Here is a 72089-nt window from a genome sequence, read left to right as displayed (position 1 = left end):
TTTGCATCTCTTAATTTCCTACCCCATCTTGGCCCTTTGCCCTTCCCTTTCCCCACTGGTAACCACTAGTTTGTTCTCTGTATCTGTGAGTCTGTTTCTTTTTTGTTATAATCACTAGTTTTGTTTCATATTATGGATTCCACAGATAAGTGATAACATACAGTGTTTGTCTTTGTCTGACTTTTTCACTTATCACAATACTCTTATTTTCAAGCCCTGAGTCTTTTTAATCACCGAGTTTCTTATTTTATTGTGAATATTGATACTTTGGGATTCTTTCTAACAGGTTATTTTGTGCTTTAAAAAAATTTTCCCTCTGCCTTTCCCTTTACTGACTAAGGATTCAATTGTATTTTCTAAATTCTTTTTCTTTTTAATTCTTCTTTGATTATTACACATTCCATGTTCTATTTTTAATAATTCCCTTAAGTTTTAATATACCTACTTGAATTAACTAAGTCTCCATTGATCGGTAAGTCTACTTTGCTATGATGCAATAAAAGAAACTTAGACTGTTTAAGTCTGGCTACATCCTGCTTCTAACATATGCTTTCATTTGCAGGCATAGAATAATAAATTATTTAATGATGTATCTTAAATATTAGTATATATGTTACATATGATAACAATTATAATTGTGTTTAATATTTATTCAGTATCAATGTTCATTTAACTTTAGTGACCTTTTTCAAAGCATCTCACTGTTATTTCATGATTTCTACCCTTTCAGGATTTTTACCCTTCATTCATGATTTCGTTTTCTTCTGTGAGATGAATGCCCTTAATCAATTCTTTCAGTGAAAGTTTCTCTGTTTTCACTTGTCTGAGAATTTCCTGTCTTAACTTTCATTCTCAAAGAAGAATTTATTTAGGCATGAATGTAGACAGACAGATACTTGCATTCAGTACTTAAAAATATTTCATTTTCTGGCTTCTTTTAGTTTGGTTGTACAGATGGTTGCCCTACCAGATGATTGGTTATTTCTCTGTAAGCAACATATTGGCTTTTTTTCATTCGCTAATTTTCAGCTTCAGTTTTCGTCTTTGTTGGGATTTAGTTATAGTTCTCCTCTTGCATTTTCAATGCCTACCTGGCTGATCTCTCAAAGTCTCATCCTCTTAATATACATTCTCACAGTATCATATAACTTTGATTTACAGAACTTTTCCCAACTGTAATTTAACATTACCTGTATGATCAATTCATGGTTATATTGCCTGAGAATTGTCAGCTTCATGAGGGCCAGGTCCACTCTAGTTTTGCTCACTAATTTAAGGTCAGCTTTTATCTCCAAGCCTAGAATATAAATGGTTCTCAATAAATATCTATTAAGTTAATAATCACTACGCCCTTTACAGTATAGTTCTCTGAGCAGTGCAAGCTCTATTCTCTTGCCTTCCCAACATGGTTTTCACTAATTCATAATAATCTGAAACCTGACTGTAGACCTTTCATGCCTCATCCCTCCCATCATGAAACAGAAGCACTTTAAGGACACAAATCACCTTTTGGCTTTCTCTTACACCCTCTGTGTTGACCATATGGTGTCAAATAGAAGGTTTTACCTAAATATTTAACTATATGGATGAATGAATGAATGCCCCTGTACCCAGAGAATGTGTACTGTTGTGTGAGCTTGTCACATGTCTTTCCTAAGCAAGATGATTTGGAAGATTACATATCAGCTGGTTTGAATCCCAGCCTCTCAACTTACTAGCTGTATATACAAGTGAAAGTTGATTCACCTCTACTGGCCTCAGTTTCCCATCTGTAAAATGAAGATAATAATACTAACAACCCACGATGTTTGTGAGGAATAGTGAGCTCAGTCTTGTGAGGCAATAAGGCTAATGCCTGGCACAGACTAAGTATTCAGTGCCTCGTACCTATCACTAGTTACTCCAGTTTGTTTTCTTTCCTTTTTTTTTTTAACTTATTCACTCATCCCACATCATCTCTCTGCAGAGCTTCACTTTTGAGGGCTGAGGTTATACATTCAATAAGAAGCAAAGTTACTTAGGAAGAAATACCCAAGATTTACTGTACATTCACTGAATTAAACATGCACACTCCCTAAACCATTCAGCAATATTCATTGAACAGCTTTTATCTCCGCAGCCTGTACTTGCAGTCGAGGTTACAGTCTTTGTTCATAAGGGTTTGCAATCTAATGCTGGCTACAGAATTATCAGCAGGTAAATAAAACACAGGGTGTTACCCAAGGATGGGGCAGAGTGGTACCACAGCATGGGGGATGAAGGTCAAACCTAGTTCTGGGGAGGCAGAGAAAGGATCTTTTGAGAAGACTTCAATGTGATCCCTTCAATTCATGCCAGGACCAAGTTAAATCTGATGAGAATAAGGAAAGCACTGATGAAGGGAAAGCTAAGGGAATATTTCAAAAAATGTGAAGAAAAGGAAGACAAACTGTGACTTCAGGTTGAGGGATGGCAGCTACCTACAATAGAAAAAGAAGTCAACTTGGTATGTGAAAGCAGGCATTCAAATCCCACCCCCCACTCGACAGCCACGTGGCAGGGTGAGTTAGACATCACTGTTCCTGGAGTGGCGCTTCTACTTCTTTAGCTAAGACTTCAGAATAAGTCCCTATCTGTTAGTTTTGGTTTTTCTTTTGAGAAATCAACTAAATTACCTGCATAAAAGGTGTTTGCCAATTACCTTGTCTGTTTCTGCTTATGCCTGATCCTGTTCCAGACAGCGATGCCCATCAAGGAGAACTCTGATAAGAGCTCTGGATTTTGGAGAGGAGACAGTTTCAGTATAAAAGAAGAACATAAAAACTCAGACGATCATCAGAATTTCAAGTTGAAATTCTTAGTGTGGTTCCCATAAAAGTCTTAGGGTAAAACAGTAATTTGAAATTATGGAGAATATGACTGAGGCTTGCAATTTGCTTTCTGATCCCCAAGTGTTCCAATTAATTCTGAAAAAAGTGACTCCCAATGCCACACTCATTCCTGCAGCTCTTCAGTCCTTCTGAGATCTGCTTTAAGGGCAGGCCCCTGCCTCCCATATCCTGCTAGAAATATGGTTGCCTTTGTGGGCTTACAGAGGCATTAGTGAACTCCCTCAATCACAGTTTGAGAAAATAGATGCTTATCAGAACCAGAAGTAAGTCTTTGTGTTTCTACTTTATTTTCAGTCAAGAGGAGATTGTATTAAAGTCTCAAACTGATGCCCACATATTTGTACCTAGTTTGCTCAAAATATATACAAGCAACCCTTTCTGTTTTCAGTATCAGAGTTTGAACTGCAACTAATTTCCTGGACAAAAAACTTATTGAAATTCTATTGATCTTTCTGGACAACATTTTACAGACCCATTGCTAGAGCAAAAGAACCAAGAAAGGCAAACACTCTGTTCACCCCACACAATTATAAGGACATGTCTTCATGCATAAGACAGAGCTGATCCTAAATATAAGACTTCTTATCCTCAGAGCACAGGAATCTAATAGCCACCTGCAGAAGATGTTCAAATCTTTCCTCTGGCCTGACTCAGGCAGCCGGACCAGCTGTGATTTTCCTTCTCTGTAAACACGTACTCTTTATAATCCTATTTTTTAAACCTCTTTCCACTTATCAGCACTACTGCTCTACTTCAGTTGGTTACGTCTGGATCCCACATAAATTTCTGAGCTTGTGAGTTAAAGATATTTCAGATCCGACAGGCAATCATTAAGTGACATATAATAAATGAGACCTTCTGCAAGTGAAACCTCAAGTCCAGTTTCCTGCTGTGTCTTTATAACTTTGGAATTCCAGCATCCTGATCTTTGTCTTTCCATTATGTTCTGTCCTGGTAACCGCCACCTCTCTCTCTCTGGGTGCTGAAGAGTATGAGGACTCTCCTGAGCCACCTTGCTGCTGTCATACAAATAGATACCCTTTTTTCTCAGAGTATTTCTTGCTAACACTTCTTGCAGAGAAGCTGCAACTAACCACCAACTCCTGTTCTCCAGTGGAGGTTGTGACATTTTGGCAGGAAACTGATAGGTAGAGATGGATCAGATTCTCAATGAAGTGAAACATCTGTGTTTTAGGAAACACCTCACTTATGACCTTCTGTGCTGCTCTGCGTGAACTCTGTACCCATGTGTACAAGTTTCAAAGAAAGGTCACGTATGGTGTCTTCATATTTTCTTTTTTATATAAATTTCATGTTATATGTATTTTACTGTAATTTTTATTGAATGAAAGATTCTTTAAATTCTGTAGTGCTTTACAGTTTTCAAAAGTTTCACACATAATTTTGTATAATCCCATAACAACCCTTTTCCTCTACCCCAACTTGCCTCTCCCCCTTTCCCTCTCCCCACTGGTAACCACTAGTTTGTTCTCTATATCTGTGTCTGCTTTTTTGTTTTATTCACTAGTTTGTTGTATTTTTTAGATTCCACATAGAGGTGATATCATACAGTATTTGTCTTTCTCTTTTTGACTTATTTCACTTAGCATAATGCTCTCCAAGTCCATCCATGTTGCCACAAATGGGAAATTTTCATTCTTTTTTATGGCTGAGTAATATTCCATTTGTATATACATTGTATCTTCTTTATTCATTCACCTGCAGATGGACACTTAGATTGTTTCCATACCTTGTCAACTGTAAACAGTGCTGCTATGAGCATTGGGGTGCATGTATCTTTTCAAATTATTGCTTTTGGTATTTTTCTGGACATATGCCCAGGAGTGGGGGTGACAGCTCAGTAGTAGTTCTGTTCTTTATTCCTCCTAGAACACCCTTCTTAAAAGAGCCTTGTTGCTTGCTTTCCTTCTCCTTCAATTTGTTGCTGAAAGAGTCAACTTTTCATGAATTTTGTTGGTATTATTATTAAAATGTGAACTTCCTGTCTTCCAAATTCCATTTGAACCACTATGGACTTACTTACAGCACAGTCTGTTCACTAGAATCTGGGTGCCACAAAGGCAGGGGTTTTTGAAGGTTTTGTTCATTTTGTAACTGAAGTGCCTAATCACACAATATGCTGAGTACCAAGAAATACTTGTCTTATGAATATCTAGTCTGACATCCACAAAGACGTGAGAAGGAGACAGGACAGATATTATGTCCATTTGCAAATGAGAAAAATGACATGAATCTTGGTTAAGGATCACTGTATGTTATCAGTAACTATTATTAGCATATTCAGCAAATATTAACTAAGTACATAATGTTCTTGGTGAAGGAGATATAGGTGCAAAATAACTTGTCACTACCTTTCTAAAACTTATAATAAAGTAACATAGAAATGAAACAAGAATTGTGTAGGTTTTGAAAAATTAACCAAAAGTGAACAGACAAAAACAAAAGCATCTGGGGAGAAAGGAGGAGAGGACTCAGGATAGTTAAGTGGTGAAGGCGAGATAAAAATCCATCAGGATTGGAATACCGCTGGATAAATACAATTGTGATCAACAACTTAAATACTAACCGCACCAAAGTTACTTCTTTTCTTTATCAACATATTATGTCTTTACTGTAGACTGTTCTCAAAATACTGCCTGAGAATTCATTTGATTTGATAATTCTTTATTCATTTATTTGACATATTTGACTGTGCCTTTTTAAAGTGTGATTCTAGGAGCATCTTCATTAGAGTCTCCTGGATAATTGTTAAACGTGAAGATTCCAGTATCCCACGTGACACTTTCTGAAACCAACTTTCTGTCAATTTGCTTGATTAAAAAGCTTCTCAAATAAAAGCTTTGTACACTAAAGTTAAAAAAATCCTTAGCTTTTCTAAGGATCTGACGTCACAAAAAGCTCTGTAGGGATACAGAGATGAGTGCAAGTTTGCAAATAATTCATTCTTTCATGCTCATACTGTTTTTTTTTCTTTTCCTTTTTACAATTCAGTATATAAATATATGCCTAGAAGTCACAGTACAATAATGAACTAGACTTTGTCCCAGACACTGAAGAACTAATATATGAGTAGAAAGGGGATACATTATGGGGATATAATGTGCTCAAAATAGAGTATGTAGGGTGTGCATGAAGCAAATAGTAGAGAGGGATTAATTTATACTCATGTATGACAGGGATGGGCTGAGACATTCTCAGAAAGGACTGGCTTTTAAATTGAGCCTTATAGGGAGAAAACAGTGCAGGGAGGTAGGGGATATGCAGCTTTGATGTATAGATAGGTAGAGCTGTAGGTATAATTATGGTTATCTATAGGTACAGCCTGCAGGTAAGAGAGAGAAATACAATAGTATTTCGGTATATAGACAGCTTAGACAATGGCTTAGGCATAAGTATACTTATCAGTAGGTACAGCCATTCATACAGGTGAACCTAGGGTAAATATAATAGTAGTGCAGTATAGAGAAAATGGAAATAATGATTCAGCAGAAGTACGACATCAGGTTACGGCAGTATTTATTTGGGATAGTATCTGGAGGCGGAGAGGAAAATCATTTCAATAGTCAGTACTGCGATTTGCACCTTCACGTCTGCTTTCATTGCGTTTGTTCCAGGTGCAGGCACAGACTCAGAGAATGCCCATCACCAATGACAGTGTGATAACAGAATTCATTCTCCTGGGGCTCACGGGTCGCCCAGAGCTCCAGCCTCTGCTCTTTGTGCTGTTTCTGGTCGTTTACCTTGTCACCCTCCTAGGCAACCTGGGCATGGTGCTGGTAATCAGACTGGACCCTCGCCTGCACACGCCCATGTACTTCTTCCTCACTAACCTGGCCTTTGTGGACTTGTGCTCCACCTTGAATGCAACCCCCCAGATGCTGACTAACTTGTTGTCAGTGAGGAAGACCACCACCTTTGCTGGCTGCTTTGCACAGTGTTACCTTTTCATAGCACTACTCCTCACTGACTTTTACTTGCTGGAAGCAATGGCCTATGACTGCTAAGTGGCTATATATATGCAGCCCTCTGCACTACAGTATGAAGATGTCCATGCGTGTCTGCCTTTGCTTGGCCACATTCCCTTATGCCTGTGGTTTCTCAGATGGGCTGTTCCAGGCCATCCAGACCTTCCACTTGAACTTCTGTAGACCAATAACGTCAACCACTTCTACTGTGCTGACCCGCCACTCATCAAGCTTTCTTGTTCTGACATTTATGTCAAAGAGCTTGCCATGCTCATATCAGCTAGCTTCAACCTCTCCAAATTCTTCACCATCATCCTGGTGTCTTATGCCTTCATCATTGCTGCCATTCTCAAGATCAAGTCAGCAGAGGGAAGGCACAAGGCATTCTCCACCTTTGGTTCCCACATGCTGGCTGTAACCCATTTTAAGGGACTCTCTCCTGCATGTATGCAAGACCACCATCAGAGAAGACTGTTGAGGAATCCAAAATAATAGCTGTCTTCTACACCTTTGTAAGCCCAGTTCTCAACCCACTGATCTACAGTCTGCAGAACAAAGACATAAAACGAGCATTGAAGAGAGTCCTCAGATAAAATATGGTCACTAAGGCGGCAATGCCTTCAGTTTCCAATAAACCATAAACTCTAAATTCTTGGCTAAATATCTTTGCATTTTATGATGAGTTTTCATATTCTTTATGGATATGTCTCAGATGTCCTTGGGTCTGAGAGAAAATGAGCTGCACTTATTAGTCTAGGCTCTTTCCCCTCAATGTTTTGTCCGTGGACCAGCATAAATGTGAGATCATACAGTGTTCTCCTTTCCATTTGTCTGACTTATTTCACTTAACATAATGACCTCAAGGATCTTTCATGTGGTAGCAGATAGCAATTTACTTTTATTTTTAGGCTGAATAATGTTCTGATGTTGTATGTGTGTGTGTGTGTGTGTGTGTGTGTATGATATCATCTTTATATATTAATTTATTGATTGGCCCTTAGGTTGTGTCCATGTCTTGGCTGTGATGAATAATGTTGCAATGAACATGGAGCAAAATCCTCTTATAGGTCATGATTTTATTTCCTCTGGATATACTTCTAGTCCAGAAAGGCATTTACTGAAGCATACGGTAGTTCTATTTTTGAATTTTAAAGACATCTCTGTATTGTTTTTCATAGTGACTATACCAATCTGCATTTCCATCAGTAATGAGTTCCCTTTTCTCCACATTCTTTCCAGTACTAGTTATCACTTGTCTGTTTGATACCAGCCATTCTGACAATGTAAATGTATATCTAACTGTGATTTTAATTTCCATTAATCTCTTGACTGGTGATTTTGAGCACATTTTCATCTACTCGTTGGCCATTTGTATGTCTTCTTTTGGAAAAATATTTATTCAGGTCCTTTGCTTATTTTTTAAAAAATTAAATTATTTACTTTTTAAATTCAATTTCATGGGTTTCAGTTTTAGTTTTGTGAATATATGTGATTGCTTCTTAATTATACATGGTTTACAAATACTTTGGTTAAAAAAAAATTTGCAAATATTTTCTCCCCAAACCATAGGTTTCATTTTCATTTTGCTGATTGTTTCTCTTCTTGTGCAAAAGCTTTAAGTTGAATGTAGTCTCATGTGTCTAATTATGTTGTTGTTGCCTGTCTTTTGTTGTCATACACAAAACACCATCACCAAGACCAAAAATTCAAAGAGTATTTCCACTATGTTTCCTTCTAGGTATTTTATCATTGCACATCTTATGTTTAAGTCCTTAATCCATTTCAGATTAATTTTGGGGAAGGATGTATGATAGGAGTTCAGTTTAATTCTCTTGCATGTGGTTGTCCAGTGTTCCCAACACCATTCATTGAAGACACTAGCCTTTCCTCATTGAATATTTTTGGCTCCCTTTTCATAAATTAATTGACCACATATGTAGGGGTTTATTTCGGGCTTCCAGCTCATTGGTAAATGTGTACATTTTTAAATGTCTGTCCCATACTGTTCTCATTACTACAGCTTTGTAAAAGAATTTGAAATCAGGGAACCAGGAAGTGTGATGCCTTTGGCTTTGTTCTTTCTCCATATCCCTTTGACTATTCAGGGTCTCTTGTAGTTCCATATGAATCTTAGGGCTGTTTATTCTGTTTCTGAAAAAAATGCCATTGGAGTTTTATAGGGATTGAATTAAATCTATAGATGGCTTTGAGTAGTATGAACATTTTAACAGTTTTAACTATTCCAGTCCATGAACATGAGGTATCTTTCTGTTTATGTCATCTTCAATTATTTTCTTCAATGGCTTGTTGTTTTCAGTATACAACCTTTTGACATATTAAATTTATTTCTAAGTGTTTTATTGTTTTTGCTGCTATTGTAAGGTTGTTTCCTTTCTTTCTTTCTTAAATAGTTCATTGTTAGTAAGTATATAGAAATGTAACTGATTTTTACATGTTGCTTTTGTATCCTGCAATAAAAAAATAAATTTTTTTATTAGTCCTGATAGTTTTGGGGTGGACTCTTTAGGGTTTTCTATATATAAAGTCATATCTGCAAACAGAGACAATTTTATATTTTCCTTTCTGATATTGGATGCTCTTTTTTCTTTCCTAATTGCTCTAGTTCAGACTTCTAGTACTATGCTGAATAAGAGTGGTGATTGTGGGTACCTTTGTCTTACTTCTGATCTTAGAGGAAAAGTTTTCAACATTTGAATTGAGAATGATGTTAACTGTGGACTTGCCATGAATGGTCTTTATTGAGATATATTCTTTCTATACTCAATTTGTGGAGAGTTCTATCTTGAAAGAATGTTGAATTTTGTCAAGTGCTTTTCCTGCATCTGTTGAGATGATCATATGGTTTTTATTTTTCATTCTATTAATTTATACATCCATTTCTTCACAAAAAAACCTACTCCCTGTGGAGAAGGTGTATAATTATAATATGGCACAAATGAATTTGAATATTTTTTTCTAAAATTTGATATGTGTCCTTTATGCAACTGATTTAACTTCATTTGGTCGGTAATAATACAAAACATTATAGGATTTTTGAAGCTTTATTTTATTAATCTGTAATTTTCATGCAATAAAGTGTATTCACTATAAGCACAGTTCAATGTGTTTTGACAAATGTGTGCGCCCATATGACTACCACCACAACTGAGATATAAAACTTTTCATCACTCCCCAAATTTCCTTTTTATTTCTTTGTGGACCGTTTTTTCCTTGCATATCCAGCCCTTGTTAACCACAGATCTGCTTTACTAACTATAATTAATATAAATGAAATCAAAATATGCCTAGCCATTTTTATGTAGGTTCTTATACTTAACAAAATTTTTTGGGAATTATCCAGTTGTTGGTTGGACCAGTAATTTGACATATTTTCTGTTATTGAATAAAATTCCATTTTTTTTAAAAAAAATTGAAGTACATTGTGTTAATTTCTGGTGTAACAGCATAGTGATTCAATTTTATATATATATGTGCGTGTGTGTGTGTCTGTGTGTATGTATATATATACAAACACACACATTATATATATATATTCCTCTTCATACTCTTTTTCATGATAGGCTATTACAAGGTATTGATTATAGTTCCCTGTGCTCTACAGTAGGACCTTGTTGTTTATCTATTTTATATATAGTAGTTGTGTCTGCAAATCCCAAACTCCCAATTTATCCATCCACCCCTCTTTAGCCCTTGGTAACCACAAGTTTGTTGTCTATGTGTGTAAGTCTGTTATGTTCTGTTAACAAGTGATTTGTCTCATATTTTTTTTAGATTCCACATATAAGTGATATAACATGGTATTTTTATTTCCTTTTCTGGCTTCATTTAGAATGATATATCTGCAAGTCAAACCATGTTGCTGCAAACTGCATTATTTTATCCTTTTTATGGCTGAGTAGCATTCCGTTGTATACATATACCACATCTTCCTTATCCAGTCATCTGTCAATGGACAGTCAAGTTGCTTCTACGTCTTGGCTATTGTACATAGTGCTGCTATGGACATTGGAATGTTTATATCTTTTGAATAGGATTACATTTTTAAGATACACCATAATCATTTACCCATCCACCTGTTATTATAATCTGGGTTGTTTCATTAAGTATCAGACTGTCTAAAGTACCAGGCTAATGACAGTGTGATTTCAAGGGCCAAAGACAATTCTTCCACCAAATTGACATAAACTCACACAGAACAGATATTATTATGACAGTTGAAAATCATGACTTTCTACCCTCATGAAAGAAGCATTGTTCTGTTTTCCTCACTTGATCAAAGAACTGTGGATATGAAGCCATCACCTATAAGTTACATTGTTAGACTTTTGTGAGTAGAAGTAATCATTTTCTCCATTGTGTTCCTATTCTACTTTGTAACTAAAATGTTTAGTGAATCTCACACTATGTTCAATATTGTGGCCAAAAAATGAAATAAAGTTGTGAAGTTGGCATGAGGGTTAGAAGATCATAATAAGTAGTTTAGCAGCTCTTGACAAACCATGGTGCATTTACCTTTTAATGGAAGAAGCTGCTGCTTAGCTTTAGTCATGTATTTCCACACCAGAATGCAAGCCATGGGGAGTCAGATTAGTTTGATTTAAAAAAAAAATTCATAATACTGTAATTCACACAAAATTTGTCAGTTTGAAACATCATGTGAACAAAAACAAAACAGACTGGTGGGTGAAATCTTGCTCTATTTTTTAATACATTTCCTTAGTAAATATTTATGGGCAACTTAGCATTTTCCCATTACTGTACTGAATGCTGTGTATATAGTGAACATGAAATCGCAGTCTGCTATCCTCTTGGAATTAATAGTCTGGAAAAGAAAACAAATCTTAAGTGAAAAAAATAAAGTACTATATTTACAGTAAGATTGTAAGGAATGTCATAAAGAAACAACAAGGTAAGATAAGCTGGAATAATTGTGGTGGTGAGCAGGTTTCATTTGGGTAGAGAAATTGACCTTTAAGTCATTTAAATGATAGGTAGGCAAGAAGTTGAGGAAGTCCGGGAGAAACAGTATTCAAGGTAGTGACAAGAGCTGTGGGAATGGCCTGAGTCTGAAAGAGGTTCTCACAAGACCAATAATGGCTAAGCAGACAGATGAGGGTGAGAAAAAATATCTAGAGGTAGATCATAGTAAAAGCTTTGATTCAATACATCATGGAAGGATTCACATGTCTTTTGCCTTCACAATTACAATAATAACTATTTAAGCATATGATTATATCATTATTATCTTTGTACTTTTTGGATCAGAGGATAATTGAATACTTCGTAAATAGGAAGAAAACATAGACACAATGTTTTTGCTTTTAGCCTGTGTATTTTCATGTGAGTTCAACTAAATGAAATATTGCTAAATTACATTCTCACCAGGTTTTCCATAAAATATTACTTTTCAACACTTGGGCCATATACCTTAAACTCACTCTACTACAATTCATTATGATATCATGTCCAAATGATTTTACTTGCTGGGTTTTATCATTTAACCACTTTATTCTAGATATGAAAGTCTTTTTAGCAAACATTCACTCAAAAGTAGTTTTGTAGAAGGCATTTACAAAGCACGATTCAGACTGGGAAGATATCATAGAAACATCCATGTCTATGAATTATGTAATCATTTTATATCTTTATTAATTATTCTATTGATCTGATTAGACTAAGTGGAGATCCATGATGCAGAAATTCCATGAGAATAAACTCCTGATCACCCAAAGCAGTCAGCTCAAAATGATTACAAACTGATGCAATCCCACTGTGCAAATCCCAAGACTCCAATGAGTATGACTCCACATAATCACTATTTTCTGTGGAGTTTTCTCTTACAGCAATGTTATAATTATTTCCTCAGAGTGTGTTGAAAATGCTTTAGGGGTAAAAGCTCCCAATTACCAGGTGGGTATAAATCATTCTCAGCAAATCATCACTTGGACCACTAGTGTCTCTGAGAGAATCTTTCCTTGGGTCAGGTAGGGATGAAAATTCTGACTTCTGTTCTTGCATTTTCTTTTCTTGTTTCACTTCTGGGTCTTCATCAGTAGGAGTCTAGTGACAACAAAAGCAGCTTTGAATGTGAGCTTAATTTCTTAGCCAGTTAAAATTATTCTTTATGTATTTCTTATTTAGATTGGTCACTAGAAAATATAACATTTTATTGGAATCATGTCTTTACACCAATCATTTTCCTTTACAAATAGCATTCTTTCCATCCATTCAATAATTTAACACACATTGAATAACCATATTACAGTAAGCACTTGACAATCTTTTAAACATTTTTAGAATAATACTGTTGAAAGAACAGTTCTCAAAAAATATTTATGGAATAATTCAAATCAGAAACAGACAAACTGAAGCAGGAATTATGCTCATCCTAGCAAAAAAAAAAAAACATAGAACTTTATAAATCTCTCTTTAAATTATTGAGGAGAGAGGCTTAGGGGTAAAATTTACATATTAACTAAGAGATACATGACTAGTAATGAGGTTAGGATTTGTAACTACATAAATAAATGCAATAAATAATGGGAATTTAAAAATTATTTAATCAAAGTCTGATATTGAATAGATGAGGACTCTGAAGTCCACAGAGGAAAATCCCTAACAACAAGATAAAAAGACTGTTTTCTAAATGGAAAAGCACAAGAGTTTTTACTAGTTTTTACTACCATTGACTAGTACGAAGCCACAATGTGCAGCATGATCTAAATTAGGTTCACTGTTTGTAATCAGTCAATGTATTTTGCCCTTATATTTATGAGATGTTGGAATGGAGAGGTAGGAGGAAGGTGCCGGAGCTCATTATGGTAGAGTAGACAAGGAAGGTGCTCCTTCCCGGGAAGTTCATATTCACTTGAGATGCATGGCTCCACCAACCACATGACTTAGCTACCATTTTCTTCTTTGCCTACCTTAAAATATCACTATTTGCCCAGCTATTCTTGCAGACTGATCTATGTCTTAATGGCAAATTGAGGTAGTTTCTAGACTGCAACCGAACTTCAATAACCCTTACATATATTTTCTGTGATCCATTTCTTGGGTTCAATATCTCCTATTCTCCCACTCAATCCACTTTATGGGGCTACAAAATGGTGGCCCTATGTATGTGCGACAGCTAGTGAATGTGACAGCATTTCATTGTTATTCTGCTACATCAGACATATGCATGTCAATTGAACCCTGAAGAGGGAAAACTTTTCCTCAATAAATATTTAAATGAGTAGCATTTCAGTTACCAGTGACACTTGTAAAAGTGAGCTTTGCATTTTCATTGATTGATTTTTTTGAGGAGGAGAAGAGGAAATTCTTGGAACTCCAAATTTTCACCAAATATTGACCATGTTGACCAATTTACCATAAATGGCACCTCCGGTTTTTCGCTCAGTGATTCCAAATAAATTATGTTTGATGATTTTTTCCTTGCATCTTTACATAATAAAAAAATAAACATCTATGAGTATCAATATCTTTGGGAATCAAATTCATTAGCATAAACAAATCTATGTTTTCTTTTTTGCCTAGTTATTTATTTTAATTCCAATCCAAAAGAAAGCAATTTTATATTGGTGAGTGAATTTAAACTATGTGGAGTTTTATTTCAGTTATATTTCTTGAAATAAAGAACACAGGCTTTAAAGAACTCATTGCTACCTACACTGACTACTAATGTCCCAGAGCTTTCAAACTGGACACTAATGTCATAAGAAAAACCCTTTTAGAAGAGTGTGTGGTTTCCTACCTCCCTAAAGTTTAATTAATTTTTTGTGTGTGATATTTCTTTTACAGAGATCAAAATATTCATGGTTATTTTAAAGTGGATTCAGTAATCTCTCCAATAATTTAATATGAATTATTCAGTATTGTATGCTGGAAAAGGATTTAGAAGATGAAAGAGTTACAGAAATAAAATTTTGATACTTACTGCATAAGTATCAAATAAATAAACAATATTTCTAACTACAAGGGCACATTGGGTGCAGTCAAAATTAAGTAGGGAGCTATCAAAGACATCTCCACAGCCATTAAACATGAGCCTCTGACACATCCCAGCAGCACCCACTCTTCAACAGCATAATCTTCAGTTGAATTTCTTTTAAGTATTCCAAAATCATTCAGATACTTACTTTCAGTGGGAAAAAAAAAAAAAGACTTTAGTTCTTATGTAACTAGCTTGAATTTATCATTGACATTTCTCAAAAATATTTAAAATTTGCCAACTGTATTTGTCATATGCACATTTCAGATCTCAAAGATTTTTATTGAGATATTGAGAATCATGTTTTCCAGGTACTTTGGGCCTTTAAAATGTAAACCAGGCAAGAAACTTAATTAGAGTGGTCTTGGGAACTGGGTCATGGATGGCAAGTTAGAGCTAAAAAAAGGGGGGGGGGAATCTTAGAGAGGCATGATTTTTTTTTTTTAAAGAACTTAATATGTACTAATTTAAAAGCAGAAATGTTAAAATGTGTGCAAATTTTATGAGCATGTTTAAAATATTTAGAGCTTGTCTTAAGGCATATCTACATTTAGGTTAATTTACCATGTGCCTTGTCTCAAATAGAAACTTAAGAAGCAGCCATTTTGTTTGATGCAATATAATGAGCAAAGAAGAACTAGCACTTGGGATTCAGCTGTATAGATTATGTTTTTGAGGGTACAAATGTTTTGTGTCTACCTGTGACTTAGGTGCAGAGCTCTGATGTCACACTGTGTGCTAATTCCCTCAGAGTTCTTAGATCTTTCCTGCTTCTTTCTATTCCCTCTATATTTGTGGGGTTCTTCCATGTTCTGTATTTTTTCCCAAGGATTTTTTTTTGAGAGTGCAATTCCATGATATATTCAAAAGTGCTTTTGTTCCCTACTAGTGGTATTACTAATGAAGATGGTTTTCCAAGTAGTACATAATATACCTTCCTCGTATTTTGCTCAGCTGGTGAGCTGCAAGAATTCTAATAATGTCTGGTGCTCAGTGTAGAATTAGGGATTCTTAACCTAAAGAGAACACTTAAGATTCTCCAGACTCATTGAATGAGGAAGCTTAGGAAAGGCTGCATATTCTTACCCTGCTCTGTAGTTTCCCAGTTACATGGACATATAAATGGCTCTGAGATTTCCTGCAACAACAACAACAACAAAAAAAAACATTTTCTCTCTCTCTTGCTCTTTATTTCCCCAAAACTAAGTATTTTCCAAACTTGTTTTTTACCATAGATCTATTTTGTTGCCCAATGTCCATTTGTTTTGCTAAACAGTTTTGAAAATAACTCATCTAAAAACTTAGGTGACAGCAAACTTCACATTTATTTGTACCCATTTTCCCCATTCCTAATTGTACTTGCTTTATATCAATTGCAGGATTCTTCTAAAGGTAAAATAAAGCAGAGTAGCGTAATTGTACTGTAAAACTGAAGTGCCTATGTAAACAAGAGGAAGTACTATTAACAAAACACAGTCTTTTCTTCTTAAATTGTAGAGTGTGGTTGCTGAATTTATATAAAAGAAAGGATATGAAACAGGCAGATTAAATTCTTTTATATTTTATCATCTTTATTTTTGCCTGTATTAGTTGTTAAATGTAATATGATGACCAAACAAGTGCTAATATTTACGGCATAGTTGCATAAATTTAAAGATTAGGTAAGTGTCTTTAAGCCATTAAAATGGAAGATTTGCATATACGAAGTGTATGTTTTCCAAATGGACTCATCGTTCTGGTGAAAGTGGTCTGGAAAGAGCATTTCTGTTGTTTATAAATCCCAGTTCTCTAATTATTGTACTTTCCTCCCAAAGGCCAAAGCTATAGATTTAAGCTGCAAATTACTTCTTTTTCAAATTAACAGGGAATTTTTGTTCAAATGCATCACCATAACATGGATGTAACACACATAAACACATACATTCCAAAATAATTCAAAAATATGCTACCTTGTAGCTATCAAGAGTATTCATACTTCTTGGCCTGTTTTGGAGACTGTCAATTTGTTTGGCTACTTGCCATTTTAAAATGTTTTAGTTGACACAACAGATCAACCCTACACTGATATGGGATATTGTCAATTTCTCTTGAAAGCTTTCTGCCTCTCATGAACCCTTTACCCTATCTAAAAGTCCTCCTTATACTTGTCCTTCTAGAAAAGTCTTAGTTATCCTTCAAGCCCTAGTTAAAGGTTATCATTCTGTGATCCATATCCTGATTCCAGAGCACAATTAATTACTGTGTTCAAATCTTGTTATTGAACTAATTACTTCTAACTTTAGTTTTCTCTTCATATATCTCCTTCACCATGAAGGCACCACCTGATCTTTCAAGTCAAGCACTGTTACCAGTTATTTTTAATTCCCTTGCAAAGTGATTTGCACACACATAGTGTTGACTGTTCTTTATATACAAAGATTATCTTATTATAATGACAAGCTCCTACAAGATCATAAAAATATTACAAGATCAAAGTAGGTAACTTCTGAGGGTACTTGGTTCAATCTCTAGGAATAGCTTAGATACTGCAAATATAATTGGTGAATTGTTCTTTGAATCTCAGTGGATCAAGCCTACAGATTTCTTTTGTTCTGCTCTGGTTAAAGATAGGTTTAAAACTTGAATTATTTGCCAACACTATATTTGATAAGTTTCACATAAAAATAATAATAATGAATTCTGATATCTTTTTAAAATTGGATGTGTAAGATCTTGGAACACGTGGCCAACATTACCATACAAGTAAAAGTCAACTGGCCTTTGTGTCTGCTGACACTTTAGTCTGGAACAGCCCTCTAGTTTCCTTCAGTTCACTCTTATACCCAACCCACTTTACACACTTATTCTCTAATTAGTTCCCATAGGCATTCCAGTTGTGATACTTATCTTATTTATTGTATAGCTTATAAAATAACACATGAACCCAATGAGGATCCATAATGAAAATATATTCTCCAGACTCCTGGCACAAGAATTTCTCAGTCTATTCTTTCATTATAATCGATATTATCTGGAATGATAATTTTATCTGAAAGTGTAATCCTTTCATTATAATTAATGTCACCTAAACTCTATACTAAGGATAACTCTATCTCTCTCGATTAGTTTCTTTTTTTGGGGGGTGGGTTGAAGTAATTACATTTATGTGTTTATTCTTAGAGGAAGTACTGTGGCTTGAACCCAGAACCTCATGCGTGCTACGCATGCGCTCTACTACCTGAGCTGTACTCTCCTCCTGATTAGATTCTTTTTATAACTTCTGGGCATTGTAAGTCTGTAACGAAGGTGGTTGAACTATTTATATGTGCTGTCAGAAAATTTTGAGTCAAATTTTGTTCCAACAACAGCTCAAATTTGCCAGCTGTTTTTGTATGCTGTAAACTCCTTAAACATTTTCTGGGATAAATGAAAAATAAATTAATTAATTAATAAGTGAAGAAAACTGTGGTCTAAGTTTGGCCACTTCCCTTTTCCTCTATCCAAGTTTCTCTTGCTTTATTCACACAAACTCTTCTGAGTGAAAATTCCTTCATGAGTAATTCATATAGGACTTTGTTATTTCCAAATCTGGATTATTTATCTTTGGTCTTTTCACATAAGAATACCACAATCTCCTGTATTTTTTGGATATAGTAGTAAAATAGGTCCTGCAGAATTTTCTTCAAATCTCTATAATTTGAGCTCTCTAATACAGCAAGTAATGAGTGTGATTCTCAAAGTTCAGACTTCTAAATATGCACACACTGTTAAGATCTGCAAAAGTGTTTTCTAGCACGTCACTGTTTTGTCTCAAATTGTTCCTGGGATCAATGATAAAGCCCATAATTTTGTAGTAAATCATAGGTGGCAGTTAGTGGTTCAAACGATTTTAAATAAACTTTAGATCATAATTCCCTCCTTCTCCAACAAGTTGGAGTCATAGGAACCATCCTCTTTGGGAATCATCTGCACATTATATACCTAGATATTACAGGCTATGACCTTCTTAAAAGTCCTACTTCCTACAGCTCCTGACTCTGTCTAATCGCTATGTGTGATGGTAGTTGAAAGTAGAAGAAAAAGAGAGAGAATGAGAGAGAGAAGAAGCGTATGATGGACTTCTCATTCACTTCTTAATTTATTTTAATTCATCTAAGTGAACAATGCCGGCACCTAAGGAAATGGTCAGAAGAAATTCCAGCTTAGTGACTGAATTTGTTCTCTTGGGATTAATGGATCGTCCAGATCTTCAGCCCATTCTTTTTGTGCTGTTCCTGGTGATCTACTTGATCACTGTTGGGGGGAACCTTGGGATGCTGGTCCTGATCAGGATAGATTCTCGCCTCCACACCCCTATGTACTTGTTTCTTGACAGTCTGTCCTGCTCGGATTTGTGCTGTTTCACTAATGTGACTCTCAAGATGTTGATGAACTTCTTATTAGAGAAAAAAACCATTTCCTATACTGCTTGTTAAGTCCGGTGCTATTTTTTCATTGCCATGGTTATTACTGAGTATTACATGTTAGCTGTAATGGCTTATGATAGGTACATGGCCATCTGTAACCTTTGCTTTATAGCAGCAAGATGTCCAAAGGGGTCTGTATTTGCCTGATTGCTGGTCCATATGTCTATGGGTTCCTTAGTGGACTGATGGAGACCATGTGGACACATCGCTTGACCTTCTGTGGCTCCAATATCATTAATCATTTTTATTGTACTGACCCACCCCTTATCTGGCTCTCCTGTTCTGACACGTTCATTAAGGAGACCTCCATGTTTGTGGTGGCAGGATCTAAGCTCTCCAAATCCCTTCTCATAATCCTCATCTCCTACATCTTCATTCTTATTGCCATCCTGAATATGTGTTCTGCTGAAGGTAAGCACAAAGCTTTTTCCACCTGTGGGTCCCATCTGGTGGCAGTGACTGTGTTGTATGGGACCCTGTTCTGCATGTATGTTAGACCTCCCACGGGCAAGTCAGCCCAAGCAGTCCAAGATCATTGCTGTTTTCTACACTTTTGTAAGCCCTATGTTGAACCCCATCATTTATAGTCTGAGGAACAAGGATGTGAAACAAGCTTTCCAGAAATTGATCAGAAGAAATATACTTTTGAAGTAAAATTACAGTGCATCTTTCTTTAAATATTAAATAAAAGATATTTATGAGAACTGGATACAACTTTAACTGCATTTACAGAAAAGCCAATTTTAAATCCATGATGAAAATCTATATTCTAGCAACAAAACAGTAAAGACATAGGTATAGAAGACTTACAGTTTTACACGTGATGTGTGAGTGCATTGTGTGTAAAAGACTGGGCATTAAACGTGTCAATATGGGGGATCACTTCTCTTTCTTTACATACTTTGGTATTTATAACTTTATAGGTTAATTTTACATTATAAAATTTATACATTCTCATAGTAAAACATTCAATCTCTAGAAGAATATACGGTGAAAGAGTAAAATATTTCCTTTTCTCTGCCTTACCCTGATCTTCTATTGTCACGTCTCAAAATTACTATTAAGAACTCCTTATATTTCCAGAAAGTTTCTGTATATCCACAAACCAATGTATGGTATGGCCATATACATATACCTATATACACAAAATTGTTAATACACATGTTGACTATCATGAGCTAACTTTTAGTGGTTTTAATTCTGTATCATTTACTATGTAGAGGCTTTGATTTAATGGTTTAGAGGATGTGGCCACAGCTGCTGTTGACCTGCCATCACCTCTGGGAGACAGAACTTAGGATAACACCCTCGTGTCCATGACTGACATCCATTTATTTCCCTCTACCTGTGACAGTAATTTTCAATAAGACGTGTTCCTCTTTAAGTCCTAACAGGAAACAAGAATCTTCAAATAATTTATTTTTCAGATATTAACTCCTGAAGCAGGCAGAGAATGGCAGGTACAATGATTTAGGTCTTGCCTCAGAAGGAATTTTGGCTTCTGTAGAGTTTATCAATAACATTCCAGTCTCCTAAAGCCTAAGCTTTTCATGCCTTCTTTCATCCCTGCCTTTTAAACTATTTTCCAGGATGTGATGGATATTTTCTATTTATCCCATAGTTCAGATTTTACCCACAATTGTTTTTTGTCACAACTAGTTATCATGAATCCAATTTTAGAATTAATTATTACTTATCTAGAAGTATTTTAATGCTAAAGGATGCACATACAAGTTGATTTTTTTAAAATGTTAACATTTCAGGTGACTTTGAATCTACATAGCATAGGCAAAGTTGATGAATGTTTGCCAATTACCTATAATGAGTCAAGTCCTGCTCCAAGTGCCAAGGACACTTCAAGGAGCACTAGGATTGTATAGTTTTATGAAACTGCAAAGATAAAAATCAATACAATTTGCTAAGTGCTAGAGTATAAGAAAATGAAAGGGCTGATGCTCTAGAGGAATCAATTCATTTTGAGTAAATTAAAGATCATCTTATGAATGTACAAGGCAAGAATTTGCTCATCTTTTGTGCACCTGCTCCAACATATGCATATCTCCCAGCACAATGTTATGCCAGACCAGGCAGGATCTGACCCAAACAAGTGTCAGATGTTACACTCAAAGGAAAAGGAAAGGACACAGAACTGTAATGTCTCCCAACTGACATATTTTTCTCAGTTGTATTTCAAAGCATCCTTTCTCTCTTACAGCTTATTTTTGCTCAGCACTTCTTGCAGAGTAACATTCTCATATTCGTTGATTCTATATTATCCCATATGATTATTTCCACCTTTCTACTGCTAGAGCTTGTTATTTAAATAAATTTATTTTGAAAGTCAGGTTGTCTTCAAATTCTGTTCAAACACAAATAGGTAGCTATTCTTGTAACTTTTAACATTCAATTAATAGTTTGTCAGATTCTGCTTAAAGAAATATCTGGAGATATATTGCTTTTAAGCACACACTCATATAAAGTTGTGTAAAATTATTTCAAATGTTAACTCAAGGTCCATGTATCTATCTTTACCACCTAGCTTGGCTTGACACCAAATAAAGGTTCCCTAATGATTGTAGTGTTAAAAAAACATAAATGAATGTCCATTTTGAAAGTAAACAAAGTGCCTCCATTTTTACATATATAAGAAAACTTTTTTTGAATGGACCAATAAGTGACTCGAAGCATATTAGTTACAAGCCAGCAGTACTGCTCAGAAATACAAGTGCCCCATGTCACTGGTACTTATGACCGACACTAGCAACATGAAGCCCGTGTTTTTGCACACACGCACACAAGTCTCAGGTAAAAGAGGTTTTTCACTAAGTACTTTCATGAATTGAGTGGCTGGCATTAGACAGTCTGTTTTTCAGTTCCTACTATGCTGTGCTGGCCATAGAATACACATATGCTCATGAAGTACCTTTTCTATTAATGAATTATTTCAGTAGACCCTGGGTTTATACCCCAAAATTAGAAAATTGCCTTATTAATGATAAAGTATTTCATGAAGAATGTTAAAACCATCTCTTACATACTTGCTCTTCTCTTTTTAAAGGTAAATCTTTTGGATTCTGCATTTATTGAACAAATTAAGCAATGTGATAATGGAAGAATTTAAAAACAGAATATTTACTAAACTTTTCTAAGGAACAATAGTTATGATATGATTGTTTATATTTTTCTTTCCACCTATCTGAAAGATCATGACTCTAGTTGGTAGTTTTTCTAATGAAAACTGATCTATGTGTATTTAAAAAATAATTGAATATTTCAGGGAATAGTAATGCTATAAGTCTAACATTTTTATTCATATATCATATATTTTATATTGAATAGTGGACATCTGAAGAATGTTTACATTTCACACTCACACATACATACATGAAGGAGAGAGAAAGAATTAATATTTCCCAAAGATCAAGCACTGTTTTAATATATGTTGTCTCACTTAACGTGGTCACCAATAGTATTATCTCAATATTATAGTTTCTCTTTTAAAAATGAGCCTACAGAGACTACGGGTTAATTATTAACCTAAAATCATGTAGCTTAGAAAGGAAGGCCAAATGTATCTGGTTTCAAAGGTTACTGATTATTTTTCTTATAATACCATCCTTTTTCACTGTATTTTTTGAAGGGGAAAAACTATGTCATGAAAAAAACTATCCTTTTCTGTCTTCCAAAAATGCTGTTGATCAGGTATTTGCTAGCTGCATGCACCCTGAATGATACAATACATTGTAAGAAAACCTCCTGTTTTATAATCTAATAGCAAATTTTGCTTGTTGAATAAAGTGAGCTTTATAATCAGATCCTGACTCCATCATTTATCAGCTAAATTAATAGTTAAAAGCGTGAACTCTGAAATCAGATTTCCTGAGGAGGTTAGTCAACCTCTCTCTGCCTCAGTTTTCTCCTCTATAATACATCTATATAGGGAAGCTGTGTGGAAGAAATGGTTTAATACCTAAAATACTTAGGACATTGAATGTTACTTAGTTTTCCTTCAGTAAAAGCTAACTCATTGCTATTATTAACTAAAAAATCACTTCACCTATTTGAGACTCATTTTCCTCTCACAGATTTCTGTATTTCTCCACTGTTACATTTAACATTTTTAAGATATAATACCCTTAAAAGTTTGGTTATTTAACTAAAAATCTGTGTTCCCCATGCAGTAGTAAATGCTGTAAGGTCAGATGTAATGCTTGAAAGCAATTATTTCTCTATTGCTTAGTCTTGTACAATAGTCTGTGCTCCCTAAAAAATAGAGAGATGATAGATAGCTAGATAGAAGTATGGACAATTTTTACAAAGTGGAGATTGTGATATGACTTACAAAGTGATGGGAACTAGAAAACTTGAAACACACTGATGGAATCTTAAAAGTGTATAGTTTATTCATGCATAATAAATCTATTTTTATTTCTTTAAACAGAAGGATTCATCTGGAAGTGTTCAGAATAAGTCAGACAAGAGTGAAGTTTAATTTCCTGTGGTTGACCAGTTGTCCAATTTTGCAGCTTGTTGTCTTTGTCTTGTTTCTGTTTATTTGTAGTATCTTTATTGTGGAAATATTAAGCCTAACTCTGGGGCTCACACCCTCATGTTGTCTCTTTGCCAAGCTGCCAACCTCACACATTTTGGTTAACTTTTTATTTAAGAAGGTCATTTCCTTCTCCAACTTACCTGAACTGTATGACGTGATCACATTCCTGTTAACTCAGTATTTTGTTCCTGTTGCCCTCTGTGATAATGAAATCTACATAATTACCTGCAATTCATGCAGTTATAGCTTTGAATCCAAAACGTGGTGCATTGATATGGCCACCGTTGCCTGCGTAAGTGGTTCTGTATAGACTTGTTTACCGTCAGAGTTGTTATCTCCAGAGCTGGCAACGTGGAACATCATTATGGCGGCTTGCCACTTTGTAGCTACTCAGACCAAATAAAATTTTTATTTACCAGAGACCATATTGGAACTATAGTATATGCCTAGAAGTATACAGGAGCCTCAAATTAGCATTTTTAAAACATATTTTCAATACTTTAAATCTCTGTAAGCCAGAGAAACCTCTCTGCTTTTGAATCTTATAAACATGGCTAGGTAATGATGCCTCCTGGAAAGAATCAATAGCAAAATTAAAATACTATTTTTCTTATATGTTTGTGACTCTTCTTTAAAACTTAAAAATAAGTAGAAAAAGAACTGCAACATTTGAAAATATGAAGAAATCCAAAGTTGAATTACTACATAGATCTTTTTTTTTCCAGAAGCATAAAGAATGACTATATGAAAAATTTGAAAGGTTCATATTTGATCATGTTTTTATGTATGAAATATTATAAACATGATGTTTTTATTTGTCTTTCTTGATAGGAAGTGACTCCTTATTTAAATAACAGAATAAAATCTTATGAATTTTCAAAGAATGTTCAAGTGAGAGTCAAGAATAATAGCTATGTAATTGACTAACTGCAAATCTTTGGTTCTGAAGCCTTAATTCCTCAATTTATAAATCTTATCTGTCTTGCAGTCTACAAATAGATGTCCAATGGTAATTCAATTGTGGAATGAATTTTCCTGATTTTAGCAAATCAGAATGCATGTGAAGGTAGCCATTGATTTGGGAATTGCAATATATTTAAAATTTATATTATTTTGATGGCCTTGGATTGGGAGATCTATTAGAATAAAGTGGATTTTTTCCTGGAAGACTTACTCTATTTAATGAACTTAATGGCAGCCTGTTTCACCTGGGCAAGACTATATTGAGGACAAGTTTCCTCTTATTTCACACCTCAGTCAATAGAAATATCTTAATGTGCTTGTGGTCACATATTAATTTAACTCAGCTTAAAACAAAGTCATTAAAGTTTATCAAAAGCAAGACACTGTAGGTTTTAAGAATGATTAAATATATGCATACTGCCTATGAAAGTGATGTTTATTCATTAAAAAAACTCACAACTATTTTACCATGAGACTTGCTAGGGTAAGAGAAAGAGTTAATGTATTTTAAAAAATTGTTTTATGAGCACAGAGGAAGAAAAAAATAATTCTGGCTAAGGCTTGTAAGGTAGATCTTCCAGAGGAGATAACTATGGAGCTGGGCTTTGGAAGTTGTGTAGAATTTTAAAAGGTAGAGGTTGGGTTCAAAAGCATTTTCTAAAGAAAGAGGCAAATGATGGAAGGAGAATAGATTGGTTGTGCCTGGGACACCAATTACAGACCAAAAAATCCAGAAGAGGTGAGGCTCAATAGTAAACTGGATCACACGAGGAGTGAAGGGAGAGCTTTGTCAACATAGACTTAATTTGGTGTAGATAGGAACCATCAATACTCTCTCACCTGAGTAGCGCCATGAGGGGCATATAACTTTTTCATTTTTCAACATCTTTTAACATGTTTAACATGAGAGACAAGAATTCTGTGAAGAGCAATGCTTTCTTTTAACCGAGGTAGACAGTGACTGCATAAATGGCCACCATTGTTAATCAAACAAATAACAGTCTCCTTTGCAGACCATTTTTAGTTCTCTCCAAAATGTCTAACTTTTTCCTTCCATCGAGGGATTGATATTAGAAAAAATAATAAATTATTCACTTATCTATTTGTTCTTACTTCTTTATTGCTATTTTAGCACCCAATTTCTTTACAGATTTAGTGTTGTGCAGTTTCTGATTATCAAGGTCCTGAAGTGTATGGTCATGAATCACCCTTGTCTCCCAAACTGCTGAGCAGGAGCTGAGTTCCACTAACTTCTCAGGGGAAAAAAAAAAGAAAAGCTATCTTCAAGGAACTGTTAATTGGCAGAATTGGTTCCTTCATCCTGACTTTTTTTTCCAAAATGCCATTGGGAAAAGGAATCAACCTTATAAATACAAGCAACCATTTCCTTCATTTGTAATTTTTGAAGGCCCATTGTTTTCCTTACATCTTTATAAGGAGGGCTGTCCATTTTGTGTGTGTTAGGAACTAGCTTAACTAGTGTATTTATACAATTTCTTATTTGCTAGGAATAAATGCATGGTTAGAGGTAGTTAAAAAACTACATAGAAAGGTTAGAGTTAATTATATGGGAAGTGCTAATGCTCATACTTTGAGAATTTTTATTTCTTCTAAATACTAAACAAAGGAAAGGTAGAAACTAAAAATTCCATGTGGCTTTTTTTGCCTCACACATGGTCAGATATTTACACACATTCTACCTTTTCAAATCCTCAAAGAAAACCCCTGGGACAACATTTCCAAGAACACTGAGACTTACAGAGGTAAGTTGTCTGCACAATTACAGAGCTTATGTGCAGCACAGTTGTGATTTTTCAGATGAAATCTTGCCAGTTCCAAGATTTATGTGTTGATTTTATGAGGTGAATATCAGTATTAAGGTGATCAGAAATATTTCACTACAAAATATATATTTTTTAAATTTTGGAAAACACCAAGATACATTGGGAGACCATTTGTAAAGAAGGCAAGATTGAAGAATAGGATATAAACACACAAGAGGTTAAGATGTGATGGCTCAGTGTCCTCTGCTGGGAGATGAGAAACAGATAGCGAGATATTCTGCAGGGAAAACCAAGCACACACACTGGAGCAAGAGGTGAACTGCTTAGAATAATATGAAGAGGAAATAGGCAGTCCTTGAGGTGGTTCCAGGGAATAAGAGAGAGAGATAAGAAATAGGAGGGAGGAAAAATAAGAGAAACTGGTGATGTGTTATGAAGCTGGGGATTAAATACGGGATCAAATACTATAAAGCAGCCAGGGGAAAAATCCCATGTTAGGGTGCAGAGGGGAATTTAGAGAATAAACGTCTAATGTTTAAATTTTATTTTTTTATTCTTTTTGTAACAAGTATTATCTTTCACCTGTGTTCCATAGAACTGCAGTGTGTGTGTGTGTGTGTGTGTGTGTGTACATTTTGGATGTCTAAATGGCATGGAATGGATAGAAAAGAGGTTGAAGGCAATTTTGAAAGATCTCAAGAGGCTAGCTTCTGGGCTACCTAAGCATTGTCATCACAGCTTTTAAGTGAGTTGTAGCATGGTCCTTGAGTGTAAACTCTGAGGGATTAATTAAATTTTAACTAACAATTATCACTTGATGTAGATTTAGCTTGTATAGCAGTCAGACTTGTGGGAGTCTTGAGCACTGATTGCATTAGTTGGGTAATAGTTTCAATTCCTACTAGAGTGAAAGAAAATAACTTAAACAAGTTAGAAGTTCAATTCTCATTTACATGAAATTCTGAAGTTCAGACCTGCCATGATTTTAGGAGTTTCATTCTGCTTTTTCCACCATCCCATCCGGATGATCCGGGATGGCTTAGCACTCCACCCCTATTGCAGCCAGTGGTAGGCAGACAAGGGGAAGAGGAGGGCAAACCTGCATTACAAAGGGACAGATACAAATTGCACATTTCTCTTTAGTTACCTTCTCTTGTCTGGGACCTACTGTTGGGTGGTAGCAAATCTAGTTTGAGAATAACCAAAGAAAAGGGAAGTTGTTGTGGTTGTCTGCTTTGTTTACTTTGGTTTTGCTTTGTTTCTTAACTGCTGCCCCATAAAAACCAACTCTGGATCCAAGGATCGAAACTCATACAGGTATGGGGGAGGTACTGCTTCTAGTTTAGACTCTGCTCAAATCCCAGCCTGTGGGTCTGTCCTGTCACATGACCCTTCAATCTGTTCTCACAGTGAAAGCAACATGCTGGACTAAGGAATTTCTATGGTCTAATTCAGGTCCTGCAACTGAAAAAGTAACTTTGTCAAAGTTTATTGAATTAACTAGAAAAATGTTAAAAAGACTTTTGAAAGTTTTCCTGTATATTATATTGGTTCCCATTCATGATAAAAGGTTTGCAACTGTTCAGCTTTTCAAAGATTTATCTTTTCTTTTATTTTTTCCCCCAATTAGCACCTAGTCATTGTAAAATAGGAATACGGAGATTTCACATCTTACAGAGGTGAATTAAGGTATATATTTTAATTTATTACTTAGTGCCTTATTACAAACAAAATAAACGATTTTAACTGCCATGTCCTGGAAGAAATAATTGTTATCAGAGAAAGAACTTTTGGTATAATATTCTTGACTGCTAATTAAGTTATCTGGTAAATTCAATTAGATAAGTGGTGACTGTCCATTTGTTTATTGGCACTGAGTGGTAAATCTGGGATGAGAAATTTGATGTAAGCTTAAGTAAAATATGGAGAACAGACAGAGTAGAAGTGGAAATGAGTAAGAAATGTAGTGACAAAAACCAAAAAGATAAATAGACAAAGAGAAATAACAGAAAAATTAACAAAGAAAAACAATTGAAGTAGTTGAATGACAGACACCCAGCATCAGTTTGAGCTTATTTGCTAGTGTTTAATTAGATCTAGTTTTAATCAAACCACTATGTCTGGGGTCTCTTAGGACAAAGACAAGTCATAGAAAATGAAAGCAAAAAATTCAGAGAAAAAAAAATAATGTTCTAAGATTCTGTGATATTTTTTGCCACTTAAAAAAATCCTATGTTGATCCAAAGTTCTCATTTTCCATTGAAGAAAATTATGAGAAGAAACTTCACTTCAGTGACAGTTCATTCTTTTGGGACTGACCAGTCACCTGGAATTGCAGATTCTCTTCTTTGTGCTGTTTTTGGCCATTTACGTGACCACGGTGGCAGGGAATCTTGGCATGATTGTCCTCATCCAGGTCCACGCATGGCTGCACATGCCCATGTACTTTTTCCTGAGCCACTTGTCCTTCGTGGATCTGTGCTTCTCTTCCAATGTGACTCCAAAGATGCTGGAGATTTTCTTATCAGAGAGGAAAACCATCTCCTATTCTGCTTGTCTGGTGCAGTGTTACTTCTTTATTGCCCTGGTCCATGTGGAGACCTACATCCTGGCTGTGATGGCCTTAGATCGGTACATGGCCATCTGCAACCCTCTGCTTTATGGCAGCAAAATGTCCAGGAGCGTGTGTGCCTCCCTCATCACAGTGCCTTATGTGTATGGGGCACTCACTGGTCTGATGGAGACCATGTGGACCTACAGCCTCGTCTTCTGTGGCCCCAATGAAATTAATCACTTCTACTGTGCTGACCCTCCACTGATTAAGCTGGCTTGTTCTGACACCTACAACAAAGAAACATCAGTGTTTGCTGTGGCTGGATGTAACCTTTCCTTTTCTCTCCTCATCATCCTGGTTTCCTACCTTTATATTTTTCCTGCTATCCTGAGGATTCATTCCTCAGAAGGAAGGTGCAAAGCTTTCTCTACCTGTGGCTCTCACCTGACAGCTGTCACCATATTCTATGCAGCTCTTTTCTTCATGTACCTCAGACCACCCTCGAAGGAATCCGTGGCACAGGGGAAAATGGTGGCCGTGTTTTATACCACTGTGATCCCCATGCTGAATCCCGTGATCTACAGTCTGAGGAACAAGGATGTGAAAGAGGCTCTGATCAGAGAACTGTTCACGGGAAACTGCTTTCTAAATAAATTTGGGCGCTAATTTTAGTTAAACGCTTTTATTTTATATGTCTTACGACCTTCTCTTAGATCTTAATACAAACATAATTTGTCCAAATCCATATCCTTTTCTTGAAAGGCTGGGGGAAATTTCCATAGAGAAAATTTAACTAAAAGGAATCTGAGTATTAATGTCAACTGTTAAGAATTTTGAATTCTCCAGGAAAACTTTGCTTGTTGAGACCCAAAAGTAAAGACCTGTACATTGATGGATCATTGCCAGTAAGAAATTCAATTTACCCTCTGGGAAAAAAATATTAAAGCTAGAATTGTATTTTATCTTTGGAAGGTTTAATCATACAGTTTTAGCTGTCTCTTAATGGGGATTATTCACTTTAACATGTAGCCAATAACTTAAAAAAAAAACACTTTTGTACAACTTTACTAAATAAACGTGCCTTCCTTACAGCTGAAAACCAGCATTGCACTTGAAATTTCAGGGTGGGGAAAATTTCCCCCCTACCTCATTTGAGTTCTTTTGACTAGTCTAATAATTAAATGGACACAAGAAAGATAAATATAATGAAACAATTTAATTCATATGCAAAGTGTTGTCATTAAAAAAAGAGACACTCAAAGTGACCAAAGCAAGCTGTTTACATACCATTTTTAGACAAGACACCATTATTTGTGAAGATTTAACAAGACCAAGGCACTTGTGCTGGGGTACTGAAGTAATGAAGAAGTCACGAGGTTTGTTAGACAGCTTTCTGAGGCCTGGATTCCCTTACTGTGTTGACAAAGATGCTCTCTATCCTCCTGCTATGGAGGATACCTTTATGTGGGAGATTTATTTCTCACATTTGAGGAAAAGAGGAGGGTCAGAGTTTTTTTTAAATAAATTTTTTTTCACTACCTGTTTCTCAAGTAACTTCATTTCAAAGTAACCAGTATGCAACTGTGGTTCATCTTGGGGTGCCCTTCTCTGAGCCCCAGCAAACTCATCCAGTCTACAACACAAGTCTCATCTCATTTAACTCATCTGCAGCTTAATTCTTGGCCCTCCTTCCATTAAACTCAACTCTGGCCTGAAATACACCATAGCCTTTTTCCCCTGGGAAGCATGCTTATCTTGCCATGATATATTCCTGCCTATTCTCTTTGAACTCATGAAGAAAAACAAAGAAAAAATATTAATTGGTCAAATTGTATTTCTTATAAGTCTGAATGAAGAGATATACAGTTACTTGATAATGCATTGAACATGCGTCTAATACTAGTATATCAACCCATGAAGTGTGCAATATAGTTATAATAAAATGTCACCTCACATTTGCAGAGCACTTTGTAAATTCCATGGTCCTTTTCCTTACCCCCACTCTATTGCACAGAATATGAAGAGTAGATGATATTTATTTTCAATGGGAACCATGTGAACAGAAAATATTTTTCCTATAAAGACAAAAACCTTGCAGCTCAAATGTTAGACTGACCACAGAGAGTCAAATCCAGTACCAGCTCTTCCAGTCTTGTAGGTGTGGGTTTTCTGGGTGCTGATGCAAACAGATCCCTTGAAGGTGATTGGAGCTTTAAGGATAATCAGCTGCAGGGAAGATGAGAAGCCAGCGATGAGGTGCACACAAGGTGAGTGGTGAGAACAGAGACCCCTCATGGTGCTGGGGCTGTTGAAGGGCTCCCATCTCTGCACCAGCAGAGTCCACGAGAACAACAACAAAACCAAAGTAGTCTGTTTAGGCTTTGACTGATGGAGACATTAAAAATAATCCCATCTGAAAATTTAAAACAATAATTGAATTATTTTGTCAATTTGAGGTTTAGATTTACACTGCTTTCATGATCTGTCAGATCCTAAGCTCGAAAAAAAAAAATTGAAGGGCTCCTTGTTTAGGAAACACTGCATGGGACTGGCACAGACATACACAAATACATGTCAAAGGAGTGAACTCTCAGCCACTCAGACCACCAAGAATTTCCACAGAGAAACTCCTGTTCCTGCAAAGTTTCAGGAAAATAAGAAAAAACATAGGTGGATACTCTCAACTTCAGATATTTGCATTACTTGATGCAAATTATGGCAAAAATACACTTAGTAGTTGAAAGCAATAAAGGTTAAATTTAAAACTATGAGACTATAGATTGCAATGTACAACCAGAACTTCAGAGGAAACCGACAATTTAGAATTGAGGAAAAACTGGGTTTGTCAGGAAAACCAGCTTCCAAGAAGGAGAAAAAATAGGTGACTATACACACACACACGCACACACACACACATATAAATACAGACGACATAGAGCAATAATACCATATAATTTGTGGGTTCAAAAAGATATAACTGACTTCCTGGAAAACAATAGATTATCAAGCAGGAGGAAGTGATGGTAGCTAAGTTTTTTTTTCCTTTGACCTTTGTATTTTTAGGATAGTAAAAACATTGGGTATCTTTAGATTTATTAAGGTTAGTGTGGGTGTTAATCTACCAAATAGTATTAATGAAAGATTAAACATGGAATCTATCTAGCCAAAATTCGGGAGAAAGATGGTCAGTAGATAACACATTTATAGTGTCGACTATGTGCAGAATGATATTCAAAGCTCTTTACAGACTTTTTCCCAGATATTTACAGATGTTTTGTCAATAGTCATCAGAACAACTGAGACATGTGATGTTACTGTCTCAATATTAAACTCAGAAAACCTGAAACAGAGTCATTAAATGACTTGCCACAGATTATACAGGAAGTAACAGGTGGAGCTGGAAATTATGATGTGATCGAGCTCTAATTTATGGTAGTATGTTATAATACTACTGAATCAGTCCATAAGAGTGCAGGACAAAAAGCACAGCAAATTATGAACAGTTCTCAATAAAACACATTTAAAGAACCAAGTCACATGTCACGATGTGCTCAACTTCACTCGTGATCAGGAAAATGCAAATTATAACTACAAGCTATCTGTACCTACACATACCACCCAGCATAGGGAAAAAAAAGATAAAAAAAAAACCCTCCAATATTAAGAATTGGAGAGACTGTGTAGCAACCGGACTACTTACATAGTGCTGGTCAGAAAGTAATTGATAGAACCAGTTTGTAAAACTTTTTGCAGTTTGTAAAACTCAATATCAGCTTGAGCACAATATATGCATATCCTGCAAACCAGCAACTCTACCCAGAGTTCTACCAGGCAGAAATGCATGAATGTGGACATACAGAGATATTTGCAAAAATATATTTTGTAATAGCTGCATCTGGGTGCATTCTAAATAGTTCTCAAAAATAAGAAGAATATATAAATTAAGTACAGTCATACAATGGATACTATACAGCAGTGGTAATAAAAGAGCTACTGCTGTGCTCACTACCTTCAGCAGCTTGAGTGGAAATCATGCTGTAGACTGAATATTTGTGTCCCGCCAACATTCACATGCTACAACCTAACCCCCAGTGTGGCGGTGCTAGATGCTGGGGACTTGGCTGGTGATTACATCAAAGGCATAGCCCTCAGGAATGGGATTAGTTATTTAGTTATTAGAGTATGCTAGCTAGTCATTCATGTATTTACGTATACTTGTTGATTATTTTCTATCAGGTGCTGTTATTGTCATGGGGAATAATCAATCTCTCCTACCTGTCACATTCCATGTGTTTTTCTTCAGGAAATTAATCATCTACAGCTATTACTATTTATTTACATATCATAGGCATCCATTCAAAGTGCAAACTCCTCCACAGGGAGGATGTTATTTTCATATTTGTATTCTAAAAATTAAAAAGCATTGAACTTTGTGTTAAGTATATTTTTGCTGACAACTTTTAATTCTCAGGTGACTCATTTCTCTGACCTTAGAGCAACACTTTCAGTGTGTTCCCACTTTTAATATGTTCATTATTCTTGTCTTAATAGTTGGTTATCTGGGGGAAGATAATAGCTCAGTGGTAGAGCAGGTGCTTAGCATGCACGGGGTCCTGGTTTCAGTTCCCAGTACTTCCATTAAAACAAACAAACAAACAAAATTACCTCCCCATCCCCAAAATATATATAAACAAAAAAAAATTTTTAAAAACAAAAAACAAACAAAAAATAGTTGGTTATCCAATATATACATAGATACCTCTGTCCTCTCTCAGTTTTGAACTCTTCTTCACCATGACCACCAACACATTGCCACCACCACTGTCATCACCATCAACCACAATAACAAATATAATCTCTTGTTGGGTTCCAGAAAATGAGCTGGACTTGGTGGAAGACATAATGCATCAGTAGATGACTGAACTGGGAAATATGAAATGAAGGTTTGATGAAAAACTCACTTTGTCTTTGTGGGATTCCGTTCGTCAGTGTTCAGAATGAACTTTACCTGTGTTATCATCAATGTCTTTTCTAACCTATGTATCTATATGTATATATGAAAGCATGTAGACAGAATTCCAAGCATTTCCAAATTTAGATTATGATATTTCTTTGACATATAACTTATCTAGATTTTTTTTTAAATTTCCCTAAGTAATGAGATACTTAAATTTTTAATTTTGTCCTCAGTCCCCAGCTTACTGGCATAGTGTGATTGCAAACACAACCTGAATGCAGATCATTTGTTGAAAAGCTTTTAGACTTGCTGTATGGCATATGTATTGATGTCTAATTATGGAAACACTACTGAGATACCATAACTAAAATCTTTTGCCTATTTTTACAATATTTATCCTGGTACAGTTTTTTTTCCCCTTTAAAGGAGGTACTGGGGTTTGAACCCAGGATAAGGTCTACCACTGAACTATACCCCTCACTTCCAGCATGGCACAATTTTTAACCACAGTTTCAGTGATTTAAAAAAATATTTTATATCTCTCCTTAGATAATCAACCAATGCCTCACATATGACAAAGACATGTTCAGAAGAAACCAAACTGAAGTGACAGAATTTATTCTCTTGGGTCTGGCAAGCTGTTGCAGGTTGCTTTCTTTGTATTGTTCCTTGCAGTTTACATAGTCATTGTGATAGGAAACTTGGACATGATTGTCTTAATCAGAACTGATGCTCGACTTCACATGCCCATGTTCTTTTTCCTCTCAAGTTTGTCTGTTCTAGATCTGTGTTTCTCCACAAATGTCACTCCCAAAATGTCAGAGAATTTCTTATCAGAGAGGTAGACTATCTCATATGCAGGCTGTCTGGTGTAGTGCTATATCGTCATGGCTGTGGTCCTTACAGAGCACTACATGCTGGCCATCATGGTGTACAACTGCTATGTGGCCATCTGCAATCCTCTGCCCTACAGAAACCCAAGAAACAAGAAAGAGTTAGAATCAGGTTACTTGGCTGGTCTGAAAAACCTCAAATATTAGATCCAGAAACATACGTTTTTGGGGTCACAGGCTGAATTACTATGGGGTGAGAGAAGGAGTGCCCAGTGGAGGAATGTGTCCAGTAGTCCAAGTACTAGGCAACCCTGTGGTGTTTCCCTTCAAATCTCGACCTGTTTCATAAAAGATGCAAGAACACACTAAGCAGCAGTTCATGTATAATGATTATCACTGTCTTCTTAAGTTAATGTTAGTAAAATCTAAGCATTAGTTCAACAAGTGAGTCTTTTGCTTAAAAACAATTTTGCCAATAGAAACTCAATTTATCAATACTGTGATTGTTATGATCATGAGGAAATAGAATGTGGTCATCAGGGTTTGTGAGCATTTATTAAAAATGTGTTGACTGACAGGTGGTCCAAATGGTCTTGCTTCTCAATTATTATTGTTAAAAAGCTTATTCAGTTAATATTAGCTAATATTATGTAATTATATATTATATACATAGGAGGCAGGGAAAAGGGGACTCAGAAATAAATAATAAATGTGAAAGCTGAGTTTTTAACATCTATAATAGTAACTTATCTTTGGAGAAAGGGGAGAGACAAAAAGTAAGCTTGAAGTTTTCAGGCTGTTTGCCTGAGAAACAGAGACATCTATGACCTTAATCCAATTTCTTTGTGTTAGATTTGGGAATAGAGGGGAGACATCACACTTATTCCATTAGATTTTTAGAATTCAAGTACAAGGGTGGCCTGTGTTCTTTTTTCTCATTGAACCACAAGCAACAAATCCCCCAAACAATGATTGTCGTACGTGTCTGGCTGGAGAGGGAGGGTCTCAGTCTCCCAAGGGCTTCTGTGCTCCAGCAGAGTATGGTAGCTCCAAAGTGTTTCCTGTTTCTCAAAGGAACAAAAAACACATAAAGTTAAAAAATTAAGAGGTTGCAGAGTTCCTAATATGGAGAAAGCATCCAGTAAGAATGGCAGTATTAAACTAGAATATGAGGTCCATGAGAGCAGGTAATATTATTATTTTTTTCCCTGGATTTCAGGCACATAGTAAATAGATAAATAAACAAATAAACAAATAAATGCATGTCACTGTCTAAAGACAATGACACCAAGGTTAAGAATGCTGTGTTTTCCAATGCTTTGGGGGTAGACTTTCTTCCACTTTGGAAAATGGAGCCTTAAAATATGAATTAAGCTCAATTAGAGGAATAAAGCTGCACAGCTTACAATTTAGAGACTGTGGGCTAAAAATTATACCCATGGCATTTGCAATTATAAGTCAGTAAAAATTAAAATTATATTCCTCAAGTACATTAATTTATTTTCTCTTCAAAATGGGTAGAAACTATAGACATGAGAAGGATAGCTATTGTAGATCATCTTCTATCAATTAAAATAATTTATTAAGACGAGATCGGACGCATTCAGGGTGGTATGGGGAATTTTTTTACAGTGTTAAGAAATAGAACAAAATACAAACAACAGCAATAAAAAACGGTCACCCCTAATGCAAGAATTAAGTTGGATTTTAGAGAAGTTCATTAATTCTTTCAGACAAGGGGAAGCTCATCTGAGGCTCATTACATGTGTATATGACATCCTTTTTTATTCTCTCATTGCTTACAATTCTTTCTTACTGAAAAATGGGAGGAATGTTCTTCATTAATACAAAGAATTGTGCTAAGTACAGATTATTTGAAATATATGTTGTGGCTGATGCAATATCGACATGTTTATCATCACATGGGAAACTAAGAACCACTCCCACCCACAAATGCAGCACAGTCATCAGGATACAGAGAAAACACTGTAAAAAAAAGAGGACAAAAAGCAAAACCTCAAGTCCTTTTAGCCTTTTAATTAATTAACTAATTTAAATATCTCTAATTCTGCTGAGAGTTATTTTGCTCTTGAGTTTCATTTTCCATTACAGGTGATGCCATCTGTAGCATTTTAATTATCTCTGCAGCTTTCTGTCCATATTCTCCAGTGAGAAAGCCCCACAGTGGGAAATCCAGCTCTTACAAAGCCTTCTGAATCATGCGGTGGTGACACCACATGAGATGTTCCCAAGAACATTTTTTCTTCATGCACAGGTAGGTTCATGCACAGGTAGAGTCTGTGTATTTTCATAAAGTCAGTCCGGAGTGTGAGCCCCCTAGGTTGCCCTTGTAATTCTCCATAGGAAGAGCATGTTCTGGAAGGGTTGTTAGGAGGTGTAATTAGAAAGGCCCCACTGTGGCAGTGGTGGTCAGCTGTGGTTGGGGGCTCTGGTTTGATGCCCTTGTCCAAGAAATTCAGTCATTCAGTGGCAAAAGTGTACACCATACTACCTAACAAACAGAGTTCTCCCCATAAAGGGTCACTATGTGGCAATCAAACCTTTGTGTTTCTGTTTTCTATGCTAAAGACATTTTCTTTTCAGTGCAAGTGCACTCAGTCTCTCCCTCTCTGTCTTTCTGTCTCTGCTTCTCTCTCTTTCTCATATACAAACATAAAGTCATGAAATTAAACTTTTATATACAACTAGCATGTATAAGATACCAGTAACATGTGTTCAAACACAGTTCTTGATAAAGAAGCACACTGGACCTCAAAACATTCATAAATGATCCTGTGCTCCTTAGAATCCAGACCATCTTTTCCTCTTTCTACCTTCTACAGACAAGTGGTTGGGGTTTCACATGGGGGTAACCTGAGGAAACATCTTCTCCTTGCATGTGATATTAGCATTCTCTGCCCTGTTACAACTAGCTCCCTGAGGAAGCCTGTAAGACTCAGGCAGTTGTAAATCATGGGCCCAGCATTTCTTAGGGTGGCCAATTATCTTGGTTTGCCCAGGACTGAGGTGTTTCTCTCAGTGAAAACTTAACATTCCTAGACCAGGAAATTTCTGGCTAAATTGGGTGGCAGCTGTTTATGTCACATTTCTCCCACCACAGACTGAACTGGTAGCAGACATAGATGGATTTCATTACAGGGCCAACTGTTTGAATCTCATTCTGCTCCCCTGTGCAGATTTGTCATTCAGTGGCTACTAAAATTGAAGGCCTCCTTGGAGCTGAAGATTCGGCTCATGTAGGTTGACTTACACACTGATACACTTCTCACTAAGTGCTTAAAGCCTGATACCATTTTCCTTTTGCTTATGTTTCTTGATGACATTTGCTATAAAAGTGAAAAAACAGTTTAAAAATTCTCATTACATATATAAGGTTTATTAATCATCAAATAAATCAATAACTTTGTAGAAAATGTTTCTTTAGAATGCCTGTATAAAGCGTATAGAGGAGGCTGGGTATATAAACAGATTTCTTACCTAAATATGTGGGAAATGGCTAATTATTTGGAAGAAGAGGCAAAAAGAATCATGCAGATCTCACTGCAGCACAAAGAGGATATTTGAATAGATTTGACCGCATTCTCTATTTCCCTCCTTTACCAATTCATGGTTAGATGAGGTAACACCTCTTTGTATTTGGCATTTTGGCAGAGGCATCCTAGAGTGTAGGTCTTTTTACTTTACTTTAGTCACTACCAACATTCCAGGGGAGGATGAAAATCATCTCATTTTTCCAATCGCCATCTGATATCTATCATGTAAATTTCAACCAAGAGATGAGTAGTGGGAGGCACAGATATAACAAGTAAACTAAGATAAAGACAAATTCTAGGGGATGAAAAAGGAAGGACAGATCTCAACTAACAATGGGTAGGAAGAGAAATAGGCAAGAAACAGGTTGGTCATAACAGTTTATTATAGATAAGAGAAGAACCAGTGATTTTTCTGGAAGTTGTTTACTACATGAATGAATGGATGAATAAATAAATATAAAAGTGATGATGATGTTTTTCTAACTTGTACTTTGATGGCAAATACAGGATATTTTCATGAAGAACCATCAGCTGTGCACTCCCATCGCTCATAAATAAATGGACCATAAGTAAAATCTTACTGCTGGTAAATGAGCTCAAAATATTTAAACTAGCATATCAGAATGTGCTAGAAGGATCCAGAATCCAGACAGATCGGCCATCTTAATCTGATACAGTCAAAAGTAAAAAAAAGAAACTTCCTCTCTAAACCCTCAAAAAGTTTCCTTCACTTTCTGGTACATTTAAAAAATTTCATTAAAGTGTAAATAATTATGGAATAATAATACAGTCCTTCATTTAGTATTCTGTTGTTCCTAATTTATTCAAAGTTCTAAGAAAAAAGGAAGAGACTGCTATAGAATGTGTTAATGCTTCAAGACTCAAGGGAGGAGAAGAGTTTTAAAAAATGGAGGTGATGCTTCAATTTATTTCTTTTAGGCTTATTTGCAACATGGACAATGGCTGGCAAGGATTCATTTTCTTATGTTGATTTTCCAAATTAAAAAAAAAATCACCAAATCAATGTAATTCTTTAAGAGGTTTTTTTCTTTTCTTTTTTTCCAATAAAGATAGTTGTTTTATTTTAAACCATTTTATACAGTGTTATTAAGTCATTTTTTAAAATAAAAAACTTCTAAAGCTTTCAAGGTTAAGAAATGGAGGTATCACTTAACTTTCTGATTATGGATCAGCATTTCTTTGCCTATGACTTTGAATAAATTTCTTACATATTTTATAGACCTTCTAACTCTATAAATCTAGTGAATAAAAAAATGTATGTACTTCCTAAAAGTTGGGGCCATTAATAAAAATTCTTTCCCTTTCCAAGAGAGAGCAAGAACAAAAATTCTTCCTCTAAACTTTTTCTATATAAACAAGTAAAACTAGATGCAATAAGTTATGTCATTATATTCTATAATTTTATATTATTCTGCCAGTTGCTCTGTAAAAGAAAACTTATGTATATATATGTGCATAAGGGAAAGAAATACTGCTAAGTAAAGACATGGGGAAAGGAGAGGAGAGATAAAAAGAAAACTTGCAGAGGAATTGAAAGAGAATGGATCAGTAAGATAAAATACAAATGAAGAATGACTATATTTGAGATGTGTTTATTTTATTAGACAAAGTGCATCTCTGCCTGGATCATATTCAAGAAAATGCTCAATTTTACTGACGTGACAGAATTTATTCTCTTGGGACTAACTAGTCGTCCTGATTTACAGCTCCTGTTCTTTGTGGTCTTCTTACTGGTCTACATTGTCACCCTGGTTGGGAATGTTGGTATGATCATACTCATCAGGGTCAGTCCCCAGCTCAACAGCCCCATGTATTTTTTCCTCAGTCACTTGTCTTTTGCAGATGTGTGGTTCTCCTCTAATGTCACTCCCAAAATGTTGGAAAATTTGGTGTCTGAGACCAAAACTATTTCCTACCCTGGTTGTATAGTGCAGTGTTTCTTCTTCATTGCCTTCATCCATGTAGAAGTCTTCATCCTCACTGTGATGGCCTTTGACAGGTACATGGCAATTGGCAACCCTATGCTCTATGGCAGCAGAATGTCAAGGATTGTCTGTATTTGACTGATCTCTTTCCCTTATGTATATGGCTTCTTTATTAGTTGCATCTCCACATTGTGGACCCATGGCTTGTACTTCTGTGGGAACACTGAGATCAACCACTTCTACTGTGCAGACCCAGCCCTCATCAAGATGGCCTTAGCAGGAACCTTCATTAAAGAATACACCATGTGCACAATGGCGGGTCTCAATTCTCTTACTCTGCTAGTCATTATCATCTCCTACATATTTTCCTTATTGCCATCCTAAGAATGCTCTCAGCAGAAGGAAGAAAGAAAGCCTTCTCCACGTGTGGATCTCATTTGACAGCTGTCACCATATTTTATGGAACTCTCTTCTTCAGGTACCTCAGAAGTCCAACTGAAGAGTCCGTGGAGCAGGGGAAAGTTGTGGCTGTGTTTTATATCACGGTGGTTTCCATGTTGAATCCCATGATCTACAACCTCAGGAACAAAGATGTGAAGGAGGCCATGAGCAAAGTGATCAGTAGGACATACTTAATGAAATAAAATAGAAACTTAAAATGTATGATGAGGCCCATGGTTCAATATAAAGGTTAGAATTAACCATTTCTCTTGGATAATGTTGAGAAAAATTGTTATTTTTGTTTTCAATGAACAGACAAAGATACTACACAATTGAATAAGAAATAAGGTATAAGGATAAAAGCAGCACATTGTAAACAGGACTCCCTGGGTCTATAACACATGACGATATGAAAGCATGCTGACAACAGCATCCTTTCCCACACAGTGTCAAATTCGACAGGTCATTTTGTAGCTGGAAGCATTTGTTATGGCTTTTCAGTATTTTACAAGTCCACTCTTTCAATTCTGTTTTTAGAAGAACCATAATGTTCCGTTCTTGCATCTAAATGAGGTGGTGGTTCATGATGTATGTTGTTATTTTTAAATACTGAAATTGACTATTATTTCACTGGTAGTCATTGGTATAATTGTAGACAACAGCCCTGACAGTGGAATAATTTCTGCAGAATATGTTATAAGCTCCATGTAAGAAATGCTAATGAATTTAACTGTATGCTATATGAGTTTACCTTTTCAAATGTATGCTAATTAATTAAATAAGCCTCATTTATATGTAAACATATGTATTTAAATCCTATTTGTATCTTACCTTATAATGACTATCAGAAGGTAATAACACAATCTCATTGGTTAGTTTTGGATTGTATTTCCATAAATCTATTGGGGAAATTGTAGATATATATTTACTTTTTTTTTTCCTTTATTATTGAAGTGTTTTGGGGTTTGGTGGTAGTAGAAAGCAGCTGAACCCTCATTGGTTCTAACACATGCATTTGTAACTTGTCATTCATTTTATATCTGTTTTTAAAATTAACACATCATCAATATAACAGATGCCCTGAATTGTGTTTTTTTTTAAACGATATTGTTGCCTCTGTTTCAAAATACTTTCACTTAAAAGATGAGAACAATTTGAGGCACAAATTGCTGATTTTGATTGTAAATGCACAAAATCTATAACATTTCTTGTCAAGATTGAAGTCCTGTTCATTTTCTTTTATTTAACAATATTTTGTCAAGAAATTTAAAAAATAAAGCAGGATTTTCACAAATAAAGCAAAATCATGCATGCATTATATATGTGTATATACATGTATATATACCTGTTACACATCCATCCACATGTACATGTATGGATATTTCTGTTTGTACGTGTGTGTGTGTGTTTGTGTGGAGGCGTGTGTTTCAGAGTAGTCAACCTGATCAGGACTTTGCAGGAGTTGCTACTTAGGCTTTTCCAAAGGATCAGACTAGTTGTAACATGAATTACCCAACATAATGATGTCATTTATTACACTTTACGTTGTATTATATGCAGTCTCGTACTGCATTATTTCCCTGCCCACTACATTTAGTGTATAACTCCAAACGGCCTACTTCACCCACAACAGAACTACTTTCTCTACTTAGCTCTCTCCTGACCACAGATTGTAAAACTTAGTCCACTTGAAAACCAAGAGATTTTAAAGCTTGTTATGGCCAGCTGTGTTATTTTAACAATTATAAACAAACTGTATGGGGGGAGGATACAGCTCAAGTGGTAGAGCACGTGCTTAGCATACATGAGTTTCTGGGTTCAATCCCTAGTATCTCCTCTAAAAAAAGTAAGTAAACTTAATTACCACCCCCTCACTGCCAAAATAAAACAATTTAAAATATAATAACAAATAAATAAAATATAAAAATAAAATATTTTAAATAAATAAATAAACTGTATAACCATTCACATAACAGCTCATGCAATGGATACATATATTAGCATATTTATGCTTAATTTAAACGATTTAGAATTTCTTTTTTGCATGTGGTCTGAAGCAAGAAACTAATACTAATTTTCATAAAATATCAATTGCCACTTGTTTTTTTAATAATCTTATCCCTGATAATTTTAAGTGCCAGTAATATTATACATCAACTTGTTTCTATTTCTTTTAGTTCATTCCCCATCATTCTATTCTGTTCTTTAATTAATTAATGACTCATTCATCTAACAAATATTAGCTGAGTGCCTATTATGTACCAGGCAGTGTTTTAGTTATTTGTTATCAATGAGCAAAACAGAAAAAGAAATTCTTGATCTCATGAGTCTAGGGGTGTGAGACATATGTAAACAATTAGCATAATATATAAATAAATCATATAGTATGTTAGATATGTTATGGTGAAATCTGGAAAAAATATCATGATATAAAGGAGCAAAAGAGTGCTTCTAATTTAGTTATGGGAATAAAGGTAGATTTCTTTGAGATGATAACTGAGCAAAAAACCTCTGCAGGTGGTTTAGAGCTGAGCCACGCAGTTGTGTGCTAGGTCAAAATTTTAGTTTCAGGGACTCATACTTGTTTCATCTTTCACTGGAAAAGTGGAGTCACACAGATCGTGAAGTACAGAACATGGGACTGGCTTATGCAGGCTAAGTGACACCATCACCAGGTTTAGTGTGATGCAAACTCAAAGCAAATCATGTCATTTGATCCCAGGACACCTTCAAAATAACTTGAGTTTGAGTTTGGGAAAAAATAAAATTGTGCAAATTGTAACAAAAATAAAATAAAATAAAAACCACAAATCTCATCAGTATGTGTTCCTCTGGAGATGCACTTTCCCCAGGATCATTTCTGGTGAAAGCCTCTTAATTGCTTCTTTTTTCTAATGTAAACATTTAAGGAAAACTTCTGTGTCCTTCCAGTTTCTCTTTTGCCTGGTTCATGTTGTTTGCCATCTCTTCTACAGCCTCCACTGTTCAATTCTGCATCCTTTCTGGGAACACTTCTCTTCATTCTGAGGTTGGTACACAAATGCATTGATCTGGAACTGGAAAATGAAGGTTGCATCTTGAATTTTATTTACATTTATTCCTTATCACTAAAATTAACATGAATTAACATGAATTAATTCATAAATGTTATCTGTGTGTAGATTTGTATTTGTGTGTGTCAGAGAGAGAAACAGAAAGAAATTTTCTATAGAGATTTGATTATTTGATTATTGCAAACTATTAATGGAAGCTACAGTTTCCAGGAGTGCATTTAATATTTAATAATAATTGTGCCTTGAATATTTATTATGTGTTAGTGTGTAATAAATCTTTTCATATTCACAAACACACAAAGAAATTAATACTGTTATTATTGTTACATCATATTAGTATAGTGAAACTATAAACAAAACAAGAGTAATCCTGTCCAAGTTCTTAAATAAGTCATGGAGCCAGAATTCAGCCAATGTCTGACAAAGCAACAGAATGGAATACTTAATAATTTCTCATGCCTGAACCTGAAGGAGAAAGAATCCACATTCATGGGTAACTTAATTTGAAATACAAAATGCTGCAACATGGCTGTTTGGGTACATCTGCTTTGCCTGGAGATGGTGAGGAAAATCCTGTAAGTGCTTCTCAGTTTCCCAGACCCTCCATTCTTCCCCAGACCTCACACCCACTAAGATCAGAGCTGATCATTCCACTTTGCTGTGAGCTCACCATCACTCTGTATCATCTGGCTAATCACCACGCAAGTTTGCATGGATTTAATTTTTGCAAAGTACTAACAACACCACTTTTTTATATCTTCTTTTTTTTTCTCAGGCATCCTTGGTTGCCTGTAATTAGATCTGGTTTTCAAACAAGAATTCCTCTATTGCTAATCTTTGATAAATGCAAGAATGCAAAAACCATGGGCAGCCCAGCCACACTCTGCTGACTCAGCATCATTGCGATCTGTGGAAAGGCTTGTCACCCTGTTCCAGGCACAGACTCTCTCCTTCATCTTTGTATTTCTCCTGTCTTTTGTGATGCTGTCTTAAGCAGATCTTCCATTAATTTCTCTTTGTCTATGAACCTGTGAATCTTAAAAAATCCATTTTTTCTTGTTTAGGGAATTCTATTTCAAAAGTTAATATATTATTTTTTACATTTTTACAAATGAATTAGCATAGTTTGGGCAGTTTACAGATAGATCTGTGATCTGTTTTTCCTGTTCCTGTTCCCATGGACTGAACATGTTCACAGGCAGCTCGATATGATCCTACAGCACGTTCAGGACAGATACAGTCCTGCGTCAGTATCTGAGAGGGGTGCGTTCCAGGACCCCTGCTGCCTCCCAGGTTACCGAAATCTGCAGATGATCAAGTCCCTTCTATAGAAAGGTGTAGTTTTTGCATATAACTGATGCACACCCTCTCATATACTTTAAATCATCTCTAGATGATGTCTAACACACAATGTGATGCAAATGTTATGTAAATAGTTGCCATAGCCTGGCAAATTCAAGTTTTGGCATTTGGAACTTTCTGGATTAAGAAAATATATATTTTCTATTCGAGGTTGTGGAACCTGCAAGAGTGCTGACTGTACTCATAATACGTTTGCTCTCCTTTCCAGACTTCCTCGGCCCTGCTCTAAAGCTGAGCACGTAGCAACACACTACAAAAGTGTACAACCAGCAGAGAGGGAGAATATTTTATCAACTTGTTTTCCTACTTGGTATTACCTGTTTTTTCTTTTTTCCCAAACCTATGACAACAGTTTTTTGAGGGTTAAAAACAAAGTTGAACAACAAGGTTTTAATTTGAGTAGGCATCAATATTTAACAAAATAGTTAAAAAATAATTTATCTCTATGTCAGAATGATTCCACGGAAGTTCAAAAAATAAAAAGATGTGAAGATCTGGGTTGTCACAGGCGATATATATGAATACAGAAGCAGGTTGTGATGCCCTTGCTCCACACTGTCAAGAGAAAACCATACCATCACCATATTCACTCAGTCGCCTGTCGTAACGCAACTGGTTTATAATTTTGTTTGCATTAGTTTCCATTTTTTTAGCTTTATAAGTGCCACACGTGGTTACTGAGCATATCTGAGAAACTTTGGAATAAAAAAACGCCCCAAAACAAAAAAATACTTCCATATTACTACTTTCCACCTCGTGATTTGAAGTCACCTTTTATTTCCTAAAGACTCATAAATATATTCCTTTAAGGAGATAATATAAGTTTTATAACATGAATGATAAATTGGTAGATAAATAATTTTAGTAAATTTATTAATACACATACTATGAATCATAAGCTGAGCAATAGCAAAACAAGCGCTTGACTTAATCTTTAATATAATTTTAAGGAAACTGCTTTAGGCATAGATTGATGCCAAACTATTATCCAAAGTGATCACATGTGTTCTCTAAGCTTTAATGTGTCTGTGTCTAACTACGTATTCTTAAACCCAAATGGTCACGTCAAATTGACCATCGAAAACTCTTCGAGGGGAGAATGAGTTCCATAAAGGTGACATGAGGCCTTGGGATGGGGAGTTGGGTGGATAGGGAGAAGAAACCAAAATTATACAGAAAGAATGGTATTCTTTACATCACAAAACAAAAGATTTTATCTTTTCCAATTTTAACTCTTATTATTCCTAATATTTTTAAGCCATGAGTTAATGCTTCAATTTTTTACTAATTAGCCTAAGACCAAGGAGTCATTTGTCAGTCTAATTTACTTGGGTTCGTAGCATTCTCCTTCCTCATGAAAACCTTTTCTTTCCAAAAGGGGTGAGTAGAAGGCAGTGGATTACCTTCATGAATAAGAGTCTATTTATTTTCACTCTGGCAATGAGGTCATCTTCTTACCTGCTGTGATCTTTCTTGGTCATAACCCTAAGATAACTTTGGATACGCATCAGAGGGTAGTTGCACAAAGTATAATCCTGGAGGTAAAAACAAGGGTTTGGGGAATAATCAAATGACATTTAGCCCTTGGAGAGCATGGCACAGTCCCAAATCCAACAAACTTATTGCCCTGTTGCAAAGCTCTCTCAGGAATCTTTTTTGATAGAATTACTCCCTGTGTTCCAAAGATCTTCGATGTTTGCTAATTTTGAGGAACTCTCTCTCTGTGTCTCTCTTTTTGCTTTATTATTCTCTCTCCTCTCCTTCATTTTTAAGCTAAGTAAATGCCAGCTAGACTAAGTATAATAGAATTCTTTCCCACACAGCTTCTCACAGTTTACCTTTACTAGATAAGTCATGTGTCTCTAAGAGTTTGCAGAAGATACAAAGATTTCTCATTATCTGATGAATGAACCCTTGTGGATTTTTCTCCACAATACCTATTAACAGCATACACAGCACTAGTGTTTCTATAGGAAAATAATTTTGGAAATATTGTTTTAGAAAAATGTTCCTATGATACAACTTATATCCAGGAAGAACTCCATTGATCACCAAGGAAAAGGCAAACAGTCCCCATTTTCTGCCTCCAGCATAATTCTGTAAGAGTACACCATGGTTTTAGAAAGACCATTGACATCAACACCACTCTGAAGAGACATTGATCTCCTTGTCTTAGTTCTATTTGACTTTCCAGAATGTAAGAGCGGATGATGTCTAGTAGATTACAATTACACGTTAGAGATGCCAAGAGTCCGTGTCCAGGTACTGTGCACAATGTAGGAATGTGTATAAATGGCTTACACCTTTATTTTGATGATTGCTGTGATCAGTTCATCCCTCTTTAAATGAGTCCAAGGATGAGGTTAGATTAAAAATAAATTTTATTTGACATTTAGGGCTGGTGAATTATTTGATTAAGTGACTTCCTTCTCTAATCATGGAGAATATGCCTATAATGAAACAGATAAAATAGTAATTTTGAGTGATGATAAAAAGAGAACTATAGCCCTCCAAAATATCTTCAAAATATGAAAATACCAAACAAACCAGTGTTGGAAACAAGGGATGTTAAAGAAGTGGTCTTGGAAATTTGGCAAATTCACTATCAAGTACTAGCGTGTTTCAATCACATTTTGTACACCTGTTATGTAAGTGGGGCTCTGTATTTATCCAACCAGGTAGCCTTCCAAGAGCACTTTACATTAGCAAGTGCTCAGAAATGATTTGCTGAAAAGAGTAGCAAAATGCAGTCATAGATGTATAATAAAGAAAAAAATGAAAAAAGGCATGGATAAAAATGTAAATTATTACATGGTTACTATGTGATTTTGAAATTTATTTCCTTGTAGTTATCACAGGGATTTGTAGCTAATATTGACCCAGAACTGAGAAAATGCTCAATTTCACTGATGTGACAGAATTTATTCTCTTGGGACTCACCAGTCATCAGGAATGGCAAGTCGTCTTCCTCATCATTTTCATGGTGGTCTACATCATCACTGTGGTGGGTGATATCGGCATGATCATGTTAATTAAGGTCAGTCCACAGCTCAGCAGCCCCATGTACTTTTTTCTAAGTCATCTGTCATTTGTGGATGTGTGGTTTTCTTCCAATGTCACCCCTAAAATGTTGGAAAACCTGTTATCAGAGACAAAAACTATTTCTTACGCTGGTTGCTTGGTACAGTGTTTCTTCATTATAGCCCTTGTCCGCGTAGAGATTTTTATTCTCGCTGTGATGGCCTTTGACAAGTACATGGCAATTGGCAACCCTCTGCTCTATGGCAGTAAAATATCAAGGCTTGTCTGTATGCGACTGATTTCTTTCCCTTACATATATGGCTTTCTGACGAGTCTGGCAGCAACGTTATGGATGCATGGCTTGTACTTCTGTGGGAAAATTGAGATCAACCACTTCTACTGTGCAGACCCAGCTCTCATCAAGATGGCCTGTGCTGGGACCTTTGTTAAGGAATATTCGATGATCATACTTGCAGGCATTAACTTCACTTATTCTCTAACTGTAGTGATCATATCTTACCTATTTATTCTCATTGCCATTCTGCGGATGCACTCAGCAGATGGGAGGCGGAAGGCCTTTTCCACCTGTGGCTCCCATTTGGACAGCGGTTGTCATATTTTATGAAACTCTTATTTTCATGTATTTCAGACGTCCCACCGAGGAGTCCGTGGAGCAGGGGAAAATGGTGGCTGTGTTTTACACCACAGTGATTCCCATGTTGAATCCCATGATCTACAGCCTCAGGAACAAAGATGTGAAGGAGGCCATGAGCAAAGTGATCTTCAGAACATTTTTAACTAAATAAAATAGAAAGTTTAAATGTCTGATGAGACCCATGGCTCAGTAAAAGGGGAAGAAATTAACCGTTTCTCTTGGATAATTTTGAGGAAATTTGTTATTTTTGTTTTCAATGAACAGACAAAGATACTATACAATTCAATAGGGAAGAACGGTGTAAGGACAAAAGAAGCACATTGTAAACAAGACTCCCTGGTTCTATAATGCATGAAACCATGCTGATAATTTCATTTATTATTTTTCCTTCCACACAATAGTAGATTATTTTGTAACTGGAAGTATTTTTTTATGGGCTTTCAGTATTTTAAAAGCCCACTCTTTCAATTCTGAGTTTAGAAGAACTATTATGGTCCCTTCTTGCACCTAACATAGGCATTGACGCAGGATATATGTTGTTACTTTTAAATGCTTAAATTGACTGTTATTTCACAATAAGTCACTGGTATTTTTTTCTTTCCTATTTTATGTCTTTTTAAAATTTTTATTGAAGAAAAGGTGGTTTGCAATGTGTTAATTTCTGATGCATGACATAGTGATTCAGCTATTTATATATATTATTCTTTTTCATATTTTTTTATTATAGACTATTACATAATATTGAATATAGTTCCCTGTGCTATTCAGTAGGACTTTATTGTTTATCTATTTTATACATAGTAATTAGTATCTGCAAATTTTGGTCTCCCGACATCTCTTCACCTTCCCACCCTCCTGAAAACCATAGTTTGTTTTTTATGTCTGTAAGTCTGTTGCTGGTTTTTAAATAAATCTATTTGTGTCATTTTTAAAAATTTCACATATAAATGATATCATATGGTATTCTTCTTTCTCTTTCTAGGTTACTTCATATATTATGATGTTCTCCAGGTCCATCTATGTTGGTGTAAATGGCATTATTTTATCCTTTTATATGGCTGAGTAGTATTCTATTGTACATGTGTGATATATTTATATATACATATGTATGTGTGTATATATATATAGAGAGAGAGAGGGAGAGAGAGAGAGACAGAGAGAGAACATCTTCTATATTCAATCATCTGTTGATGGACATTCAGATTGTTTCCATCACTTGGCTATTGTATATAGTGCTGCTATGAACACTGTTGAGCATACACCTTTTTTAATTAGAGTTTCATTTGGATATGTACCCAGGAGTGGGATTGCTGGATCATATGGTAAGTCTAATTTTAGTTTTTCAAGGAATGATCATACTGTTTTCCATAATGGGTGCACCAGGCTACATTTCCACCAACACTGTAGGAAGATTTCCTTCTCTCCACAGCCACTCCAGCATTTATCATTTGTGGACTCTTTAATGATAGACATTCTGACTGGTGTGAGGTGATGCCTCATTATAGTTTTGATTTGCATTTCTTTGATAGTTAGTGATATTGAGCATTTTTTTCATGTGCCTATTAGCCATTTGTATGTTTTCATTGGAGAAATGCTCATTTAGGTCTTCTTTTCATTTTTAGATTGGGTTGTTTGTTTTTTTGTTATTGAGTTGTACTGGCTGCTTGTATATTTTGGAAAGCCCTTGTTTAAAATATGGTTTTAAAGCATTTTAATACCTGTGAGCAAATGGATTTAGATGTTTCATTTTGAAAGCACAGTTTTCACTTAAAGAATTAAATTGATACTCATGCGGAATATTTTGCACATTTGTGACTTAGGTACGGTACATAAGTACTTTAAAATAAGTTTGTATTTGAAAGAAATAAAATATTGGGGGTGTCTATCTGTCATTAACATTGACATGTACTGATATAATATATTAATATAATCTGGTTCTCTCTTGCACCTCATTTAGGCAAGTATAAGCATGAGGCAACAACCTTACAACTTGAACTTCCATAAAGTGTCTGTGTCCTCTAATAAAAATAAATAAATGAATAATAAATAATCTTCTCTTTTGATTTAGAAAATACATAGCTACTGAAAGTTCAATCACACATTTAAATGATGCATTTAAGTAATCACAAATTGATCTGCAAAGATATAAATATAAATGAGATTGGTGCAGTATGAGAACAAACATTCTTTTGTGGCCATTTTTGAGATTTTATTTTCCTTAAGGGAAACCAGTGATGCATATGAACTCATTTCCACATACAAGCACATACATCATGGTCAAAACTTTAAAGCTATTTGCATGTAAATAAATTGCTTATTCAGATTAAATTATAATAATATTACTTTGCTTAGAGTTGCAAAACTTAAACCCCTAAAAGAATTTAAGATTTTATTTACTTATTGTTACTTTTAAGTGAGTTAAATGTAATTTCTTTTGGCAGTAAAACCATTAATTCACCATTTATTGGAAAACTTGGCATACCAAATTAGTTGCTGATTACTAACAAATTTTAAAATATGGTTTTAAAGCATTTTAATACCTGTGAGCAAATGGATTTGGATGATCTTTGTTACATCTTTTTCTTCAAAAGCGAACTGCTTTCTCTACTTACTTTCTGGAGTGTTGGTTTAGTGTTACATGAAGAATGATGACAGCAAGGTAAATGGCTCAATCATGTTCCTGGTTTGAGTTTCCAGATTTCAAATAAATTTGTGGGTGACCTTGATCTAATCATTTCTTGTTATTCATCCACTTAACTTTTAGGTTCTAGTGTCTGGCTCCGAGATCTTTTCTGGCTCATAATTTCCATGAGTTTGGATTCTTGAGCAGAATATAAAGCAATTTTGCCATTTGCTGAAAATTCAGGATAGTTTTGTAAAATACTTATAAAACTACACCTTAATGTTACATTCATTTCTACATCTATCAACATCATTACATTTCAGCATTTCCAACATAAAGTGTATTTATCTTTCTCTGTCACTCTCTCTATATTTTGCTCTCTCCAACACACACACACACACACACACACACACACACACACACACACACTTTCTTCTTTTTAAATGTACATTTACTTGAGAGAGTGCATTCTACATTATAATAGCATGGTGCCAAAGAGTTCACCAGATGCACTGTCTTCATAATGAGTGAGAAGGAACTTAGGAGTTGTGGGTACTCAGGGATAAAGAATGCAGAAGAAAACTTTGCCTGAGCATTATTTTGCAGATGAACTTGGGGTAGTATATAGTTTAGAGTTTATGAATGATCCACATTGGCATTCTGTTTCTTTAACCTGTTAGCTACCTAAACTTGGTAGAAAAACTTAACCTCGGAGTTATTTTATGTATGCATATTTTTATCCTTCAACATAACAATGATATTGACCACAGTCCTACAGAGGTGGCAACTTCATACTTGTGAACTGTTTATAAGAGAAAATGCAAAAAGAATTTCAAGTCTTTGAGAGCTTTGTACAAGACAGACATTGTCCTGAGAGTTAGCCCTATGTTATCTGAGATCCCCGCCCCAGCCTAGGAGATAGTAGTCTCACATTCTGCAGATGAGAACTGAAGCTGAGAATTGTTACTCACCCAATGACACATAATTAAAGTGCAGAGTTAAGAAGGTTTGATTCCTGATCCTTCTGACATCAAAGTCAATGCTCTACTGACTCCCAGAAGAGCCTCAATTAAGTGAGACAAGTTGTTCTACTATAATCAACTTCTTCAAAAATGACCTCTACTTTTACTCATTCTCTGCAGATGTTTCCAAATGGTCTTTGAGGCATCTGCCATGTGTCTAACATTCATGAGATGCGTAGGGCAAGCATTGCTGTGATGGTCTCTCCTGAGAGATGATGCTTACTAGAAATGTAGCATAACAGACATGAAAACGACTGACCAAAAGCTTATAATGCAAACCATGACTGTTTTTCTGAGGTGCATAATTGCCAGGTGTGAATGGAAGGGAGCAGAACCCATGTGAAGGTGGGAGAGATTAAACCATTATATTAAGAATTTTGATTTCTTAATTTTAGAACCATAAAAAGTAGTCTTCTGATTAACAATCCTTAACTTCTCTTACCCCTGAGATGTTTCTAGAATTTTAAGTATCGCTTCTTTCATAATTACCTGGGTAGTTCCTTGGGGAGATGCTCTCAGTCCTATCAGTGTTTAAGGTTTTATTATAAATAGTGAGCCATTATCATTTGGTTTTCTCACTGCTGAAGGTAGGTCTGCAAATTTTACACTCTTTACAATACAGATTAATGCAGTCACATCTTTTAATTTTTATTCTTGTTTTGAAGAGTAGACTAAAACCTCATTTGTAGACATATTGGTTATCACAGGGTTTTATTGTGTGGAAATATATTACAGGGAAATAGTCTTATTTGTATCCACAGTTATTTAAAACTTCATATGTGTGATCTAGCTACAATGGGGATTAACAAAAAAATTATCCTGCATTATTTATCCTTTTACCTCTTCTCTACAATGACCATTGATTTTCACATTGTGTTTTAAAATAAATGTGGATGGAGTTGAAGATTTTGTGTCAGTGGAAATGATTAGAGCAGTAATTATACCTTCACTGTTTCTCTTCATGAGAAATTCCAAAAACATTATTAAAATTCATTTTTAAAACTCATATGTTACACATGCTATATTTTTAATTGTTTAATAGATGATGCACACTTATATAATAAATTGGCTCTATCCCAGAAGTCACTTGACCGTCTGATCCTAGGATTCCGGGATTGCCTAACCTTGAGTGGTAGCGTGAAGCAGTGGTCCATTTACTCTGTACTTCAGCCTGCTCTAGGGTCATGCAAAGCTCTTCTGGTTCATCAAGAATGAACTATTCAAAGGATAATTTTCTTCTTTTTTGGAGGATACTCAAACTGAAAATTTAAATGTAAAGAAATAGAATATTGGAATAGGTTATCAAAGAGGCAGCAATATAAGATTATTAAGGATACAGCATGGAAGTTGAATTAATTGGTTTGCATCTCAGTCTGACCAGTTAGCAGATGTCTGATCCAGGGAGACCTTCTTAGCCTTTCAGTGCTTCAGTTTCCACAGTTTTAGATTGACTACATGAATAGAACCTGGTCCTTCAAAACTTTACATGCAAAAGGTTTAGTAAGCACTCAACAAAAATTAGCTATTCTTACTCATATTTTAAAGCTGAGACAGTTGCCACTAAAACAATCTTTCCTAGAGGCTTTAATGATATTGGAATACTGTAATGCATTACATAAAGCTGATCTAGAGATCAGGACACTTTAAAAAATCTGAAGTGTGAATATTGCTGAGTATCAGTTATATTTAACAGCTAAGCCGGGCAGTTTAAAGAGTTCCAAGATGAATGAGACAAATGCTACTATCACAGAGCTAGCGATTATGTGTAGAGGAAGAAAAATGCACACATCATGCAGGAAGCAAAATTGGAGTAGTTTTAGTCTATGTTTCTTAGATGCTTTGATGCTTTTGTTAAATATATTTTATGCTTAGTAGTACCATTAACCCAGTCAAAGTCTGTTGGTTGGAAAGTATGGGCTCATTGAGCAGGGTCAGGAGTTTTTACATAGCAAAAATCCCCGACCTTAGCTCTGCTTCCTAACCAGAGTCTGCAACTCTCATCTGGCTGAGTATTTCCACACTTAAGAGAAGCCAGATGATCTACAATCATGGAAATCTACAGTAAGGAGGAAGCCAGATCAGAAATGAAACTTCAGTGCCTCCTATCTTATGTGCCCAATTTACTTTATACGTGGTGTATTTCATCCCCATATGAATAATCAGAGATGGGAAAATAGTTCATAAAGACTAATTAACTTCCTAAATGTCCTCTGCTATGGATTGGAGGGGATTGTGATATAATCATAGAATTTACACACTGTTTAATGTTAAAGGAATGGCTCTAGAAACACTCTTTTTCAACATGGCAAGCTAAGAGTTCCTTTTGCATTTTCATTCTCTTCTTCCCCATATTTCTACATGGCTGGCTTCTTCTCACTAAGTAAAAGAATCATATTTGCAAAGAGATCTTCTATCACCCTGTCTGCATCCTGCCTCTCCTTATTTCTGATCCCATTGGCAAACTGTGTATTTGTCACTGTGGCTCCAATCCCTGAAGTATCTCACTTGTATATTTATCCTTTACTTCTTTTCATTGAGAATAAATTATGATGCAGGCCAAAATCCTGTATATCTTGTTTAACCTCCTATTTCCAGAATTTAGAATACTTCTAGATATAACAAATATATCTGACATATAACTGGCTTTGATGTTTGTAAAATGAATTAACCTAAGCAATTACAAGCAAAGACCCATTTATATGTCAGTAACATCCCCTTCAAACACAATTAATATGGAGAGCTTAAATTCCCAAGATGATGGTAATTATACAGATGCAGCCTTAAGAACTCACAGCAAATTTTTATTTCTTGGAGAAGTCAACAGGGGAAATGTATTAAAAGGAGAAAGATTTCTTGGGAACATTTTCCTTGTAGTGACATTAAATTTGAATATAAATAGGCATAGAATTGATTGTTCCTGAAAACCAGTGGAATCTGAAATGAGAGACAATAATTATTAAAATGTGTCACCTCAATTTTACCTCATGGCATTTGTCTAGGTACTTATCTATTCACATAATTCTGATGTTGAGTGCTATGTGATTTAACCACCTGTGGTTTACATTTTTTTTAAGATAACAAAAGCTAGTAGAGCCTATGCTTTTAAATCCCTTTCACCTTACCCTGCTAGTAGCAGTCATCAAGCAAGTATAATGTAAGGCTAAACAAACTAAAATGTGATTAGGAATTTCATATGTCGAAAGCATGTGGTATCATATACTGGCATAACGTAGGACTAATATGTCAATAACCAGGTTATAAGACCAACGTATAAGACCACTGTCCCATAAGATTATATAAATAAGAGGCTACTGTCCAAAGCATGTGAAAATAGGTCAGTTAATGTCACATGTGTGTTGGTATTTTTACTGACATTGAGAGCCAGCTACCATACTGGAAGATAGCATTCAGTGGAGTTTCAGAGGATCCACTCTACTGACTTGCCGGTGAGTACTAAGTGGCTAGCTGACCTGAGTGAACACTTAACACTGATGAGTCTCCAGCTGTTTTCTAAAAAGCAATATATTGGAATGGATTTAGTCATTCTCTGACAACTCTCAGTCTGGCTTTAGTCTTATCTGAGCCCTGGGATGTTAACATTATGGTAATAATTTACAAATATAAATATATAGTTCTAGTAATATATGAATGCAATTGTCTACTTTAAGACTAAGAAACTGATATAAATATTGATGGTCATTACCTATAAGACCTACTAAAGGAAATAATTGTGCCTAGATATTCTTTTATGGGACACTGTGTGAAATATACATTAATTTTTTCAATTATTTGAATTAGAATACAGATGCATGTGACTCAAGACTTCCAAGAATAAAACAAATCCATTTTTTTTCTTTCTCCCACAGACAGTACAGGCTGGGTCTCTATGAAGGCAATGCCAAATTTCAGAGATGTGACAGACTTTATTCGTCTGGGGTTGACCAGTCGTCAGGAGCTTCAGGTTCTCCTTTTTGGGGTGTTCCTAGTAGTTTATATGATCACTCTGTTAGGGAACATTGGTATGATTATTTTGATCAGCATCAGTCCCCAGCTTCAGACCCCTATGTACTTTTTCTTAAGTCACCTGTCTTTTGTGGATGTGTGGTTCTCTTCCAATGTTACTCCCAAAATGCTGGAAAACTTATTATCAGAGACAAAAACCATCTCCTACGTGGGGTGTCTGGTGCAGTGTTACTTTTTCATCACCATTGTCCATGTGGAGGTATATATCTTGGCTGTGATGGCCTTTGATCGCTACATGGCCATCTGCAACCCTCTGCTTTATGGCAGTAAAATGTCCAGGACTGTCTGTATTTGGCTCATCTCTGTGCCTTATGTCTATGGATTCTCTGTTAGCCTGATATGCACCCTGTGGACATATGGCTTGTACTTTTGTGAAAATTTTGAAAATAACCACTTCTATTGTGCTGACCCTCCTCTCATCAAGATTGCCTTTGGTGGGGTCCACATCAAAGAATACACCATGATAGCTATTGCTGGGATTAACTTCACATATTCCCTTTCAGTCGTCCTCATCTCCTATATCCTCATCGTAATAGCCATGCTACGCATGCACTCTGCTGACAGGAGGAAGAAGGCATTCTCCACCTGCGGGTCCCACTTGACGGCTGTTATCATGTTTTATGGGACTCTCATATTTATGTATCTCAGGAGGCCCACTGAAGTGTCTGTGGAGCAGGGGAAAATGATAGCTGTGTTTTATACCACAGTGATTCCCATGCTGAATCCTATGATCTACAGTTTGAGAAACAAAGATGTGAAAGAGGCAGTCAACAAAGCAATCATCAAGCGAAACTGGGGGCAGTGAAACTGCAATAGGTATTTCTGAGTACGTTGTTACTTGTGATAAGTGTGCAGGCATGAAAGTTCCTAGCTCAATAGAGACTGTCTAAAGGCAACTCTTACATATACTGAGCTCCAGTCTAACCCAGTGATGCTTTTACCCCATGAATGGCCTCTAAGTACCAAGATTGTTACTCCGCATATGCAACTATATTATTCAAACTGACATATTACACGTTCACAGTGTGTTTAAAATTGTGCAGTCACTGGAGGACTCATAAATAAGTTGAGATAAATACATGGTGTCTTGGAGATATCTTTGTTAGAGTTGAACATGATTTCTATGATGTTTTCTTTACTCAAATTTCATAAGAAATATATAATTTCATGAGGAAAAGAATAGGAATTCATCTCTCTGCCCTGATTACAGAATGCTGATGGACCCTGATTTACCTAATAAATTTTTGATAATGTTCATACACACATGGACTTTTGATAACAAAGTTGTATTCAGAATCTTCAACTAGTGTTATAACACAGTCCTAAGTTTTGTTCTCAGTATGTATAGCTTGATAGTTATCAACACTATTTGTGTGTCAATCTGTTTACTTACCCTGATTCTACTCCTTAGCATGGATTCTGGTTAGTTTTCTTGGTTTTAAAGGGTGAAATATTTATGACGTAAGACTTTTCTGTCTTCATCATAATAAAAAAAAAATGAACCAATATGAGCTTTCTGATATTTAAAAATCTAACCTTTGTTCATAGCCTTCATCCTATTAAACCTTTGGCTGATATGATTTGAAACTATTGTTTGGTTCCAATTTCTTCTCATGAATGTTAAATTCTTTGATTCTGTTTTAGCAGCTTAAATCAAGCTTTCAGGGCTTAGAGTGGATCAACCAGATAAGAAGCCCTATTCAACTAAAAGCCATTGCACTGGGTATGCGTTAAAGTATGGTCAACAACTCAAAATGGTATCCACCAGGACCCAGTTAAAAGTTCTTAAAATCTCACTGTTCCATTTATATAGATTGGTACCCACTTAATCTACATTCATTCTTGCTACAGGAAGAATACAGACTTTTCTTCCCTTAATGACTCTCATCAGCATAAAGGTGAATGGGAAGTAGAAGTAATTTCTGATGATTGAGTTTATTCTTGGGACTAAAGAAGCCCTGTTTACTTACCCTGATTCTACACAGGGCTAATTGAATTAAGAGGAGTGCACAGTGAAAAATGTGCAGGAGGACTCTGAGAAGTAACATATGGTTTTGGAAACACCACTGGGAGGATGGACTAATTCAAGCACAAAAATTATGGCTGCTCAGGCTAATTTACTAATTAACCATAAGCCACTTTCCTTCTGATTGGATCTGAGAAAAGGTAGCTGATGGGAGGAGGGGCTTTCGCAGAGATTGGCATTATAGCCTGGCATTCTAAGACCATATTTTCTCTGATCCTTATGGCAGAAATATTCCTCAAGGTCCACTATTTTATTTTTACTTTTAGAAATAAAACACTAGCTCTCCAGCTGTTAACCACAGTTGCCCTCATTTCTATTAGCCAGGTAGCTAACGTTGTTACAAATGTTTTGGCAATGAGCTGTCAGTAGAAAGATATGCCTAAAACCCAAGGTCATTTCCTCAAGTCAAAGCCACTAGATGTGGACTTTTTCCTTTCTCTTCCTTCTTGAAAATGTTGCCACTGAAATGGTTGCTGTAGACTGAGACAAGAAAGCCACATATGGAGGGTCTAATTGCCTAACCCAAACCCCATAACTCACACTGTCCCCTGAGAAAAGAATCAAATCCTATGTCACTAAGTCACTGCATTTTAGGAGTTTGCTCCTTACAGAGTGTGGCTATAGTGCTGAAGTTGTTCTTATAATTCTTTCCAGAAACATGGTCCTTAGCACCTGGCCTCTGCATCGGACCACTTCCCAGGGCAAATGTTGCCTTGAGGATGAATGTCTCCTCAGAAAATGTCTGTTCTGACACTGAGTATACTGAGCAAAGAAGGGAACCTGGTTCTCTGTCTTAGCCAGAAGGAGGGAAAACTCAACCTCTGGTCTTAGATGATAGGTTGTATCCCCTTTTTCTAACTACTTGGTGAGTCCTTGGACTTGTCATGACCTCCAGCTGTCCATTTAGTTGGTTTTGAATCCCTTTGGCCCCAGCTTCTAGGCGGCTTCTCCTCACTAGTCTTTGCAGGCACTTACAAGTCTCTTTCACAGGCTCAGGGAATCTCAGCCACCTCCTCTGTGCAGTGTTTGTAGGTGTGGACCCGGTGAGCTTCCACCAGATGTTTTAGACAACACATCTTTAGCTCTTCTTACTTGGTATGAGTTGAATTGTGTCCTGATAAAATGAATGTATTCCTTCACCAATTTCCTGCAATGCTGGGACCCTGGTTTTTCTATTAGGCTTTTTGTTTCAGTAAACCAGGCTCTACCTCGGGGAGGTAAGCTATCATCCTTGCTGCCCCGAGAGCTCTTCAAACCCCTCTGAACTTTCTTTTGGCAACTGTGTGATTTTGCAGCAACCTCACCTGAATCCACTGTGCTACCCAGAGGAAGGGGCAGCAGATTCCTTTCCAAAGAGTCACTAACCTTTATATCTCACTCGCATCACCAGGCTCAGGTTGGGACCTTACTGCTTGCTTCCAGGAAAACTGCTCCTCTGTCATTAGGAGATCTCTTCTACTTTCCAGTTTTCTGTATAAACTCTGTGTTAGTCTCTTCACTGTTCAATACAATGCTTTTGGGATTACAGGACAGGCAAAACAAACACAGCAACAACAAAGGTTTTTTTTCTTATTTGAGTTCTTGCCCTTGGCAATTGACAGTCATGACTTCCAAGATTCATTTTTTGGTATGATGCCTCTGCCCCCCAAATTAATTTAGAGCCTGAAAGGCATAATTGTAATTCTGCCTTTCTTCAGAATTTGTACCATTTGTATCCACTTAGAACACCTCATTGTTGATTTAGTGATAGAGTTGGTGTTGGTTAAGGAGGATGTAAAACTAATTTTTAAGATACATAATTTAATATGACAATATTGATGTCTTCACAGAAATCTAAATTCTAAATTTAACCATGAACGCTGTCCTAACCTAACTTGGAATAGCAAGCTAAAGTGGATATCATAGGCTTTTGATTAACTTCTACAATTTCTCTTGCCAGTATTTCCCAAAATATAGCACAAGAGATAATTTCACATAGCACCCAGAGATTGTGTTATTTTAACTTTTTGAGTGTTTGGAATTCTTGTTACTTTATGAAGATTTTGGCATGGATTTTTCTCCTTTGCGATCATTACAGAAAGTTTAGTTTTCAGATTTATTTAAATAAGTTTGTGAGTCAATTAAAATATATTAAGCAAATAATAAATGTGCCAATACATGAAAAATAATAAAGCATAACATTAACTAAAAGTCAGAAAACACAACCCTATGGCAAGTCACTACCATCACACACACACACACACACAAAAGCACACACACTATCTTGTAAAGATAGATAGATAGATAGGTAGATAGATAGACAGACAGATAGATAGACTGATAGATAGACAGACAGAAAGACAGTCAGATAGATAGAGAGATAAACTGACCTACCTAGTTACTCTATACATAGTGTATAGTACAATATGTGTATATTATATATACTGTGGTATATATATATATATATGCTTAATTCAGCAACTTCTCAGGATACTAGCTTTGTATCAGACACTACTTCCCACAGGGTTTTTAAACCACCCTGTCTTTAATTTTTTCAGAGCTCTATTGTTTCTGCAATCTCCAAGACTTTTAAGTCATTCAAGTGGGGCAAAATCTGGTAAGTCATCTGTGAAATTCTCTGTTGCCATACTGTTTTTTATGTTAATTTTAGTCATATATATACATATATCAAAAGAGAATTGTAGGGAAATCTATCGGAGGGACACCAATGGGTTTCCCATGTTGTTCAATTAACTGTGACACTAGGACAGAATCAGCTTTGAACGCCTGACCTTTATAAGCACCACTCAGAAATTAATAATATTTAGGCAACTATTTCCCATCACTGACAGGTGGTTTTGAGAAGCCTGGTTAATGAAAGTCAGAGATGCTATTCAGCATCATCCAGCTAGAAATGGTAATACTCAGGTTTGAACTGAAAAGCACAATTCCAAGAATGAGCTTTTTTTTCTAGTTTACTGAGATGCCATAGCTTGAATGCAGGCAGATTTTGATCCCTGGTCATGCCTGGGTTAGAATCATGAGCCTTTCATGAGATGAAAGCAGAACTGACAGAGAGAATGAAGAAAAGGAATCAGCTCATGGTAGCAGAGGGCTCACACATAATCCTAGCACATACATCATTGGTATAGCTTCACTTCATTCATTTGATAATGAACTTCATTTGTTCATTGCTTGTTCATTTTGCTCATTGTTTATTGTTCACAACTGCATTATCAAATGAACAAAATATATTTCCTGGTTTGCCAGGTTCATCTAACACCTATCACGGTATGTAAGTCATGGTGGCATAATATTATAATTCAGAAGGCTAACTTATTTTGAATCCGTTCACTTTCCAGTTGTCTTATTCCTAGAGGAGGCCATTGAAAGGATTTTTCTGCTAAGTGACTCACAAGATAAACCCTGGCAATTTGGTGGCTCCTTACCCACTCCCTTCTCCTTTGAATGTATGTTCTGCCCACTGTTCCCAAAGTAAGAGGATGCAGGTGTTGTTGAAACCATCTGGATGGTATGTGAAAATGAATCCACTTAAGGCTTCTTTATACATGTTGAAGATTCTGGCAGACAAATGCAGAGATCTACATTCAAGACAAGCCTCAACTGTAAGTTCTTTTCCTTATCAAACCTGCCACCTACCACTCTAAACTGGTCTGTTGCTAGCTGCCTCTTCTCCCAGAGTGTCCATCACTGTGAGGCAGGAAATATTCTGTTTGTTTGTTTTTTGCTCTCCAAGAATGACTCCCAATATAATGCACATGGTAGACATGAACATTTGAATTTATGAGTGAAAATATAATCTATTATATTCCAGTTGAAGTTAAGTGGGTTTTGGGTTATGTCTCTTTATATTACTTGAACATGGAACTATAATCTTGACATCTAATAGCCATCATATTTATCTCTTGGTTTTAAGCTACACCTTCCTGTCCCCCAACCCACTGTAATTTCCTCATACCCCTAAAACTTTAAAAGACCTTTAGAAAGCACAGCTTTGCTTAGGGAACTTAGGGATAGATCTGCATTTTTGTTTTGATAGAATAATATATAAAAGGGAATATGGCTTTCCAAAAACTAATCCTTGTTCCCAGGTCTACACGGTGAAAAATGACTTTCTTTCAAAGGATGTGCTAATCATGCAACTTCAGGGAGTGGCCAGTAGTGAATGTGGGGGTCAGCAGCAGAGAGAGGAATGATGGGTCACAGACAGAGAACATTGGAGGAGGAGGCTATCACATGGAATCACATGGAATCACATGGGGATGGATAAGAAACTTACTTCATCACCATCCTTGCCCCTTTCTCTGTCTTCCACGATATACAAAACAGGAACAATTTTGAAAAGACTGATTAAACCTTATCAGTTGAATAGAAGCTAGTCATGTCAAAGCTATCAGTGTCACATACCCTAAGAGTAGCAATTTGTTAAAAATGTAAATTCTACTCTTTTAAACATTTCATCTTACTATTGATTACATGAAAACTAGAACTCATGTACAAAATCATTTTACTCATATAAAGAATGGTAAAAAAAAATGTACTTCATCAAAAGATTAGAAAAACAACATGTCTATCTGCAAGTGGCATTGTTCCAAGTCAGGCTTTGCTGCAAGTCACTTTTTAAAGTTTATTAGAGGCAGGACATAGCATTTGTCAATGGCTGTCCTCAAGGCATTCTTTACTTCTTGGTTCCTCAAGCTGTAGATCATGAGGCTGAGCATAGGAATGACTATTGTGTAGAACAAGGAGGCCATTTTGTCCATGTCAAGGGAATGATTTGATTTGGGCTACAGATACATGAAGATCAGAGTCCCATAGAATATAGTCACAGTGGTCAGATGAGAGCCACAAGTAGAGAACGCTTTGCACCTCCCTTCTGTTGACTGGATTCTCAGGATGGCAGCCACAATGTGTAAGTAAGAAATAAGGATGGTGGTCAAAGAACTGATCATATTGAATCCAGCAAAGATGAAAATCAAGATCTCCTTGAGGCTGGTGTCTGAGCAGGCAAGGGCCATCAAAGGAACATCATCACAGTAGAAATGATTGATGACGTTGGAGCCACAGTAGATCAGTTGGAAAGTAACAACTGTGTGGAGCAAAGCAACAGAAAAACTATATAAGATGGGGCCCATTACCAGCTGCATACACACCTTTGGGGACATGACCACCATGTAGAGAAGAGGACTGCAGATGGCAACATAGTGGTCATAAGCCATTACTGCAAGAAGGAACATCTCCAAGATCAAGAAGTTCAGGAAAAAGCCCAGCTGTGTGGCACATGCATAGAAAGATATGGACCTGTGTCTGGTCAGGAGGGTCTGCAGGAACTTGGGGGCTATTGATGAAGAGTAGCAAAGGTCTACAAAGGCCAGATTACTGAGAAAAAATACATGGGTGTGTGAAGTCGAGAATCCAATTGGATTAGTGAAATCATCCCAAGGTTTCCTACTAGAGTTAGAGAATATACCACTAAAATGAGCAGGAAGAGAATGAGTTCAATCTCTCTACGGATTGAAGAGTCCAAAAGAATGAATTCCATCACCCTGGTGCTGTTCCTTTCAGTCATTTGTTCCAATCACTCAACTGCTGAAGAAAGATAAGTTAAAGACCAAAAAATTGCTGGGTATAAGAAATTGTCACCAGACATCAACTCTTGTGTGTTTTAGCTTCAGAAATTATTGTTCATTGTGGTAGAATATCAGAACAAACAAACACATCCCATTTGAAACTCTCCTCTCTGGCTGTTCATAATTTTATGAGGTCAAAAGTTGAGTGCTCATAAAAATAAACCAATTAAAGTCTGCAGAGTGAAGATGAAAAAATGAACCATAAGTTTGAAAAGATATTTAATATTTTAGATTCAGACCATTTTCAATTATATTGAATAAAGAGAAGAAACCATTTTTTTATTTCCTGCTCCCATATCTACTTCTTGGTAGAGCAGAACCTTAATGTAGCAATTTATTGCCTTTTTGAGTAGATATTTTAATTTGTTTTTTAAAGTATAGTTATCAAAATTAAAGTGTTGTGCCATGTTGCATTTTAACTATTTATGACATTTATAATCAAGAATGTTTTCTACAATCTCTGTTAAGTTTTCAGTGATTATAACTACATTCCTCCTTTTAAAAGGTGGTAATCTCTTTGATGAGAGAAATAGAAAATGTGAGGAAGTGAGACTCCTGCCTTATGCTGTTCTACTTGCACGATGTGTCATTGTGAATTAGATGCCTCTTTTAACTTCTAAAGGAAGATAAATAGCTAACTCTAATTTCAAGAGGAATGTAATAAAGTAAAAAAGTATCATCCTTATCAAATTAAAAATGTGTACAAAGTAGAAAAAATAATTCCTGTTTTCTCCTCAAACATTTTGTCCAAAGGGAAACTTTTTTTCTAACAGTGTAGTGAGAGTGGTCAGAAAATTATACCTTTAAATTTCTTTCTTCTCTCTCTATTGAATCATCTTAATACTATTACTTGTACCTAATGTGATCTCAAAAAACAAGAAACAAAAAATATATATTCATACATACACAAACATGCACATACATGTACACACACACACATACATACAGATATATGCATATATACACACATATGCATAGTTACATATTAGTGCATATTTAAAACCTGACATGAAAACAAAATTTCCCTCCATCCATTTATTTTCCACTTAGCGAAGTCAAAACCTACCTTGTGAGAAATGTGTTTGAACTGGCTTGTTTTCCTGAACTGGCATCCTAACACAGCTACAGTGCTATAGCTCACTATTCTGGGAATAGAATAGAAGAAGAAATGAGAAAACATTGATTTGGCCGCCATGTGCTCACTGCCATCCATGGCAACATATTGACTCTGGTCCCACTCTTGGTCTTCCACATTCCAAATGATAAAAATAATTTCAGATGTTTTAGGAGTGATTAGTGGAAGTGTTGGTAGTGAGTTACTTTCTTTGTGCATACATTGGAATTAGGCTTATTTTTTTATTTTTCTTCTTTGTAATTAAAGAAAAAACTTGCAAAACCCAGGCATGCTCATCAATTTCAAATTGACCCATGAATGTCTCTGATAGATGTTCCTTAAACCATCAACATTTCCCCCTGAGAGAAAGACAATTACCCACCACACAAAGGCTCTTCATCAGAGGATTTGACTTCTGACTTTTTATCAACAGATAAAATGTGTTTTCTTCTTCTAAAGGACACCCAAGTCTCAGGCAGCAGTTTAAGAAGATATTTCATTTGGGGAGGGTTAAGAAAGGTGTTTCATTCTTGAGAAGAGACATCAGCTTCATCTAGTTAGAGCTGAACTAGCCAGGGCCATCTTCTTTATTTTAAATCGGGGAAGATTGTGGATGGCCTGAAAATAAGGCCCTATGGTAATGACCAACAGCAGCACTTTTTAACCTACCAGCATGTGGAAGAAATCTTCCCCTGAATGTTTCCCCAGGGGTCTCCTTTCCAAGGACTCTCTCAGATACTCAGGATATGTGAATGAGTACTCCAGGTCTTTATATAATGCAGTCTTGATTCTTTTGAGAGTTAATTCCTAGTGTTCCCCCGATGTGAGTGCACCAGAGTGCAACAGTGCAGCCTCCAGGGTGCAACCATGGTTAGAAAGTTCCAATTAGATGAAGATTAGCTGGTAAAAACAAAGGTAACTTTAAGTTATGTTTGAAACTAGAATAATGTCAGCATGAAATCACTAGTCCTTGGTTATGTATGTCCAGTTCAATTGCTATAAACAAAACAAAGAAAAGAAAAAACAAATGGCAAGCAATTCAAATATTACAACCAATTTTAATGTATTGTCATCATTTGTTTTCATTTGTCCCTTCCATTCCCTGTGATCTTCTCAGTCAAAGGGATTCTGATTCAATAAAATCAACCAGTTTCTGTATATATTAAAAAAAAAAACCTTGGAGTATTAGTATTGATAGGTATGGGGCATCTTTATATATCATTTATTTTGTTAAAATATATATATACATGCATTTTTCTAGGATAAAAAGAAAGTACAGTTGAAACCTGAACAACGCAGGTGTGAACAGCGTGGATCCACTCATAGGAGATTTTTTCCAATAAATACTACTCCAGTACTACACCTCCTGAGGTTGGGTGGCTCTGCAGGTGTGGAGCTGCTGGTGCAACTCTGCTGTAAACTTATAGGCAGATTTTCCATCTGGAGGGATTGGTGCCCCTAACCCTATGTTTCTCAAGGTTTATGCTAGCTGTTTACAAAATTTGATATACAGAAATATATGAAAAAAATCTCTAGAGGTAACTGCTCTTTAAGTTTGGGGACAATTCATTTTTCATTTTTTTTTTTTGTATTTTATTAAATTGTTTTCAGAGTATTTGACAATTTACTGCTTATAATGAATTTTTTTCCAGCAATTCATTTCTACGGGGAATTGGTTCCAGGACACCTCTTTCTTCCCCCAGTGCATCATTGCCCAAACCGGTGGATGCTGAAGTCCCTTATTCACAATTGCATAGGGCAATCGGGCCTTCAATCCAGGGGTTCCACATCAGCGGATTCACCAACCATGGATCTTGGATGAATCACAAATTCAGGACCCACAAATATGAAAGGCGGATGGTATATTGGGATTTTACATAACATTCGAGATTCTTCCCAAGGCATGTCTCTAATTTATCTATATTAAAATCTTGTTTTTTGTTCTAATTAGGAAAATAATAATGCTATGATAAATTCTCTTAGTCAAAATTGGTTTAGAATGATCCAATATTTTTAGGATAAATATTAAAAAATAGAAATGAATAAAAGAATGTGTCTATTTTAAAATAATTTGCTTATTGCTAAATTATCTTTTTTTCAGCACTGATCCTAGCAGAGTTGTGTGTGTTTCCATGTTGCCTCCAAATCAGGTCCTCTGACCTTTCTCGAGATCATTCCAGTAAGCCGTTTCCTCCCATTATTCAGTGGAAGGTCCCCTTACCAAGGTTGTGTTACTCAGCCTAACAGTGGTATTTGCCATAGGTCACCATTCCTTGGTTAACTTTCTCCACTCGAATTCCCCTCTCTCCTGGTTTTCTTCCTGCATGTTCCTTCTCAGGTTAATTGCTTGCTCCTCCTCATCGCCTTGACATCAAAATGTTGGGGGGACACAGCTCAATTTCTTGCAGAGCTGTAAGCATTTCCATATTTTTCTGCAGTAACAGTAACAATTATCCATACAGTTTTTACTTTTCCAAGCTTATTCTCTAAAAATGGTGTTTTCTCTTTTATGTATATTTCATCATTAGTAAACTATATATTAATCATTGATAAAATTTATATTTTAGCAATAATTAAACACATATTAGCAAAAGAAGAAACGTCCTTTTAAAAAAATAACGAGCTTGGCATAATTGGGAGTCAAATTGCCAAAAACTTTCTGAGAGATTTATTTATTGCTCAACAATAATATATTAAATCCCCAGTTTGCGACAGGAACTACAGATCAAGTGTCTAAAAAGAGATTTCTATTTAGTTCTTTTTTCCTTTTAATTCCTAAATCAATTTACATAGAGCATTTTATTTTCTTCACCCAATTTTTGGCACTTAATTCCTACTTACCTAGTTTCAGTCTTTCTTACTTAATGGCAAAGGAGTGTATGGCTCCACATGAATGGTCATCTGCTTGTGTCTTCATTCACATTCCTTTAGTTTTTATTGAAACACACACACACACACACACACACACACACACACATATATATATGCAGTTATTTCCCTGAGACTTTTAAGCTGTAAATTTGACTTATTCCTTCCAGCAAGTTTATTTTATTCATTTTTCATGGAGTGACTGAATTTGTTATCTTTTAATATGTTTTGATTGTGATAAGATTTTTTGTGTCCTGTTCATTTCTTTAGAAAATGATCAAACCAGAGTAATAAGCACTATATCATAGTTCAGTTTATAATTTATATTCCGAAGGTATGCAGAAGCCAACCCTTTGCCCACTTATTACAGCTCACAGACCATCACCTCCATCCAAACTGTGCACACGTGGTATATGCTGTCTTATATTGCCTGTAGATGTATTTCACATTTGCTTTTGCAATCTTATTTCCATTTGAGTAGACCTTTGCCTTTCAGACTTTTTTGGATTTCTTTGTTCAGGGAAGGATTAAACCCATCAGTATCCTTTCATGCATTCTAGCTGGGCCTTCCGCCCATAACATACATCAAAAACCTTAACTGTGAAAAAAGTAGTAGTTTGACATCAAATTTGAAAATTTTTAATATATGATTAAATTTCCGAATTTTGGAGAATTGGTCAATATGCAGTGTCTCTCCACAGAATTTGGAAATTCCCAAGTGTCTATTGCTCACTCGTGCTGTATAATGTGGAAAAACTTAGGTTAGCATTTCCATTTCTAGTCAGGGTGCAAAAGTTCAGAATATGTGGGAAAATTAAGAAAAATGCCATTTTTTTGTAGCAATTGTAATTCTCCTGTTGATTTTAATTAAATAATTGCTGATTATTATGTAAAAAGAAATTGAAGTCAGTCATTGCTTTCATGTTAATGATGAAAGTCTCTCTGGGTCTTATTAGAAAGTTCTTCATTGCCAACAGAATTCCCTACTGTGAACTGCTAAAAGTGAATTTACTTGCTAATCAGTTTCAAGGGGCCTTATTACAATGCATTTCTTGGCTTTTTCATTGGGGACATATTAACAGAAACCAATCTCGACAAATGGGAAGTTTCAACCCCAGATTAATGACCATGCCATGTAGTTTGAATGTGTTGAAATCATCATCTGATTCCTCAGGGGCAGCAGTTTCCTCAGCCTAGAATCTCTTTCCTCTGGGAGACAAGAAAGCAGTGGGAAGAGAAGATTTGGAGCAGGATCTGAGTTTTCACTTAGGCTTGTCTACTCTGTCCCCATGTGCACTTGGGAAAGTCATAAACCCTGAGCCTCAATTAAGAAATAAAAATACTACTTACAGCACAAGGCAAGTTTGAGGAGAAAACATTTAATAGATATTACATTACTTTGCAAACTGCAACCTGACAGTGCTTGATGATTAGGAGTAGAATGATCATGATGACAATCGTGGCAACAGTGACTGAAGTTCATTAGGTGTTTATTAAGTTCCAGGCCAGGCATCAAAAAGTTCTTCATACAGCACATCACGATTCCTCACAAACATTATAATGTTGAAAAATGTTCCCCCATTTCAGATAAGGGAAGCCCAGAGAATTTAAATAATGTGCCTCAAGTCACAACTGATGAATGTGTTAGCTAGAATCAAGATTCAAGTTGGAGCTGCATAATGGATATATAGTTCAAAATTAATCTAACCCTAAAATTCTCCAGAATGTGTTATCATAGTGTCCCTTTTAGTATGTATAATAAAAATCTTGGATACTTCTCTTATTCGTAGTAATAGTATGAATATCACTTTAGGTAGGTAGATAGATAAATACATACATATGTTCCCGATAGATGCAACTGCTGTTCCAGGTTCTTGTCCCCTCCCAGAAAGAATTCAGAGACAAGACTTACAGGTTAAAAAAGGCAAAGTGAGGACTTATTAAAGGATGGATAGTACACTCTCAAGGGAGAGCAGGCAGGCTCAGGGGAGTGGCTGCCCAGAGTTTCTTTGGCAAGTTAGTTACATGAGGTGTAAAAATAAATGGGTGGAATATTCATTGGGTAGGGAAGGGTTCGGGGTCGTATTCCCTGATTATCATCCCAACTCCACCTTCCCAAAGGGAGGAGGGATTTTTGGCCTTATTTAGTCTGGATCAGAAGTGTCATGGCGTTGGTGCATGATGCATACTTCTGATCTGCAAGACTAATTTTATTGAAATGAGGGCATAACGAGCAAAATGTTACATTCGGACACTAGAAATTCCTGCCTTTTCTCACCATTTTTTGTTCTTCTCCAAGCCACTTGTCACCCCAAAAAGCATGATCCCTTATCAGCCCCAAGGTTCCTGCTTTTCTTTCTCTGCCCAAGGATCCCTGCTGCTTACATGATGTGTGGTTTCCTGCATTTGGCCTGTGCCCCTCCTTTCTGCCCAATTCCTGCCATTTGGTCTGTGTCCCCGTTTCTCTGCTCATATCTAGCTAGCTGCCTGCTCTAACACATACATATATAAATATGCATTTATCATTACATTATTTTATATATCTCAACCAAATAAATTATTTTTCACTTCTCAAGGAAAATTTCACTTTAACTATGAATCTCTTATCAAGCCAGCAACCTAACCCAGGGAATAGTAAACTACATAAGTGCATCTCTAAATTCTCTTACTTTAAACATACATGCATATCATCTGTAACATGTAATTTTTTCATTCTGGATTTCATTTTTTAATTAATTTATCTGTGTATCAGTCTCTTTCCAATTCACTGCATGTCATTACACAGTGTTAAGCCACGATCTTGTTTAAGGGAGTTCTTTGACAGGTGTCTGACTGTATCAATCTTGTAGATAAGACATTCCCATTGTTTCTGCCTCCTATAGGATTCAGCCCAAACTCATTAATGTGAAGGACAGTGCTCTGTGTCCAGGGCCCTGACCGTCTTCCTGACTCCACTGCTTTTCCCCCTCCCACCTGCCACACAGTGTCTCTCCTTCCCTAACTGTGCTTGCACTTTCTGTGTCACTGAAATGCTTTTCCACAGCTTTTCCATTCTGCGTAAATGTCTCATTCCTTCTCATCTTCTCACTACAAGAACAAAAGATAACCTTGTGGTAGAGTTTTTTTTTTTTTTTTTCCAAATTAACTCAATCTTCTCTTTACCTGACCCCCAAGCCACAGGGGGATGTTGGACCATTTCTCAGTATCCTCTGCGACTTCCTTGTGTCAGTTACATTTTTCACACTATGTTGTAATCTGCGTGTTCCATATGTCTCTCCTCTCACTCAGCTATGAGCTACCTGAGGGCACAGACTCCAACAGAGTCATAATTTTAACTTCAGTAATTTATATAGGGTGACAAGGAAGGTTATTATTTTGTTATTTTAGCAAACACTGGGCTAATTTGAATAAAATCTAAAAGAAAAGCGGCAATGTATTACAATATCATTTCTAAGCCAACAATTCTATTCCTTTAGTGTCTTTGTTATGGAAATGACAGGCCAGCCAAGAAACAAGCACCACTCGGAGGGTTGGAGTACTCAGATATATTATGCTGGTGGGCTCAGAGCTTCGGAGCGGAAGCCCCTCTGAGCCCACTGGCGTAATACATCTGAGTACTCCAACCCTCCGAGTGGTGCTTGTTTCTTGGCTGGCCTGTCATTTCTGTAACATCTTTTTATCTGATTATTTTTAATGTATGTCTTAGTTCAATACACATACAAATAGTGGGTATCACACTGTTGTAAATAAGTTTTCCTTTATTGTTTTTTTCTACGTTTCTATTATAATGGGG

General features: G+C 35.9%; 4 protein-coding genes and 3 pseudogenes across 4 annotated transcripts; 6 read left to right on the top strand and 1 right to left on the bottom strand.

Annotated features, from left to right (window-relative positions):
• Positions 1-6526: 6526 nt before the first annotated feature.
• Positions 6527-7449, top strand: LOC105080998 (olfactory receptor 5M11). Its single transcript, XM_010970121.2, is given in 4 exon segments — positions 6527-6910; positions 6912-7038; positions 7041-7280; positions 7283-7449. Coding segments are annotated over 4 exon segments (918 nt in total).
• Positions 7450-19012: 11563 nt separating this feature from the next.
• LOC105080997 (olfactory receptor 5M5) lies at positions 19013-19969 on the top strand. The gene is given in 3 exon segments (XM_010970120.2): positions 19013-19409; positions 19412-19836; positions 19838-19969. Coding segments are annotated over 3 exon segments (954 nt in total).
• An 8916-nt stretch (positions 19970-28885) lies between these two features.
• On the top strand, positions 28886-29834 carry LOC105081033 (olfactory receptor 5M8). The gene is given in 2 exon segments (XM_010970151.3): positions 28886-28911; positions 28913-29834. Coding segments are annotated over 2 exon segments (948 nt in total).
• A 10339-nt stretch (positions 29835-40173) lies between these two features.
• LOC123612857 (olfactory receptor 5M3-like) lies at positions 40174-41102 on the top strand (annotated as a pseudogene).
• A 7105-nt stretch (positions 41103-48207) lies between these two features.
• On the top strand, positions 48208-49141 carry LOC105080999 (olfactory receptor 5M3-like; annotated as a pseudogene).
• Positions 49142-56521: 7380 nt separating this feature from the next.
• Positions 56522-57463, top strand: LOC105064465 (olfactory receptor 5M9-like). The gene has a single exon (XM_010949409.2). It carries the CDS (start codon positions 56522-56524, stop codon positions 57461-57463), a length of 942 nt encoding a protein of 313 aa, XP_010947711.2.
• Positions 57464-63297: 5834 nt separating this feature from the next.
• LOC105081532 (olfactory receptor 8U3-like) lies at positions 63298-64253 on the bottom strand (annotated as a pseudogene).
• Positions 64254-72089: the final 7836 nt, after the last annotated feature.

This window comes from Camelus bactrianus, chromosome 23, assembly GCF_048773025.1.
Source record: "Camelus bactrianus isolate YW-2024 breed Bactrian camel chromosome 23, ASM4877302v1, whole genome shotgun sequence".
Taxonomy (NCBI): domain Eukaryota; kingdom Metazoa; phylum Chordata; class Mammalia; order Artiodactyla; family Camelidae; genus Camelus; species Camelus bactrianus.
This window is presented reverse-complemented; position numbering and strand designations above follow the sequence as displayed.

Bases quoted from the DNA above. Each gene is read 5' to 3' on its own strand.
- LOC105064465 (XM_010949409.2), top strand. From the start codon at position 56,522: ATGAAGGCAATGCCAAATTTCAGAGATGTGACAGACTTTATTCGTCTG.